The sequence below is a fragment of the Oryza sativa genome, chromosome 12 (genome assembly GCF_034140825.1).
Source record: "Oryza sativa Japonica Group chromosome 12, ASM3414082v1".
In the NCBI taxonomy this organism is placed as follows: Eukaryota; Viridiplantae; Streptophyta; class Magnoliopsida; order Poales; family Poaceae; genus Oryza; species Oryza sativa.
The window spans coordinates 7951872-8012819 of NC_089046.1; the positions used below are offsets into that span (position 1 = coordinate 7951872).

Sequence of the window (60948 nt, forward strand, 5' to 3'; positions counted from 1 at the left end):
AGCGTCGCGATGCCGAAGTGGGAGCAGATGGAGGCTAGCTTGATTGAGAGGGGTATCGAACTGGCAACAGCCAATTGGCCGGAACGATCGAAGTTCTGGTACTATGCTCACGGTGGAACACTCAACCCAGCTGATGGCTCACTGGTCTTCGGCTATCAGATACAAGAGGCTGCGCGACGACTAACAGATGCAGTGGAAGCCTCCTCTCAGGGCACGTTCCGACCAGACAGAGATAGGGACGAGCTGACACTCGCCCTGCAGACTCCAGAGCATCCAGGACGAACTCGAGGGAAAGGGGTGATTCCTTGGAAGATTGGTTTCAAGGAGGACATCCACACGTACAGGAGTCGGATGAGGAGCAAGAGAGATACCGAGGCGAAGATTGCAGACCTAGAGTTCCGGGTATCGAGCTACGAACTCAACATGCAAGAGGAGGTGGCAAGGAAGGTTGATGAACGCATGGCCGCACATCGGTCCCATGATCCCCAGCCGACCATTCCTCCTGCAATGGTGAGCCCGTCAGGAAACCGTAGCAGCTGCGCCTCAACGGGGCAGGTAGAATCACAGAGCATGGACGCCATGCAAACACAGGACGAATCGACCTGTCCCGTTGATGACATCACTCAGCGGACACCATGTGAGCTGCATATTCCTTTCAAGAACTTATCAATAAAGGTAAGATTTAGCCATTCCGCTAGTTGCTGCTTATATATGTTGATTACTAATAAATAATCTCTCACAACATGAAGGTGGCGTCGGGCATGGCCATCCCAACGGACCTTTCAGGTACTTACCACTGCAGGCCGATTCCAGCAGAATACTCCAAGGTCAAAGTTGAGTTGGTCGAAGGCGCGTACGAGGACCTCGAGCTGGATTACCCTGGAGGAGACGGTGAGACGCATCTACGAGACACATGCCATGCCATTATTCTATGGCGCAGGCGGTACATCATCCTCCCTGGGCGACAAGCGGCGTCTCGTGCACCATCTCCTCCGGCTCCGCCATCTCCTCCTCAGGATCCTGCACCGTCTCCTCCTCATGCTCCGCCAGCACCGTCTCCACCTCAGGCTCCAGCATCGACTCCTCAGGATCCTGCACCGACTCCTCCTCGTGCTCCTACACCTACTCCCCCGCAAGCTCCTCTTTCGGCACCTTCAAAGTCAAGGGCCCCCCCAGCTCCACCGCTTGCCCACACAAGGGCAACAAAGAAGGCGAAAGTTGACGCCGCTAAGAACAAGGACCCGGGGTACGATTGCACGCAAGAGGAGCTTGACGCTTACGTTGCATCAGAAGTCAAGAGACAATTCAAGCCTCGAAGTCTAGAAAAGAAGATTCCTATAGACCCCAGTGTCAGGAACTTCTTCAGGGGTATGTCTGCATCTGTCAAGGAGGCCATCAAGCTATCGGACTATGAGCGAACGCTGAAGAAAGCATCTTCTGGAAAGTCCAAACCAGTCCCTCAGCTTGGAGAGCAACCAAACCAGGAGATCGAGCCGTTGGTGACCGGTAAAGAAATGACGATAGAACAATTTATTACTGACACCGGTCTAACTACGGATCAATTGCTAGGAGTCGCACCAATCGAAAAGGCGGAAGTGAAATACATGTACGAACTCGGTAAACCGCTTGTCAAGCCTGAGCTGCTGCAGTCCCTACCCACACAAATGTACAAGTTCCATCAGCTGTACATGGAGATGAGCGCCACCGGTAGAGAGATGATCGGAGCGAGGATCAGGGACACGGACTTCTTGCAAGGAGATGACATTCTCTGGATCAATTTCAGGGGAATCTACGAACTATACCAGCTGGACGCCCTCGACGTCTCTATTATGAGTTGCTAGATTTTGTAAGTATATCGTTCAGTTAGATTTCTTACTATACGTCTCCTTTAATTAATTAGGTCCTTGTATATAAGTAGACCATACAAAATAATATACTCCCTTTTATCGTTGTAGAATGGAGATTCAAAGGGCCCGACGGCGGAGGGTTTTCGATACTGGATTCATCGACCCTCGGAAAGTAAACGTCGCAATGCTCGACCAATATCCACAAGAAACAGAGGACAATCTCGTCCATCTCCTGAAGGCGCAGCATTACAAGACGTTCATACTGTTGCCATACAACACAGAGTTAGTTTAATTTTACTGTCTTCCTACATACCAAATTTCATTCCCGTACGAACTTGCTAAGTGTTTCATATGTAATGCATCCCACGCACATTGCAGATTCCACTGGGTGCTTTTACTCATCGACCTGGAGGCCTGCACCATCAACGTATATGACTCAATGGATAAAAAAGAGTCTACGTTTGACAAGGTTTTCGAACTTATAGACAGGTACCGTCATAAGTTCCTTTGTTAATTAAGAAAATCTTGTTATGTTAATTGCTACTACGAATCATAGCTTTAAACTCCATGTAGGGCTTGGTATCGGTTCCGTCATTTGGTCCGCGGCAAATGGAGAGAAAGACTTAGGCGGAAGTTCAAATTTCCTGTGAGTACACATGCTCTACATTTATATTTCTCCGATTCAAATACATACAAGTGTATATTAATTAGATCTCTCGTTGTTTGTCATTTATTTGTAGTGCGCAAAGCAAAAGCAGGGAACTAACTTGTGCGGCTATTACGTGTGCGAGTATTGCCACTGCCTTGCAGACCAAATCATCACCACAAGAGAGCTCGATGTACGTACAAATAAATTCAAAATTTCATTACGTAGCGATTTCTTGTTTAATTACTAATCAATTTCATACATTCATATAGTTTATTCACATGAGGGATAACCTGACCACACACAAGGAATTTATCGCGGCGGTTCAAGAACAACTCATGGGATTCATCAACGAAGAAATCCTTGATCCCAAGGGTGAATTCTACTATGACGGAAACACAATTCACCGGTCCTTAGCTTCTGAGCTAGCAGCGAGTACTACTACGTCGAAATCGTAGCTAGCTAGGACATATAATGGATTGTAATTAATACATGACTACATATGTTTCTATATGCATGTGTACACATTTTCTATAATGTAAATATATTTTGTTCAGATATATATCTATATACATATGCATTTGCATAACATATATATGTATAAATACATATATATATATGTATGCATATATATATGTATTGAAATATATATATGCATGGTTTATATATATATATATATATATATATATATATATATATATATATATATATATATATATATATATATATATATATATATATATATATATATATATATATATATATATATATATATATATATATATATATATAAACCATGCAGCAACAGGGGCATGCAAAAAAAAAGGTCAGCTCGATCTTTAGTCCCGGTTGGTGTTACCAACCGGGACTAAAGATCGATCTTTACTCCCGGTTATTTCACCCGGGACTAAAGATAGCGATCTTTAGTCCCGGATTGGTACTCCCGGTTTGGAAACCGGGACTAAAGGGGGGTTACGAACCGGGACTACAAAGGGTTTCTCCACCAGTGGATGATAGGGTGATCGATCCACATAACTGCATGTTTAACCATTCAGTTACACACTCTTACTATCATGCAAAGCAAACCTCCATTAAAAATGGGGCAGCATTCTTTACGTTGCTTGTACTAACACATGCATACTCTAGATATTAAGATCCCATACGGTAAGAAAACTATTAACAACTTTTACTCTATATATTAACCTCATCCGCCGGCCATGGCCTCCGCCGCATACTACGCCGGGCTCGTCGCCGGCACGCCACCTCCGCCGTGTCGCCCTGGCCGGCTCCGGCGGTGTCAGCCGCCGGCCAATAACCTCGTCTCATCAGGCAATTGATCAAAGCTTTTAGTATAATCTTGAAATCTTATATTTCTAATGTATATAGAAGTATTTGAGATCTGGTATATGAATATGACATTGCTTGATTTATCATGAAAAAATACATTAACATAGTTATATTTTCATTAATTTTATCAATATATGATCAGAAGAAAAAAAGCAATGATCACAAACCTATGCACTGGAGACTGTGTTTAATGTCTTAAATGACAGTTGAAACAAGAGATTAGCAATACCTGTGGGGCATATTATTCTTGATTTGATAAACAAATAAAGAACTTTGATGTAGGTAGAAGAAGCCATCAAGCAATTAGGGTCACCAATGGAGTGAACATGGATGGCCGGGCAAAGCTTGCAGCCCCAGTTGCAGTGGTCACTGGAGCATCTAGAGGGATTGGAAGAGCCATCGCTGTGGCTCTTGGCAAAGCAGGGTGCAAGGTAATTATTTCTAGTCTGATATGTTCAACAGCCGAGAAACCAACAACCTTGATTACTGTTGTTATTCCTTGAAAAGGAACAATAACAAATTTTCTTCTTGTCAGTCTTCTAGTTTTTTTCTCAGTTACTCATCTATACTTGCACAAATATATGAAATTGCAAGTTCAGTATAAGGCCTTGCAAGCTCAGGTTATTGCATTTGCTGCAAGGCCTTATACTGAACTTGCACTCCCTAAATTTACTACAATCTTTTATTTTATTTTATTTTCATGATTCCACCTTAGATATGTTTTTATAATTTTGGTGAAAATCCACGAAATCAAGTAGAAGTTTTTGACTAGATGTTCCAATAACTATTTTGTTATTTATGATTCACCTGAAATTTTCTTAAATATATATGAGGAATTGGTAGCAAAGAACATAGGTCAATTGAAGAATTAAAAATATAGAAGGTACAATGAAACAAATTAACTTATGTAAGGCTTTTGTTTGTCTAAGGTGATTGTGAACTATGCCAAGTCAGGTATGGAAGCTGAAGAAGTGTGCAGAGAGGTAAACTAAATCACTCATCCTAGTTGATCTTGATGCACTGCCATGCCATGTTCTGCCTCCTCCTATTCTGCATAACAACTTGCACAATGTATTGTTCTTCCATTATTCAGATTGAGGAGTCCGGGGGCACCGCGATCACCTTCTCTGCTGACGTCTCCATCGAAGCCGAGGTCGAATCCATGATGAGAGCCGTGAGTATGCATTTTCGGTATCTTTTCTATGGAAGGGCTTCCTTTCGAACGGAGGAATTTTACGAGAATCGAACTAATCCATGTGAAAATGCTACAAATTCCTACTTTTCAAAGTACCCCTGACATTTAGTTATCCAATTGACTACATGGGTTGATTATTGGGTGCTGTTCTTTCTTTGAGTATGTTTGCTACAGGCAATTGACACTTGGGGAACACTAGACGTGCTGGTGAACAATGCAGGTTGTGTGAGCAATGCTAGTTCTGGATTGCATTTCTACAACATTTTTTGGTGGATTTTAGATGGAATTATGACAAGCTAGGTGTGTACTGGTTTTGAGCAGGGATCACAAGAGACGCACTGCTGATGCGGATGAAGCGGACACAGTGGCAGGAGGTCGTCGACGTCAACCTCACCGGCGTCTACCTCTGCGCTCAGGTAAGTTCACTTGATGATCTTCCTTTGCCACCTACCTCGTACTACCTCTATCCCAGAATAAGTTCATTTTTTATACGGTGTATAGCCTATGTCCAAATTCGCGTATTTATTCTGGGACGGAGTACCAAATTTGATCTTGCCCATGAGCTTCAGATTCTGCCTGCTGTTCTTTCAGGCTGCGGCGGGGGTGATGATGATGAAGAAGAAGGTTGGTACTCTGCAAATCCCTGGATGGGGATGAAAAATCTGACATTTCTGTCCTGAGAGGAGCACTTGCTATGAAATGAAGTTGCACAGCTCCTTTGTTATGAATGGATAGTAGATTATCTCATTTTGTGAAATTGTTCAAGGCCACAAACGAGTGAATTAACTATTGCAAGGTTGATAGTTTGTTTTTAAATAAGTATTCTAAGGAACTTACTTATGGAAAGTTTTTGTGAAAACTGCAGTGTTTAGGAGCCTGGAAAGCTTGCTCGTGATAGGCCATAATCTGATAGAGTTTCATTGAAGATTTTGGTTGTCTGATTTGCTACAGGGAAGGATCATCAACATCACCTCGGTTTCCGGGATCATCGGCAACATTGGGCAGGCCAACTACTGCGCTGCCAAGGCCGGGGTGATCGGTCTGACCAAAGCCATGGCCAGGGAGTACGGCAGCAGAAACATCAATGCAAGTACTCAGCTAGCAGTAGCAGTGATCATGTCACTACAACTGCAGTCTGAAGAACAGAAGAAACAAATTCTGAAGCACTTGCTGATTGAGCTTGTGCCAAACTTGGTTTTGCAGGTGAACGCCGTTGCTCCTGGCTGGGTGACCTCCAACATGACCGCAAAACTAGGCGACAATGTCGAACAGAAGGCTCTCGAGACGATACCGTTAGGTTAGTTGCAGTGTTCTCTACACTGGTTCTGAAGAAGAAATTCTGAATTTTGATTTGTTTTTGCTGTTTCTGATGCAAATTTCAGGACGGTTTGGCAAACCAGAAGAGATAGCCGGTCTGGTGGAGTTCCTGGCCGTCCATCCTGCTGCAAGCTACATCACTGGGCAGGCAAGCACAACTGCAGAAAATGGTCTTCAGATATGTGATCAAATGAACATGTTTTGAGAGATTAAGTTGCTTAATTTGTGATGGTGCAGGTGCTGCCGGTTGATGGTGGCCTGTCAATTTGAGAAACATCAGCAACAAAGTTCTGACTTGTAAACCAAGTGAATGTAATAGACTCTAAAGATATCACGATGCTTTTCTTGAAAATCAGCCAAGTGCACTGAAACTTATGGTGCTTATAAGCTAAAACTTGAAACTTAAAACTTAGTTTTGAAGTTGATTTTATGGTTTTTTTTATCGTAGTTTATTTTACAACATTTGTTTTTGAATCACTCAGGACACACATATAAAAGTACTATAAGCATAGAAACGATGGTGCTGTTAATTTTCTACTGATCCGGACCTATCAGAAAGAACGAGCACCTCATTTCCGTATCATTCAGTTGGTGAATCAGACAACTTATGAAGATCCCAAGAACTCGAGCAACACAATTCCAAAAGATCAAGCATCACAATCTCCAACTCGGCAACTCCTACCAAACAAACATTACCAAATTTGGCTTTCTTAGCATCGGGACAATTTAACATAGCACTAGCTTCTGAGTTGTAACCCACCCAAACCTTGAAAATTCAAGAGGTTTCTCCATGACTTGACAGCCCTCATTTGTCACAAGTGAAAACTGCTGCTCCTCCAAATTTCAACCATAACCTTATTAAGCCTAATCACTAAACGTCCAAAACACACCAAACTACCAGCCCTTACATCCACTTTGGACGTGACAATTCGATCAAAGCTCTGCCTTTTATCCTTTCTGAACTTTGGATGCTCTGAGCATTTACAGTTGCCTCAAAATTCAGCAAGAACGTCTGTCAAACAAATCATAGCCAATCTAAAATTATATAACCATTATTTTTTTTTGTGAATTTCACACAACTTCAGTAGGTCAAAAACTATCGCTGTCAGAATTTGCAGGAGTTTGCAGAATTGCAGAAAGGATATGCCTTGAGAATAAAACTCTAACCATTTCAGAAAGCGAGTGCTCATCATCTCACAGCCAATCCAACCAAACCAATCCTCTCGATCTCAATCCCACACGCAACACCAATCTTTCTTCTTCCTCGCCGCCACGGCCGGCGTGGCGTGGCATTGTGCAGTTGTGATCGGTCGAACAGGTGGTGGGCGGCAATGGCGGCGGGCGCGGAGGCGGCGGCGGAGTCCATGTTCTTGCCGTTCTTGGCGATGTTCGCGGCTATATACCTCGTCGGGTACCTCGTCGTGTTCCGGCGGTGGGGCGGCGCGCAGAGGGCGGAGGCGTCGAGCTGCTTCGCGTCGCTGTTCCACGGCACGCCGGCGGCGGCGCTCGCGCTCCGCGCCGTGCTGTCCAACCCGCGCGGCTGCTGCGTCGGCGTCGCCGGCGACCTCGCGGCGCCCAACACGCGCGCCGACGAGCTCGCCCTCGACTTCAGCACGGCCTACTTCGCCGTCGACCTGGCGCACTACCTCGTCCTCCTCCCGGGCGAGCGCCTCTTCGTGGCGCACCACCTCGCCACGCTCTACGTGCTCGCCACCTGCCGCGCCGCGGCGCGCCGCGGCGCCTGCGCGCTGCTCGTCATGGAGGTGCTCGCCGAGGCCACCAGCCTCGCGCAGAACCTGTGGACGCTCGCCGGCATGCGGCGCGCCGGCTCGCCCGCGGCGGCCGCGGCGCACGCGCGGCTGTCGCTCCCGTTCTACGCCGCGTACACCGCCATGAGGGCGGTGCTCGGGCCGGCGTGGTTCGTGAGGATGGTGCGGTTCTACTACGCGTCGGACGGCGGCGGCGGCGCCGGCGGCGAGGCGTTGCCGGCGTGGGCGCGGGCGTCGTGGACGGTGGTGATCGGCGCCGGGATCGTGGTGAGCGTGCTCTGGGTGAGCAACCTGTGGCTGGAATTCTTCAGAGAAAACAAAAGAAAAGAGAGCAGCAAGGAGCAGTGACTGCATTTCTGCACTTCTGTTGAAATTTTTTTTGCATGATTTGGATGGATGCAATTTTACAGGATTTTCATAAGAATCAAACTAATTCATGTGAAATTCTTGTAAGATCCCTTCGTTCCAAAGTATACTCATTTAGAACATTAGGGCTTTTCTTTTCACGATTTTTGCATAAATTAAACTGATTCTTACAATGCTCGTGTAAAGTTTCTGTATTTAAAAATGACCTTATTTTATTTTTGTGCTCTGTGACATCCTTCTGAAACATCATAGATAACCGTATTTGGACAACAGTTTTCAATTGAACAGGGTACCCGTATCATAGTCTAAGGATTTGACAATGAGCTAACTCGAATGCAAATGCAATTTTGACCAATTAGATAATGCCTAGAATTGTCGTGGTTCACAGTGTAACACTTATCTGTAGCTAGGGATGAAAACGGTCAGAGTTGATAGTATCTCTTTGGAAACAATGTTTGGTTGGTTGAGAATTAAACATATTTATCAATATACCGCTAAAACAAACTAGAAAAACAATTTTTATATATAGCTAAAAACATAAACAGTACCACTTATACGGAAATTACGCTCAATTGGTCAAGAATTTCCATGACCATTTTCAGCACAACCACTATTTCCGAAGTCATCCAATTCTCCACCTCTAACAAAAGCATTGGTATTGCACAATCATCCTTGAACAGAAAATAGCTGCATATGACTGAAACTCCAATTCAGGATTTCTTTTCCCTCGAAACAGAGCTAACAAATACAAGGTGACAAGGCAGGATGTACCAAAAAAATGTTAAGGGAAAAAAAAAAAAGACGCCGACACTAAAAACTTTTTTTGGATAGGACAAAATCCCGGCCCACACACCTCTGGAAAGACCAGAATTTAGGTCCATTTAAACAATGCATAATAATCGTGTTGCACACCCAGAAGGATCCAATAAAAGAAAGAAAAAAAAAGAGCTAATGGCAGATACCAAAAGAACCTTTTTTTTGTCATCCATGAACTACCAGAAGTAGGCTTGCCAACACTAAAAAAAGAGCCATTTCTGACCAGTCCGTTGCATACTGAATTAGCTAATCTGGTCAGAGTGAGCAATTGGTTATACCATATAGTAGACACGTGTAACACAAATAATGAATTAAAAATGTTTATCTGCCCATACACTTGTTAGTTCCATAAACAAAAAGGTAAAAAACACAAAGACGTATTTGATAACTTAATTGATCAAGTAGCTTCCTGATTCTTATTCACAATGGGATGTGGTCATGTGGAACAAGATCAGAACAGTTGTTAGTTCACAGTAAAATCACCTTGTTAGCAGAAAATGCTAGTACCGTACACTACTCCAAGAATAATCACAGCAAGGATAACGCAAATGAACTGATTTTCGTTGACCAATTAGGAAAGCTTACCACATAAAGAACCATGAAGAATTTCGATCCTTTACTGTTGAGCAGTAAGGGGTGTGTTACATAAGAAAGGAAGCTTTCCTAATTCTCATCAGCCTATAAATTACGGCATTCGGAAAACTAGATGCGAATAAGGGAGGCGCTTGTCTTGTCTGTGTCCTCGTTGTAGTTGAGTTCTACAAATGTGCCTCCACCAATGCCCTTTGCTAATCTCCCAGGGTTCATGCAAATAAAACGCTTAGGTTCTTCGCTACTTTCATCGAGGGAAAGCACCTGTTGAAGTGTAAATCATTTCATTTGGAAAGGAAAAAGAAACAATAAGTGACATGTTTAAGCTCCCTGATGATCACAACTCAAATTTATGCATATCAATTTAAAATTCCAATAACATTTCTTGTCACAATTACCTTCACAAATGGAGCAAGGTCAGAAGGAAGCAGGAGAACGTCAGGAGCTGATGCGATCTCCAGTGCTCCGTTAGCGAGTGAAAAGTCCAAGGGTACACCAGCAGGAGGAGGATATAAAGGGTAATAGCTATAGGAAGAGTACTATATCAGAGTCCATTAATAAAAACTCTGCCCTGAGTAGCACCATTATCAAGATATATGTAATTACCTTTGTTGCTTCAATATGTGTGTGCAAATTCTACCAATTCTGTCACCATGCTTTTCACCAGGTGGCTTGCGAGAAATTTCTTCACCACTCAGATGTTTCAGGATATCCATTGTGCAGCAGCCAAAGTGTATCTGGAACACAAGTAATACAGCTTAGGAGAACTTCTTATATAGAATAAGTTCGTCCTTAATATGGATGATATGTATTCAGCACATAGACAAGTTCCAAAATTAGGTAAATAAATATCTTAGTAGGCAAACACAATAAAATTGTGGTTCCCTTATTTACTATTCATTGCCATGATCATTATGTGTCAGTGACATTTTTGAACTAAAATGTGAATAAAGGATTATGTGAATTTTTAATGGAAAACAAGGAATAACCTGATTTCTTAGCAGAATAGCACAAATGATTCAATAACCTAGGGATGCCATTTGTAGACATTTTCACGATTAGAATACATGTACTTTGCCTCTGTAATAATTAAAGTATATATCACCACACAATCATTTCTTTCATTTGGATACGGTACAGTACCTCGTTACAACTGAATAGGCTTGGATTAGCCAGACAAGTAATCTGCATAATTTGTGAAACCATTTCAGAACAAGGGAATTATTATCAAATATTTCGCAAGAAAACAGATATTATCACAAAGATCGTATTACTACCTGATGCGTGATGTCTTCTGGTAAATTCAAGTCAAATGCAGGCTGCAGACAGCAAAAATACAGTTATGTCAAGCATGTGAAAGCAGCATCAAAAGAAGGCTTAAATAATAATAATCATAATAAGCTATCAGAGAGATAAGCTGCAGAATGCCAAGATATAGGATATTTTTAGGCCAAAAATGTCGTAGATGAATAAAAGTCATGTGCCTAATAGATAATGAAAAATGGCAACCTCTTCATAATTGCAAATTAGACAAGACAAGCCTGGCTCTGAATGAGGAATTACACACCTGGGGAAAAACAAAGTCATGGTGGGCATCACGTACGGATGGAATAAGAATCACACGAACATTGTGCCCCAAATACTGGGTGAAGTCTTGAAGCTGGACAAAGACATCAAATATAAATGTTACTCAGTTGTGTATTTCATTACCTGCCAGCATGAAATCTTCTGTGGTGCCTACCTTTCTCAGAATTTCGAAAAGAAATATGTCCTGAAAGCTCTTATCAACAGCTCCCTTTTTTATTTCAGGATGATCAGAATCAATAAAGGGTCCCATCTGCATCCAAGACACATCAATTGGTACGGAGTGCCAAACATATTAAATTGCTTCAACAAGATTCAAATGCCTCACCAATATAAGAAGTTGAGGCTGCTTACGACTGGCATAAGATATCAATTCTTGCAAAGGTTCAAACAACAGATTATCACTCGTTGTATAGGGACCTGCTGCAATGACCTATAAGACATATGATACCTTCAAACATGAGAACAGTAGCTTTGATGTTCCATTATCATTTCACAGTGAATCAAGTATGGTTGTTACTTGTTGCATTTTTTTTGTTACTTCTTAAGATCCATGGTTTTATTATTCAACTCTACACTTTTAGTGGCTACCTGAAATTAGAATATGTAAATGAAGCATAACGAACTATATAGCAACAAATATAGGAAGCAAAAATTATTTACTAACTTTAACAATAAGATGTACAGTGACCTAGTATTATTAAAACCTCCTGTGTTATTGACAATTTAATTAAGCTAAAAGAAAAGTGAATAAATATCAATAAGCTAAGAAATTTATCAATACGCATTGATCATTGGATAAAAGGGCATGTATCCAATTGTTTTCTCAAATGGTAGTAGGAACTAACTGATGATAGCACTCTTGATACAACGTCAGAACTTTGGTTGCCTTCACTGTCCACAGCTTGTTTCTTAGCACGAGGCAGTTGAGCATCAACAAAGTTTGGTATGGAATCATTCAACTTTGACACAACAAAACAATGCCCGCTAGGATTGTGGCCTTGAATGCCAACGACCTGTCATTCAACTCGGTATTAATTTAATGTAATTGATAATAAATATGAGATATGAACAGAATACAGATACCTGCCCAGGAAACAAGGAAAACCGGTCTACGTCCTTCAAGTCTAAGCGTACATGCTGTCCCCTGGAGTGCTCAACACTAAAAAGAAAAATCTCATTTAGTTAGCATAAAGAAGAAAGGGTGATGAAATGTTGTTTTCCACATGAACTAGTTTGAGAATCAACATTTACCTGCCTTGTAGCAAGATAGATTTTTCATTTAGATGACCTTCCCCATCACAAATTACCATGCCAACTGAAAACATACTCTCCTAAAAATAAAAATATATAATTAGATATGCTTCCAGGACAGGGATGATGATGAGTTCAACCAGTAAAGTTCAGGTGGCATGTAGTAACCTCTGAAGCAAGGGTAGCATCTGCAGGTTCTCCACAAAGCCCAGATGCAGAAAACAAGCTTCCAGACCTCCTTATCCTATCTTCCAAATAATTAAACTGGAAAGCGAAAGATAATTAAACAAGCAGTTGTAGATGAAGATTGAACAAACAAGTAAGAATTGTCCTTACTCTATCTTCTATTCTGTCATACATGAACCTACAACCTGGTTCAGGCTGTGAGCGTTGAACTTGCAAGGTACACCTTTTACTAGGTTGAACTCTTCGAATTACTTCATCTTCTGTGGATTCAATCTCGTCTTTACTTGGCACACTAGCCACGTTATCAGAATTAAGAACATACTGTTGAGTAAATTTATTTACTCGTTGAGAGAACGGGGTAATGCGGTCGCCATTTGTTTTGGCCAATCTGCTGGATGATGGCCTATCAGTGGTCAGTGGGGTAAGCTCAGAGTTACACGACTCTCCATTGGGCTTTTCCTGTTTAGTGCTTGGTGTGTCAAGGAATCCCTCTTCATCTGTGTGTGTACTGCTCAAGAGCCTGCAAAAATTACTTGTATATTATGATTTCACTTAACATTGAACAATGAAATAACAAAATACTCTTAAAGAAATGCACATTGGTGAAGCTGGGACATGGAACTGACATGTCAACATCATTACTAGAATAAATGTGAAGGCTTGTTTCTTCTTTTATAATCCTGTCTTTTACTTCATTTTGCAGGTGTGACAGAAAACCATCCAGATATGAGCTTTCAAGCTTTAACCCATTCAATTGCCTGCAAAAGTCAGTTTCTTCAGTTTTGATGCATCACGTAACAGGAAACAGAAAAAAAAAGTTACTTTGCAGTGGTATAATTGCGAGACGTATGATTTTTCAGCTTAAAATAAGAATTCAGAAAAGCTAATGGTACATCATGAACTGGTAAATAATGAGAAACATTACCAGAAAGCTACTGCCACTCTGGCCAGTACTATTACTTCATACTGCCTTAAAAAGGGTTACCAAATATCTGGCAAGCAGATAAAGTTCATTGCTCCCTAAACCATTATCTAGTACTACTTTCTAACCATTTTCTTTCCTATAAGGACAAAATATGGACACCAGAGTTATATGTTGTTGTGCCTCAACCAAAAGTGGAAACAGGATCAGAACTGCATGCTCCAGAGAACCGGCTGCAATAATGCAATCACATCACGTAGGGACTCCTGCAATATGCCGTATATTTCTGAATCTCATTTCTCCCTTCTATGAAAAGTATGAACCAAACTTGTTGGATACTAAATGGCAAAGAATATCAAGCTGGGTACGATCGCCACTTCTTCAGAACCCACGCACCAAAACAGTCTAGGTACCAGATATTAACACTCTAATAGGATGCACCTCCCAAAAATTCTAGAGCTACAAGCTTGTTTCAAACAAAAATAAGAACATCTTAGTAAAGTTTGACACTCTCCTGGTGGAACAGGCTAAGAATGTGCATCCCAATTCAGTGGAGCTGACCTGTTGAGGTAGTAGACCTCCCAGTTGGAGACGAGATCCGCGGGGCTCATCTTGTAGTTGATGCAGTAGGTCAGCACTGCACAAACCACACAGCAACGCGCACCGCATCATCAGCGCCCATATCGAAATACCAATGAACCGAAGAATCAAAAAAAAAAAAGAAGAAAGAAAATCAGGGGAGCATGGGGGGCATGCGCGCGTACGCGTGGAGAGGATCTCGGCGGCGGCGCCCGGGTCGGCGCCGCCGATGGAGAAGCCGCTGCTCTCGAACTCCGCGCGGATCTCTTCCTCCATCGCCTCCGCCGCGTCGCGCGTCACCGTCGTTTGCCTGGGTCGGCGGGGATTGGATTCTGGTGGGGAGAGGAAAAGGGAGAGAGAGAGGAGGGCGGGGATTTGGGGGAGACGAGAGGATTTGGCGGGAACGGGGGTGAGGCCAAGAACCAAAATGGCGGGAAAATTTTTGCGGGTAAGAGCAAACCCTAGATAATTGTTGGGCGGCGGCGGAGGGGAAGAGGTTATTTTCGGATTGGGCCGAACTGGGCTTTAGAATGCCACGGCTAGTTTGTGGGAGGAAAAAGTTCACCTTAGATCCCTCGTCTTGACGTCGAGTTAAATAAAAAAATCATCCCTATATAACGTATCTCTAATCTTACGAATATTGGTCATATTGGTCCCAAGGCCAATGTGAGTAAATTTCCCTCTGAGTGATATATTTTATCCAAAGTTTCGGATAAACCAATATTTTCACTTAACACCGTATATCTTTATCACTTTTTGGGAAGTTTGTCAGGGTTGAGCATACGAAGGGAATATGTGAGAAAAGTTAATCCAGGTGCTCAGTGATCCATAGTATTATAGATAAATATATTTAGAGAGTCAGTTTCTAGCAAACCAAAAACGATTTTTCAGCTGATCAGGAAACAAAGATGTGGACATGTTTAAAGAACAGTACAAATTAATCTACACAAAGGGGAAAATGAATAAAAATGAAATACAACTAGAAATTAGTTGGTTTGATACCACTCACACTAAAGAATAAAAAATATATAATGCTTGTTCAGTACTGGGTTGGGAACTAATCCCATGCACGTAAAATAAGTTTATCATTAGCGTATGATTAATTAAATATTAGAAAAAAAACTTGAATTCTATAGGTTTTTTTTTAAAAAAAGTACCATGCACGAAAAACAAGGGAGTCGAATGCAACCAATGTTTTGTCTTTTTATATACATGATTCACTGTGTAAAGTGTATGAAGTTGTCTATCATATTTTCATGCTATGCTTATTTCTAGTACAAACCGCAAACTAATTGTATTGGTTGAGGCCTGGTTTGTTGTGAAATTTTGGTCAAAACATGTGGTCTAACGTGAAATTTAGTCTATTGAATATTGGTACCATTTCACCACGTATTTAATTACATATGGGTTGTAACTTAAAATGGCTCTTTTTGTTTTTTTTTCTCTATGTCCAACTCTTGTTTGTAGCCCTAACTACATAATTTACTTTATTTGTTTTTGGAGGGGGGGGGGGGGTTAGTATCTTTGAAGTCCAGTCCCAAGCAAAATTAATTAAGGTCTTGAATGGAGGATTTCTAGATGAATTTCTTAAAGGCGTTAAACTAATTCCTATGAAAATATTGTAAAATTTCAATGTTTTAAAGAAGCCCCTAACCTTTTGACAAAGGAGAATATTGTCATTTTTTTTCTTATTGTTCCAAATTTCCAAATGAGGCATATTCAAAGTGAGCAATAAGCATGGTTATAAGATCTAGTCTTCTCCGGCAACAACAAAATTTTATGTCTTGCCCACCTTCATCTTTGTAGGCCTTTGGTTTTGAATCTCGAAACCTGGTATGTTTCCATGTACCAATCCTTCGATTGGTAGTTGATACACATATATAGAGTTGAGATATCCCATATTACGCATTAAATACATTTATTAAGGCCACATTGGCCATAAGCTATCAGAGAAGGAAAATGCTACGCATACAATCTTTTTAGTACGATCTTGTTACGATAAGACGCAAAGGCACGGACGGCACCGGCAAAACGGCACGCACGGCGCAGTCTAAGCGTACTTATGGGCCCTAAAGCCCAATTCACCTCTAAACCTGACTTTACGTTCACTACTCCAAACCCTAAATCTGATTTTCATGTTCTGATCTAATCTGCAAGTGTGAAACTAATCCAATAGCATACGCATCGAAGACGAAGGTATGGCATCTTATTTACTTGATTTTCTTTAGCTTCACAATCATCTTTTTTTTTTACATTATTCTCTCTTTCTTTTTTTTCCTAGGCAATGTTCATGGCCATGAAATGCTTTCTTTATTATTATGGATTTAATCTAAAATTTTCCTTTGCAAAACATATGCCATTATTTTTAATTTAATCTGAAACTAGGGTTAATGTTATCACTGTCCAAGGTTCAAGGAACATATTTGTATGCGTAATTTGCTTAACCATGCCACATGATAAATTCAATGTTGAGTGCTAAGTACAATTACTATATACAGTAAGATATTAAGAAGAGGATTGCTTAAGATATGATTGAAAAGAAAATTGCTTTGGTTGGCTCATTGGCTGTCCAAGCAAGCCAACCAGATAGCAGGCCAGGACGTCAGGAGCTTGGGCTTGGATATGGGATCAACTGAGGCCTGAGGGATCCGTTTGATCGTACAACCATCGTACGAAATAATTCGTACGTATAGCAGCGCTGATCAGAGAAATAGCAGTTGAAACCGAAGTAGTAGTAGAGCCCACGCAACGTGCCCACAAGCAGCTAAATGAGATCATCATGACTTAGTCGTAATTGACACTCTGTTCATCCTGTATACACAAGAATACCTTTCTCTTACAACTTACTAATACTGAATGAGTTAAATAAAGCAATCATGATTACAAAACCACAAAAGTTATTAGCTCGCGGCAACATTGGATTATATGCATAGTTAGGGGTGGGCATTCGGTCAGACCAAAAAATTCGGTCTCGGTCTTCGGTTTTTCGGGTAGTTCGGTCTTTGGAAACTCAGGACCGAATTTCATCCAAAAAAACTCAGGACCGGTAAATTCGGTCTCGGTTTTTTCGGTCTCGGTCTCGGTCTAACCGAATTTTCAAGAGATTTTGGAATGAAAAAACTTTCGCTGGCTTGCTGCGGAGACGGATGCGGGATGCGGCCGGCGGGATGGAGGCGCCGAAGCGCAGGCGGGCTGGCTGGAGAGGGGAGATGGAGGCGGCGTGGGCGCTGGAGGCGGAGCCGCGGAGGGAGGAGGCTGCGCCGGCGCTGGAGACGGATTCGCAGAGGGAGGAGGCGGCGCCGGCGCTGGAGACGCCGAGAAGGAGCCGCAGAGGGAGGAGGCGGCGCCGGCGCGGGAGGCGGAGCCGCGGAGGGGGGAGGCGGCGCCGGTGCGGGAGGCGGAACCGCGGAGGGAGGAGGCGGCGTCGGTGCTGGAGATGCTGAGAAGGAGCCGCGGAGGGAGGAGGCGGCGCCGGCGTTGGAGGTGGAGCAGAGGCGGAGGCGGCGGTGCGATGGAGGCGAAGGCGTGATGCGCGACGCGCGAGGGTGGGGATTGGATCGGAGGGATTGAGGTTATGAGGGCGTTGACTAGGTTTTCTCTAGGGTTTGTTGTATTTACTGGGTTTATTGGGCCTTCTAGGTCTATTGGGTCACAATTCGGTTTTCTCGGTTAATTCGGTTAACCGAAGCCTATAACCGAATTACCCGAAAAAAATTCGGTCTTTCCACTGCTGAGACCGAACTACTAACCGAATTTCTCGGTCTCGGTCTTTTCAGTCTCGGTCTCGGTCTTTTCGGTTCGGTTCTTCGGTTCGGTCTTATTTTGCCCACCCCTATGCACAGTGTACAGGAATAAATCAAGGAAAACTAGAATTTATTTGTATAAAACCAGAGTTGCAATTGTATAATAATATATTTAAATTGCACTTTTACAAATTGATTTTCTACACATCTGTGTATCATGGGTTAGAATCTCAGACAAGAGAGGATAACCCCATCATGATCGTAACCCCCAGTAACATGTGGGATATCTCACCTCAGGGTTCCTTGCCAAATGCTGCAAGCAGGAAACTCACATGTATATATAAGGTCTATCGATGGGGAATCCTAACAAAACTGGAACCTGTGTTCGACGATGTGGGTTTAAGACTATGATCGCACGACTTTACCTTGAAAAAGTTCACTAACACCTTCAAATTACCCAAGTTTGGGTCTCTCAAAGGATAATGGTTCTACTTGTATTTTCTTGATTAACATACGGACAACCATATAATGGAGATGTGTTAGAACTGGTTAAGTCTGGAGTCCTAAAACTTTTGTATGTTCTTGTGTATGTGAGAATCCCACCGTGATTGTTAGTAATCGGGCCAATATTTTCACAAGCCATCTTTGGAAGCAAGTCTTTGAGGATGATGGAGTCAAATTATATTTCAGTAGTGCCTATCACTCACAGTCGAATAGCCAAACTGAATGTGTAAATCAGTACTTGGTAACTTACTTAAACTGGCTGACTTCCACTAAATCTAGGATATGGCTATCCTTGTTATCACAAGTTGAGTGGTGGTACGATACAAACTTTTATACCTCTTTGAACATAACACCTTACCAGGTTCTCTATAGTCAAAAACCACCCTTACTTGGTGAAGTCCATCATATCTGTATTATTTCAGTAGTGCCTATTACCCACAATTGAATGGCCAAACTGAACGTGTAAATCAGTGCTTGGAAACTTACTTAAGCTGCCTGACTTCCACTAAACCTAGGATATGGCTATCCTTGTTATGACAAGTTGAGTGTGGTGGTATAACACAAACTTTCATATCTCTTTGAACATGACACCTTACTTGGTAAAGCCCTTCTATCTGGTTTATTGGAAGAATAGTGCAATAGAGAACAAGAAAAATTAATGTAGCCCTATCGTCATAATGCACTTGATCTGAATAATTCTCGGAAGCTACATTCCTATTACTATGGGTCTTTCAGGGTGATCAATAAGGTGGAGGTTATTACCTATAAGCTTCTCTTGCATATATGAAACTTCTCATATCCACCCCATGTTTCATGTCTGCTAGTTGAAGAAACACCTTGGATCAAAAGCAATTCCTGAACCTGGCTGGCCTCTAATCGACAAAGATGGAAACATACCTACAGCTCCTTTTGCTGTTCTGGGTATTAAGAGGGTTAATTCCCCGTCACAATTAACTGGTGCAATGGAAGGTTCAGTGGAAGAATCTCTCAGTGCAAGCAGCTACCTGGGAAGATGCATATCATCTGTCCTTGTCTTGTGGCACCCATTTATTTTCCCCCATTCTGCTATTATTCCCTGAATTTTCTTTCCGTAGGATCCTAAATAGGTAGTACCTTCATCTCATAATAATTATAATTCTAAGTTGTTTAGCATATATTAAGGTTTGAGAAGAAAAACCATGGTGTCCCTTATTAAATGGTGTATAAGTGAGTGGGAGCGTGGTCGAAGTTAGAATATAGAGATTTGAATGAGAAGTGATTGATGAGATAATTAATACTCTCTAGCAACAATTATTTTGAGACAAATTTTAAATCCTAGAAATACAATTGTGTAGCTACTAGTAGCCAAATCTCTGAAGAAATTCAAGCGCCGGTTGAAGTTTGGCCCCTGGGGTTCCTGACAACTAGAGCAATCTAGTGTAGTTGCTACTGTGTGCAGTCACAAATCTCAAATTCAGGTTTGCACCATAATCTAGGCCTGAGAAAACCAGCCTTTGGTTGGTTGGCTTGTTGCCAGGGTTTTCTGTTCCGACAGGCCCTTCTGTTTCGGGCACTGGCGAAATTCGAAATTTCGCGAAATCCGGTAGAAAACCGGTAAATTCCGAACAAATTTCATAAACTAAAATCTGAATACAAATTCCCCAAGTTTGCCGCAAGTTCTTGAAATCCGGTCGGTTTTGGCGAAATTTCGATCGGAATCATCGAAATTTCGATCAGTAATTTGTTTTTCTTTTTTTAAATTCTTTATTTTTTTCTTTCCTGATGTAACTTTCAGTAAATACATACAATACATAATTTTTTTTTGAAAATTTATATCCCAATAGGTTCTATGAATATCATACTATTTATAAGATTTTTTTTGATTTTTTTCTTTTTTATCAATTCAAATTTAAATTTGTATGAAACTTCTCGAAATCTTCATACGGTTTCTACTTTCGAGCATCGTCGAAACGTCGAAATTTCGCGAAATCCAGTCGGATTTTGTCGGAATCGTAAACCATGCTTGTTGCCAAAGTGGTCTGCAAGTATTCGTGGGCTTTAGCTCAATTTGAAACATATTATTGAGTGATTCGTTCTGCGGATTATTTACTTATTAAAGGAATACATTAAATATTTTAATAAATAGTTTGAAACAAGTGATTTAAGCAATATTTTTTTCACGAAATATATATTTTGAAGCATGGAGAAATAATCATTTTTAATAATTTGGTGAATAATCTGAAAAGAACCTAGGCTTGTTTGTGATCTAGTACACCAGCTACAATATTGAGACCAATATAACCAACACAATTTTACCTGCGGCCACCAATAAAATTTTGAATGGTTAAATCATGACGTTTGAAGTTTAATTTGTATGTTTAGGATGCAAGATATATACTTCATTAAATGGAAAATTTAATTATATATAAATTAAATATTGGTGCCCAAAGTTAAAAGATGACCCGTATCAAGTGACAACACGAAGCTATACAAATACATTATTTATAAACAATAGAAACTAGACATACTGTACCGCACCCTAGGTGCGTTCATAGTTAATATGCATCTGATGTTAGTGCACTTTTATTAAAAGTATAATCATCACAAATCCCCCTATTAAGCCTATTAGTAAATTTTTTTACTATGAGGTATTTGAGAACGTATGATAAAATTTTACTACATAGAGACGTGTTTTAGTTACAATACACTTTGTGTGCGTTTAAACGCATCAGCGATAGAAACATAGTAACTATTATTATAGCATACCTAGTTATTCAACTATCCAAAATGATAAATGTGCTTCTCAAAAGATTTTCCTATGGTTTCGGTGAGTAGTGAAAAATTAAACTAAGGGGGTGTTTAGATCTAGGGGTGTAAAGTTTTGGCACGTCACATCAGGTATTATATAGGGTGTCGCATATGATGTTTGGACATTAATAAAAGAACTATTACAGTATCCGTAAGTAAACCGCGAGACAAATTTATTAAGCCTAATTAATCCGTTATTAGCACATGTTTATTATAGCACAACATTGTCAAATCATGGAGCAATTATACTTAAAAGATTCGTCTCGCAAGGTAGTCGCAATCTGTGCAATTACTCCCTCTGTCCCATTTTAAGTGTAACTATGATTTTCCGCGCTCAACTTTGATCGTCCGTCTTATTTGAATTTTTTTATAATTAGTATTTTTGTTGTTATGAGATGACAAAACATAAATAGTACTTTACACGTGACTTACGTTTTTAATTTTTTTCAAAAAATTTTCAAATAAGACGGACGATCAAAGTTAGACGCGGAAAGCCATGGCTGCACTTAAAATGAGACGGAGGGAGTAGTTATTTTTTAGGTCTATATTTAATATTTCATGCAAGTGTTCAAACGTTCGATGTGACAGAGTAACATTTTAGGGTGGGATCTAAACGGGACCTAACAAAAGGGATTCCAACTAGCCAGTGCATGCACAAATACAGTTAATCCAACCTTTGGCCGTTTCAAACGAGGGAACCGAGCTCCTACAGCAAACACATCTAAATTCTAAAGAAACTGAATTAGATCAAATTATTGACTAATTAGCATGCATGCCAAATGTATGGTAAGCGATCTTGCTCCAATAAACTTTACCAACAACAATTAAGAGAGTACACACGATCAGTTAAAACTATATGCACGTAAGACACATATGTATATATAGTTGCTTCGACCAAGACATGTTAGTCCTAGGTGCAGCAATTGAGTACACAATTAGTTTCATAATATTCAGAGATCAATTTGCAACTCGAATGATGTGGTTGTTAGAATTAAAGTGGGTAGACCCAAATTAATCATAGTAAATTTTATGGGCCCACAATTATTGTTAAGAGATCAATACCACATTGAAAACCAATGAGAAAAGACCTCAACTTAAATAGACTGCTAATAAGAGCACATGTTGAGCGGTTGAGGTGGTGGTGAGAATGCCACATGCACATGCTGAGACAAGTGCGGGCCGTGGCTGAGGCCAAGGCAAGCGGGCGAGGCAACGATTGCTCTCCTTTCCGACGTTTCATTTTTATGAGGGAAACTGTAACTAACGGAGACTCGAAACGTCTCTCTCTTGTAATCCCCCAACTTTGGGATAAACAGATCGGAGACTCGAAACGTCTCTCTCTTGTAATCCCCCAACTTTGGGATAGACAGATGTGGCTTCTCTTCTGTTCATCTCCTGGATACTCTAGTTCTTTTTTGGTACATATCTCCCACTTTCTGTTTTGAGCGTGAACCTCTATCTTTTTTTTTATCTCTTTGCCCTCTACCTTTCCAACTATCTGTTACTTGTCATCTACTCATCTCTCATCTCTACAGCGTTAGAGGACACGCTATTGTATCTACTCTAGGCAAATCATGCTTGCCATGGTTTCCCTTTGGTGAGCCATTTACCTATTGACCAGAGCTTCAGGATCGAGGTAGATGTTCCATCCATAAGACCGAAAGTTCTGGCATGAGACTAATCCGCTGCGAAGAATGCCTACACCCCCCCAAGGTGATAACAGTATCCTTTCAACAAGATCATTGGATCCAAACCATTTTGCTGATGTGTTGCTATTCTCTTTATGGGGGGCTGGTTGTGATAGCTTGTGCTCTATTTTCCTGCTAGTTTGTTGTATCTACTTTGTGGAAAGTGTGGTTATTGTGATTTTCCCTTCATGGGCTATTTTCGTGTGGGCCGAAAACATTGGTAATCTGACTATCCATAAGACCGGATGTTCTAGCTTAAGACTAATACATTATGAAGAATTATAGGAAACAAATGTTCACACCCACTCTAGGACTCTAGGTAACATCAACATTCTTTCCACAAGCACCAAATAAACTGTGGGAAGAAAGGAATAGTAATCTTCATCTCTACAAAAATAATAAATGCATGTGCACCATCTTGTTTCTGTCCAACACACATAAATACCCATGAAGGTTATGAAAAATCTTATTAATTTAGAGAATGGAAATGCTTTTCTTCCTGCAATACACAATATATAGAAGCACCATGGACAATTACTAATACTCTAGAAATGGATTCCCATGCATAAATGAAGCAGAGATATACTATATCTGACTTGCTGGTTCCCTGAACTTCGATTAATTAATTAATTTTGAAAGAGTATCTATCTATCACTAGACTTAAATGCACGGATACATTTTGAGCATCCATCTCCAACATTAAATGAAACTAGCTATATATCACAGGATGGATGCTCTACTCTCCTTATAAAAGCGTCAAAAATCTTGGAGTCCCAAACACAAAAAAAGTTTCAGAGTAATCTACATCCTAGTCCTCTTACAACAATGGTCTCCTGGAGAGTGGCAGCAGCCGGAGGACTCCTCCTCATCCTCCTTGTTGCGCAACAAGCTAGCGCACAAGCTGCAGAGAAGGTAATTAGTGTGAGTGCTGTGGTGCAGCCAAATACCAAGAAGAAACCCCCTCATCAACAACCAAAAATAAGGAAATGCACTGAGGCCCAGAAGCAGGACATCCTGCACGAGTGCAGGGGGTATGTGACTGCGGGCTCCCACATCATCCTCCCAGATCTACATTCTGCATGTTGCGATGCTGCGCGGAGCGTGCAGAACCTCGACATGGATTGCATCGTCGATCTCCTCACCAGCGAAGAGAGGAGCAGGTACAACGCCAACAGGATCAAACATCTTAACGAGATGTGTCGTCCCTGAAGTCCCCGCTGTTAGCGATATGCTCTAGAGCTAATTATAGAGTTGATTGTATCACATACTATGTTTATTGATTTATGAATAAAATGTTTTGTGAGAATCGATCAATGAGTTTGTAACTTATTTATTTATGAGACTTTTTATGTTCCATTTATGATCCTTGATTCTTATTGTATATCATATATGTGGAAGAAATATTTTAAGGTTAACACAAGGAAGTGACGAAGCTCTCATTACCATGAGCTATGGCACGTGGCATACCTCGATTTGGCCGCGAGTCAGAACCCGCTGCTCCGCACCCAGCCAGCCAATGCCAATATGGCCCCATCGTATGTCTAAGGCCCTGTTTGATTCAGCTTAAGATTATTATAATCTGGATTATTAGGAGTAAGCTGAAACAAACATATAGCTTATTATGATAGATTATTATAATCTATAAGCCAAATTACTATAATCTGGTAAGCTACTCTAAATGTGCTTATTTTAGATTATTGGGTGACTAACAACTAACAAACATATAATAATTCAGAGAAACAAACAGCTAGCAGCTTATTCTATGTCGACTTATTATAATCCAGCTTATAGTAATCTGTTCTATAATCTAGATTATAATAATCTTAAGCTGAAACAAATAGGGCCTAAGACAAGGGCCTTTCAATGGCGTGAACAGATTCGCATGATATACATGTGGCATAATTTGACACTCGTAGACATGCTATGACACCAACAAAAACAAATTCCTGGATCTGCCACATGATGTGGGCCAAGAGCAGTCCAAACGTAACTCTAAACCCACAAGCAGCCAAGTGAAGATGTGGTGCATGAGGTATGGAGGCGGCACACACGTCACACCATGCATGATGTGACCAGCGAGGAGCAGCCGTGTAGGGTGCGATGCCAGTGTGGGATATGAGTTGGTGCAGCTCTTCGGCTAAACCTCGTTAACAATTGCTCCTTAGTGTCATCATTGTGTTTGAAACTTTGAATCTCCTATAATGTTTTCTTCTGTGTTTGGTTTCCGATGTTAATTTATGGGCTGGTTTTGTACCAAGTGGAATCAGAGTCTATGGGAGGTCCATGGATAGAGGCGATGGGGTGCCCCACACATGCCGCTTGCGGTTTATGTCCAGGGAGGGACATGTGCGTAAGGTGGAGCACGGCAGCGATCAATAAAATTTAATCGGTGGGTCAAACACTTCAGGCGGCGGTCTGAACTATTTGATGGCTACTTTCAACATGAAGATGACCAGATGTGGTTCTTGGGTTGACAGCGGTAGAAGTGATTGACGATCGAATCGGTGGGTTGAACACTTCAGACGGGTGATTCGGGCTTTCTGGTGAGCTGCTCTCAATAGGGAGATGTGAGGCCCACACTCGGGTTGATTGAAGCTAGAGGCAATCATCATTCTTGGTCAGTGGAATCGAACACTCTAGGTAGGTGTTGACGGTCATTACAGATAAATTTTGACCGTCAATATAACTAAAATAATAGAGAATTAGCTATGCTTGCAATGCATATTTATTTCAGAATAATATAGTTCCAGTTATACTTGGAGAATAATGTGTTGCAGGAATTTAGCAAATAAAATAAAGAGAAAGTGAAGAAACCTCACTCCTAAGCAAGTTTAAGGATAAGAGGGCCCACAAGTCAAGTGTAACAGTCCTGGAAACTGCTTTAACTGCCACAACCGCCTAAAGGACCCACCTGTCAGTGAGCAGACCGAAGCTGGAGGCCTGTTGGGCCCTGATTCGGTCGAACCCTGGCAGCACCCAACCAGCTTGGCCCTCCATGTGTACGCTCCAGATGCTCTCTTAATGACGGTTGCAGGGGTAAAATGGACATCTCGCATGGCTACAACCCCCATAACTGTCCTATAAAAGGAGGAGCTCATTCACTCTCTCAACGCACTCAAGCAATCTCAAGATTCCTCTTCATACTTTATTTAGTAGTTTAGTGCTAAGTGGAAGTAGTATAGAATAGTTCTTGGAGTCCTCAGAGCTTTCGGAGGAATTTCGGTATGGCTCTGGTAGTTTATCTATTCTCTTTTGTAATACTCTCCGAATTAATGAAATACTCTTCTTTATATATTCTCGGTACTTTACTTAGTATGAGTACTACTCGTTCTTTACATTTGTATTGGTATAATTGTGTGGGTAGCCTACCAGATAGGTGCAACGGTGTGGGTTTAGTGTCTGATTTATCGGTTGCTCTATATCATCTGCAGAGGTGTAGAGTAGTATTTATTAATGTAAGCACGGTGCTTAGATTCGTAAGTATCATTATCTGGTTATATATGTTGCGGGACAATAGAGGTGGGCCGCTGATGGTGACAGCTCAGTACGGGTATTCCTCCACGTTAGTATATATTCCTAAGACAATTTTCTGGGGAGGGTACTCCTCTGTATTTAGCCCCAGTTGGACGGCCATGACAGGTTATCGTAAAAAACTTGGCAACCCTGGGTGGTCTCTCGAAACACCAAGAGGGCACTGTTAGGAGGTAATGGCCACATGATTGTATACTAGCAAGTGTAGAGTAAAGTTGAGTGTATATTCGAACAAGTAAAGTGCATTGGCGGTCCTTAAACTTGTAGGGTTGTGTCATATAGGTCTCTAAACTCTCAAACTACATATCATGTCCTAGAACTTGCCAAAGTGTATCATCTAGGTCCCAAATCGACACATCCCCTCTGGTATCCTTCGTGGCGCTGATGTGGCATGCCACGTGGACGTGACGTGTCCTTTCTTTTTTTTTCTTTTCATTTTTTTTCTTTTTCGTTTTCTTCTCATTCTTCTTTTTTCCCTTTCTTCTGCTCGGGTCATAGAGAAAGGAGAAGAAAGGGAAAAAAAGAGAAAAAAAGAAAAAGAAAAAATTTAAATGGGTCCCATTAATTTGTTAGTCAAAATGATGCCACGTCATGTCCGTGTGGCATGCCACATCAACACCACGTAGGATCCTGAAGGAGTTGTGGTGATTTGGGATCTAGATGACAAACTATGACAAGTTCTATGACTTAGATATGCATTTTGGGAGTTTAGGGATCTAGGTGACACACCACTACAAGTTTAAGGACCGCCCGTACACTTTACTCTATTAGAAGTATAGGAAATGAGTTCTTTCTATATGTTCTTCTACTTAGTTAGAATTATTTATCTGAGGAAATCTATAAGCTTCACTTCGTGTCACTCTACCCTCATATTAAATTAACCCCTGCCTAGGCTTTGATAAAGGCAAGTAATATATATGTGTATATGTTAGCGTGGTTCTCTCTTTCACAATCTTCCCTTGGGATTAAATAAATACGATACCTTGGAATACTTTCGGGTGAAATGCTGAAATGCTACAATGGTATATCCGTGCGCTTGCGGATTACTTCTGTAACCATAAATATACCAGGACTATTTCTGCGCCATTGCTTGGAATGAATATTTCTAGTAATGTCATTAAAAAATACCAACAGTAGGGTAGCCCAGGCCTTTTGGTGAGCTGCGTTCGACATGGAGACGGCTAGACGTTGTGCTCGGGTCGTTCGGTGGCTGGGAAGATGGCATGCGATTTGTCGGCTTCGGTTCGCGACTAAATTGATGGCTTTCAATCAGAAGCCGGGGCGGGTGGATCCTAAAGGCTAGTTTGGATGTGTTTATGATAGGATGCTGCATGGAGGATTGCTACTTAACGGTGTATTGCTACTTAGCGGTGTACATGCAACGGAAGGCAGGACAGAAGAACGGAGGCAGTGACAGTACCAGCCGGTGGCAAAGACTAAAGCAGTGCTGATAGTAGCAAACCTGGTTTGGAATGGTGGAGGACTCAACTTGGAAGAGGTCGTGGTAGAGAAGGAGTCAAGCACGGGTTCGGTTTCAATACACACGACAGAAGAGATAGAAAGGGAGACCGCGTTACACACGAGAGGGGATCGGACGAGGAGTACGATTCGTTCTGGAATTGGAGTCACTTTTTCCCAAATAAGCTCATCAAAGGTTTCATGGGATTGCAATCAAACACAACAGAGTGAAGAGCGGATCAATCCTGATTTCGTGGGCAAAGGTGGTGTGCTAGTGATGAGCTACAGCAATGGTGCATAGCTTCGGGTGAGCGGGATGTTTAGGTGGCGGTGCTCAGCGTGGCAGGCTCCAGGAGGTCGAGGCGACAGGTATTGGCGGCAGAGGCGGCGCTGCTCCTGCGTCGGGGGACTGCCCTGTGGGCGTCGGGATCCTCATTCAGCAAGAGGCCCACAGTGATGGTCGCACCCTCATCGGTGAGGCCTAGCAGGCAATGAAGCGGGACGATAGCTTCCGTGCATGGCGGCCCTCTAGGATGGGTAGCAGCGTCGGGAATGGAGGTGGCATTTTCAGTGGGGGCGTGACGACTTTGGTGCTCGGTGGTCGTCAAAGGGGGCTTTGGTAGCAAAGCTGCGTTAGGCGCTAGATGGCGCCGTGTGCTCGGGCCGAGGAGAAGTCGGGTAGAAAGAGTGAAGCGAACGATTCGGTCTAATCCCTCGTTGATTGGTTTTTGACCAAGAAAAACCATGCTGGTTTTTGGAACAAGAAAAAACCAGGCGGTCCGACTGGTTTTAGTAGGTGGTTTCAATTAGGGTTGTCAATGAGTGGAGCTTGAGCTCGCTCGCCTGCCTAGGTGTAACACCCTGAAAATTCGACCGACAAAAATCTAAACTCCAAAAATATGGGCCTTCAAAAACTTTTTAAATAAATTGCATCATGCCGATTTTGTTCGACTATTTTATTGGATTTTGATTTCGGAGTTCATAGATCGCGAATAAAGAATCATTAATTAGGATTAAACCCGAAAAGTTAGATTGGCAAAAGAAATAATCAAGATATAATTTAAAATAAAGATGAGGTGAGGATAGAAATGAATAAAATATTACCGCGATTATATTTGTATCGATTAAATTTAAATACGACGGAATGAGAATTAACTCTAATTAAAATCAAGTAAATTATATAAAAATAAAATATGGGTACAATTAATCTAGAGTGGATCCATTGGTTGGGATAACACAAATATCGAGTATACTTCATTTATGCAAAATTTAGGATTTATAGAATCAAATTTATATAATAAATAGGCTAAAATGGGGTTAAATAGGAAAAGTCACTGTTCATTGCCCCATAGGTGCTCGATTGCGGTCTCTTGCCCTAACTCGCCGCCGCTGCCGCGCGCCGTCGCCGTCGCCGTCGCGTCGCCGTTGCCGTCGCTGTCACGTCGCCTCGCGCCCCGCGCGTCGCCACTGCCGCCCGTCGCGTCGCCCCGAGCCCCGTGCCGCCGACTCGCATCCCGTGTCGCCGCTGCCGCGCCGTCGCCATCGCCGTCCCGTCGCGCCGTCGCGTCGCCGCACGCCGTCGCCATCGCCGCTGCCGCGCAGCGCCGCCATCGCGTTGCCTCGCGCCGCTCGCTATCACGTCGCCTCGCGCCCCGCGTATCGCCGCTGCCACCCGTCGCGTCGCCCCGAGCCCCATGCCGCCGCCTCGCGCCTCGCGCCGCCGCTGCCGCGCCGTTGTCGTCGCCGTCACCGTCCCATCGCGCCGTCGCGTCGCCGCGCGCCGTCGCCATCGCCGCTGCCGCGCCGCGCCGCCATCGCGTCGCCTCGCGCCCCGCGCCTGTCGCGCGTCGCTCGCCGCCGTCCCGTCGCGCCGTCGCGTCGCCGCGCGCCGTCGCCGTCGCCGCTGCCGTGCCGCGCCGCCGTCGCGTTGCCTCGCGCCCCGCGCCGCCGCGCCGCCGTCGCGTCACCCGCCCCTCCCCTCTCTCCCCTCTCCCCCTTATCTTTCCCCCTCTCCCCTATAAAAGCCCCACTTCTCCCCTCCCCTCACTCCATTCCCTCCTCCTCCCCTCTACCCACTCCACCGCGCCGCCGCCTTTGCGCCGCCGCGCCGCTGCATTTGAGCCGCCGCGCCGCCGCCCTCGGTGACGCCGCACCGCGCCGGGTACCGCGTCACCTGCATCGCCGTCGCCAGCGTCGCCGTCGCCGTCGTCGCCGCCGCCGCCCCCCCTCCCCCCCGCCTCTCGCTTCACCGCCGTTGCCGCCGGGGAGCGCAGCCGAGAGAGAGAGGGAGGAAGAGAGGAGCCGGAGAGAGAGAGGAAAAGAAAGAGAGGGAGAAAAAGAAAGAAAAAGAAAGAGAGGAGAGAAAAAGGAAGAAAAAAAAGGGGAAAATAGAAGAGGGAGGTTAATAAAAATAAAAAATTTAAAATAATTAATGATTTAATTATAGAGTAATTATAGTCGTAAAACTGCGAAATTTAAATTATATTTCGGTAGCCTCTATGAGTAATCAATTCACGGTAGGAATTTAGATTTATTTAAGAACTAAAATGAAGGTGTTGAATTCTTAGGAAAACCACTTAGGAAACACAAAATATCTTAGGTTGAATAGTTCTATTCCGCGAATAATATTGTGGATATAACAATCGCCTCTCGTGCTCGCTTTTCGATTTGGTCTTTATTGGATTTTATTTGAATTCTAATGGAATTCAAATCAATTCTTCGCACGTACTTGTAGAGCCCGAGGGAGTTGCGGATCTGAGTGAAGGCCAAGACTCACAAGACTTTGAGCAAGGCAAGTCATCACTATTCTTTGAACATGTTGATCCCAATTACGAAATTGTTTTGTTTACAAAGAAAATTGCATGCAATGATGAACATCCTACTTGTGATTATGCCATGCCTTTATTATTGTTTACCCTTAAATCTTTGTAACCATGATTATGTATGAGTCCCTAGTCAACTATGACCATTGCTTAGAAATGCTATTACAGAATCATGCATACTCATATTTATCAAATGCTATATGCTTGGGCAATTACCTTTGGGAAGGTAATTGAGATGCGGCATGTGGAGACATGAGCGCCACATTGCCATGATATTGATGACATGATTTGTGAAAGGAAAATAAAGTGAAACAACTGTTTTCGACTGGGGCGGCCGGAGGATTTGGGTGGTGTCCGGAAAAGGCTAGTGCCGTCCCTGGTCAATTAAGGACCGAGCCATGAAGTTAAGCATGAAACGACCCCCGTACAACCGCACTTCTCGTATGGGTATAGACCTAGCGGAGTAGATAGCTGAGCGGAGGCAGTACCATGCGTAGTGGTCTTCTTTTAGGTGTGTGATGCGGCAAGCAGTCTGCTGGCAGATGCCCGGTTCGGATGGCCAGGTGGATGGCCAGGTGGATGGCGGATGCCCGTTCCGGATGGTCAGAGGCTGGCTTGGCAATACTACATGAGGATACCCATAAGAGAACAATCATGATGGACTGGGTTCAACGACAAGAAGCAACGTAGGAATGTGTGTGTTTTTCCCTTCCCGGGAGCGCCAGAACTCCTCTCACTGCTAGAAACGTATGACGCCTAGAGTGCATGAGGGCTAAAGTTCATGGAGCGGGTACTGCCAATGCGAGGTTATCGAAAGGCTTTGCCGTGACGCGTCTCATGTGTTGGGACGAGGCTCATGTGTTGGGCAGTCGCGGAGCGCGGGTAAAGTGTACATCCACTGCAGTGTGAGTAAAACAAATCTATTCGAATAGCCGTGCTCGCGGTTATTGAGCACCGGAACATGTATTACACTTGGGTAGACTCTAAATTCTTAACTTGTGTGGGATGGGTTATTGCATGATGATTTTTATGCTGTTGGAGCCACTTTCTGAGAGATGGGAAGGTGGACATCCTCAGAAAACCATGACGACTCAGTAGCGGGAAGCTATCCTTGGGATCACAATGGATGGTGGACAGAACCGTCGTTGTTTAAATATGAACACTGGTACTAAAATTTGCTCAGTCAATGCTATGTCTTAGGCTTGCGAAAAGAATTACAAAACTTGCTTTGCACAAAAGAACCATAGCCATCCTTTGAAATTTCCCTATCATATGCATTGTTGATGTGGTGGCTTGCTGAGTACGGTTGGTACTCACCCTTGCAAATATAAACTTAATCAGAGGCTGGAGATGAAGCTTCGGAGGATCCCTATGCCTATTACCACGAGAGTGATGAAGACGATGGCGCTCAGTAGGTCTTAGTTACGGTCGTTGCCTGTGGCAATGGCGTGCCGCTGCTTTAACTCCGCTACCTTATCTACCTCTGCTTTTGGAATGTATTCCGGACCGCTCGGTTCAATGATTTAAGACCATGCCTGCGGGCTTATGATGTAATAATTAGCACTAGACTCTCATGTATGTGCATTTGGTATTTCAGCTATGAACTCGTGTGTACCAGACTACTTGATCCAGAGAAATGATACTGTTTACACGATTGATTCCTGTTATAAAAACGGGGGTCTACACTAGGTTCGAGCTCGATACAAGCTTTAGCCGAGCTCAAGTCGAGTCTATAAAACTTTCGAGCTTTCAGACATGCCTGGTCTGAAGTCGATCAAGCTCGAGCTTGATTTGTAAGTGAAACAATGTATATTTCATGGATAATCTTTTTTAAAAAACATTGATTTATAGTTCATCATATTGATAGAATAGGAAAAAAGAATAAAATAAATATATGATGCTAATACAAGATACTTTATTGTATGGGATGCTAACAAATAACATATTTGATCTCCTAATTTATTAAATAACAACAAAAATTATATATTGCTAGGCTCAATGGAAGCTCAAGCTCGGCTTGTCTAGAGCTCGCAAGCCTCGAGGTTTTTGTTTTTTTTTTTTTTTTTTTTTTTTTTTTTTTTATACCCTAAAGGGCTATGACCGTGTGGTTGTTTGGCCGAGTCAAAGTGGTTGTGGAGTGTGGACTATGGGGTGTGCTTATCAGCGCATCAGTGTGCGATCTATATAAGTCATGCACACGCTGGTCCTTCTAGAAGGCACTAAGTAAAGCATCGTGACCTACACACATGGCCCTTCTAGATGGTAAACAAAGCACTTAATGCTAAACGCAGCGTTTAGGGCTAAGCTGTAGTTTTTAATAATAAAATAATAAATAATTTGAATTACAAGTAGTAAGCTAAGAGCTACAGTAAATTCTAAAAAGTAATAAAAATTGATTTTGAAAATTTAAGTTGGAAGTTTTCAAAAATCTGAATTGAAAAGTTTTCAGATTTGAATTGAAAGTTTTTAGTTGGATGGAGATTAGTAAACAGGTGGCTGCTCCAGTATTGAAGGACATGCTTGCTTTTTCGTTTGTTTGTGTCTCGTGGGCCACAAGACATGCAAAAGGAGGTATGATGCAGCAAGGCAAAGGTGACTGGTTAAGTCAAGGCATGACTCAGCGGAAGCAACATGGGAATTATCGAGAAGCCCCAAACAACAGTGGGGGAAAATCGTTGATTGCTTCAATGGGTCTGTTCGGTAGTACATGATATATTCATATTCAGGATCTACAGGTTTGCATAATAGGGATATATGGAACCTGCATCACTAAAGAGGAAGAGCAAACATTATAGTGGTAATTTCTTCGGGTAATTCAAAGCAATGGTGAATTTTATCAAATTATCATAGATTCAATCTATGGATGCGAGAAGTGTGGATATTGGATTTGTTAACTCGGTTCATAAGACGGAAGAAAGAAATGGTTCTCTTCATGTCTAGAAGTCAGGTATGTACCGGTTAAGGAGGAATTCAATTTCGCTTGGCAAGACATATGTGATGATAGGAAAGAAGGTGGATCACTGTTGTATATGGAGTTAAGAGGAAGAAATTACATGGATAGTGGAGTCTCTTGTTTATGGTGAGCCTAGTGGAGGCTTGTCGGGGCGATGTGAGCAACGAAAGGATCAACACAAGTCTGGGTTCACAGAGTTCATGCATGGGACAAATTCATATTGGTGTGGCGTATTTTTCAAGGTGGAGTTTGTATTGAATATGCGTAGGTAGTAGGTTACAGTTTGTGACTTGGAGTTGTACAAGTGTTAGGAATATAGTAAAAGTCGGACTCTATCCTATGCTCACTCTTAAGTAGAGGGGTAGACCTATTATAACCGTACGACGACTTAGTATAGTGAGAGGGAGCGGCTGCCAGCAGTGTCCGGCCGAGGTTGTTGTAACTCAGATACACTGTAATATGTTGGATCGGTGATGAGCATCCGTAGTCGATGTCTTGGCGGTATAGGCTTCGGCTAAATCACATTAACAAACATCGTGCCTAAGTATCGTCATTGTGTTTGAATCTTTCTATAGTGTTTTCTTCCATGTTTGGTTTTCGATGTTAATTTTGGGGTTGGTTTTGTAACAAAAACCCTTCTCTTCCGTCGAAGGCCTTCTTGTTGTGGTAAAAGTGATTCCTCCATAAGAACATATGTTACCTCACTTCTCGGCTCATGGTATGAAAAAACGAGTATCACTGCCAGTTCATGAGGGTTTGCACATGAAACCGTGGTGAACAAGTAGTTCTACTCCATCACCATCGGTTAAAGAAGATGATAGTGATGGGAAAATCCTATTTCACCTAAGCAAAAGACGGACCTGAGAATGATGGTTTTTCTATTTAGTGAAATGATATGTAGCCAATTTGAAAATTAACATGAATGTATAATATTAATTAACTTGCATGTCCTTATACTCTCTTCTTCCACAAATTATACTTGGTGTCTATCATTAAATGAGGGGTGGATGTGGGTGGTTTTCTATTACTTCAACTAGGGATGCAAGCGGGTCGACCCACGAGTTCATTTATAGGTCAAATAAATGATAATTCATGGCTTTTCGCATCGTGCCCCTACTTGCCGCATCTAGGTATGCAAGTGGGTCGATCCATAAACCCATTAATAGGTAACCCGCGATTCAAACCCACGGGTTACGCACTAGTTTTGCCTATAAGCGGGTTCATGGGAAAGCACTTGCACCCCTAACTTCAACGATAACAAATGCGTCTGCACTTTTTTTTTGATCCAACAGCCATAAATCCCCATGAAAAGATATCGTTGTACATGGAACACATTGGACAACTAGAGATCCATATTCTCCATACATGCATATCTGTTTACGGTCGTTAGCGATCAATTTCGCCCGTCAATACTACCAAAATAAAGGAGAACTAGTTATGCTTGCAATGCATATTTGTGTTCAAATAATAAATATTCCACTAGCACTAGAATTACTAACCTCTTACAGAGAATAAACATAAAATGAAGGAAAATCGGCATCAAAATAGACGATCAATCAATCGGACGATGTCGAGAATCAGACTTGTGGAAGGATAGGCCAAGAACTCAGAAATGACACGATCAATTGGGCCAAAATTCACAAGTCTGAAGTGAGCAACAAGAGAGGAGGCCGCCTTCCAGGAACTGAGCCGGTTGGGCCAGCCCAGGGGTTCGGCCGAACCAGCCGCAACACCGATGGATGCAGGGTTTGGCTAGACAGCTGGGATTGATTCCCAATGATGGTTGGTGGGTATTATCGACCTTTCCAACCATCATAACCATCATTACCAGCCTATATAAACCCCTCACTCTCTCCATTTCAAGACACCTCAAGTAAGAAGCTTCATACATCTCTCAAGTTTAGTATAGTCTCTATAGCATAGTGGAATAGAAATAGAATAGAATCTTCAGTCCTCGGAGTCTTCGGAAGAATTCGGGTATGGCTCTAGTAGTTTTTCCTTCTTTTGTAAGACTTGTACTTTTATTAGAATATTCTTCTTTATAGTACTTTGGTATTGTATTACTTTCCGAGTATATGAATACCAAATTTATTATATATCCAAGTTACATTTATTATAATGCTAGCTTATCTGGGAGATGCAATGGTGTGGGTATAATGATCGTATTTATGATGACTCTAAGTCATGACGATGATATTAAAGTAGTATTTGGTAAATTAAGCGTGATGTTTAGATTACTGGATATCATTATTTGGAGTTATATGCTGCGGAAGCAAGGTGGGCCACTGTGTTAACGACTAAATTTGGTAATATCAGTATCGGAGAGGAAGGTTGGATCGAAGCAGAATCAAAGATGAGGATCATTGCAGAAACAGAGTAAGAATCAACTGGAGTTCGGATTGGCTACGATTGAGATCGGCTAAGTCTGAGTCAGACTGGGTCAGGTGATACGACCGATTCCGACAGTATGACTTGGTGTACGACATCAGGTCGAGTTGATATGCTTCAAGATGATTGCCACGCATGGATAGAGTCCTGAGAAGGCAATTGTATCTATTAGTTAGGATATTTTACGTAATTTCCTTAGAGATATGTTTAGGCAAAAGTCTGCCGCAAAGACTTATGGTATCTTAGAGTTTGTTAGAGATAAGAGTCGTGTCCGTTATGGACATGTTGTGTAATTCTCGGGTATAAATAGACCTCAAGCCCCATGTAATCAATTTAACACACGTTCAATACAATCTCGGCGCATCGCCACCCTTTTTGCTTTAGTTTTATTTCGACTAGTTCTTGCTTTCGGGTTGAGCTGCATCGGTTTCGATCTTCAACAAGAGGTAAAACTTGTTATGACGGCTTGCGTTCTTGGGATTAGTGCTTCCATTTTTATGATACTCTAATCTTGTTTATGTAATTCGTTGAGTTATCATATATCTTACATAATCTCTGGCAATATCGCTATCTAATCTACAATCGGCTAACATCTGTCGGTAGAGGGCAGCGATTAGATTAGATATCGACGTTGACTTAGATTATATAAGGTATCCACCACTCTATGAAACTTCCAACGGCTTGATTGTCTAGATATTGTCCTTCTTTTCATACTTATAGTTGCATCAGTTGAGTTTGATCTTATGAGTCGTGATTAGAATCTCAATCTCTAGCCTGATTCTTGGTCGCCGATTAGGGTAGAATCGTGGTTTCAGCCGATCTTACCTGATTTAACTACATTTGTTTTATATGCTTTATTGACATGTTAAATCGCATTTAAGTATATTAGACTTTTGTTTGATATATTCTACTTGCTTTAATATCTTAATATAGAGTGGTATCGGAGTATTAGCCGATACATGCTAGATCTATCTGATCGGCTATGCTATGAACATATATAGTCTCATTATTAATATATATTTCGATCTAAGTGATTTATACTGTCTCGGCATGGCGACCGATCTATCCCAATCACTTGATTTAAGTATATATCGATATAAGGAGTATATATTGTTAATATCTATAGCCGATCGAGTAGATTTAGTTCCTTCTTTTTTATTTATAACTGTCGATCGATACATATATGACATCGGCGCAAAGATAAATGATATGTCATCGGCACCTAGCCGATCGGCTATCGTTTATGGATTTAACCATGGTTTCTTTGTCTTTATTTCTTGTTGATTGCAGGATCAAATCAACTGGCACACTAACATACCCGAAGGCGAGTTTTGGACCTGCACTACAGTTAAGCAGATCTCCTAGGCATCATGTTTTTCATCAACACGCTTTTGGCATGCCTGGTGGGACCCATTAGAAGTCAGAATCACAACAGCAGTTCCCCATGGCCGAGAAACTGCCAGCATCGCCGTCCTCGGCTGGTCCTGGCTCTGTTAAAGAAAAGATCCCGGAGCTAGGTTTATCTGAGATTGATGAAGCCAACATTGTGCCCATCACTCTGGATAAATTGACACCTGAGCAGCAAAAAGACCTTGATACAATGATGCAGCAAGCATGGAATAAGTTCTTGAGCTCATTCACGGAGACCTGCAAGGGGACATTGGTTCAGAAATACAAAGTGAAGGTAGTTGCTGATGTTCCTGGGACCGGTTCTTCTAAGGATGGAGAAGTGAAACAAGCTCTAGATGGTGCGTGTCACGTCCTGATAAATTCATTCCGAAATAAAAATCATTCCCTAAAAGGAATAATAGAATTAATTAAAATTCGAAAAGAAATTGACAAACACTAAAATACGTGCCAGAAAAATTCGAATGTGGTCCGGAGAATTTTTGTTAAATTCTCCTTGGTCTAAAAGGAGCCCTCAAATTTTACTTGAATTTTCAGAGCACCGAAAATATTTATTAAACAACAACAACAATTAACAAAGTTTATTAAAAAGAAAAAGCTAAAAATAATCCCCCTCCTCCCTTTGGGCCAAGTCTGGACCAAAGTCTCCCTCTCTCCCCCTCGGCCCGCAGTCCAAGTCCCTCTCCCCTCCCTTTGTTTTTCTCTCTTTCCTCCCGGGCAGCCCACTCCCTCCTCCTTCCTCCCGGCCTGCCTAGGCCCAGCAGCCCGGCCCAAGCCAGGCCGAGCCGAGCCAGCCGCGTGCACGCGCGCCGCGCGTGCGCTGACTGCGCGCGCTGACCGCGTGGGGCCCACGCGCCGGTCGTTTTCCTCCTCCCGCACGGCCTCCTCTCTCTCCCGTGAAAACCCTAGTTCGTTCCTCCCTCGAATCCGCGCGATTTAAGCGTTGGATTCCAAAATTAATTGGGGGGAATTAATCCCCTTTCCTTCCTCTCCCTTTTCCCCCTAATCTCCCCTTTAATCGTCCACTATTTTGACCGGAACGGCTGCGCCATTCATGGCCGCCTTCCATGGCCGCCGGGCGCCTTTTCCGCCGCCGTTCCCTGCTCCTCCCGTGCTCGGCTCGCTTCCCTCCGCTATAAAACGGAACCCCCTCGCTCCGTTCTCTCGTTTTAGCCCCCTCCCGTGTCCTCCCCGTGGCTGCACCACCTCTCCCTGCCTCCTCCTTCTCTTTCCTCCATGCCGGCCACCCTCCAGCCGCCCCTACCGCCTTGCCCGAGCGCCGGTCGGCCGTGCCGGCACCTCCTCCAGCGTCGCAGCCGCCTCCTCTGCGCCGGCCTGCCCTCTGTTGCCCGTGGAGACCTCTGGAAGTGCATCCCCGCCGGCAACAGTGGCGTTACCGCCACTGTTCCGTCTTCGGCCGGCTGCTGTTCATCGCCGGTACGCCGACCGACGTCGCCATCTCCTCCGTTGACGTCGCAGCCGCCTCCTCTCCCCCGGTCAGCCCTCCGTTTCGTGGGGAAACCACCGGAGACGCGTCCTCGCCGGCAAAACAGTGGCGTTGCCGCCACTGTACCGCCTCCAGCCGCCTGTGCCGCCTTGCCGGTGCAGCGGCTGTTGTCATCGCCATCCTCCCTCGACGTCGCCGCGTCGCCCTCCACCCCGGCTTTCCCTCGGTTTCGCCGGAACGCCGTCGCCTGCGTCGGTCTCGCCCTCCGCCTCACCGGAGTTCCTTCGGCAACCCCTTCCGCCGTGCCCGTGCGCCAGCCGACGTCGCCATCTCCTCCTCCGGCATCGCAGCGTCAAGGTTGCCCTCGGCCACGCCTCCCCTCCATCCGAACCCCGCCTGTGTTCGTTATCGTCGTCTCCGCTCGTCGTCGTTGACGACTCCTCCGGTCGGTCGTTCGTCCTTGCCGGCTCGTCGTCTCGCTGCGCCGCCACCCTCGTCGTCATCGTAGCGGCGTGTTCCGCGCCGTCCTCGTCTCTGTGCAGCTGCTGCCGGCTGCCCTCATCGCCTCCTCGCCGGTTCCTGTCGTCATCCTCTCGTCGTTCCCGGTCGTCGTGCCGTTCGTCCCTCCGTCAAGCCGTTCTCGTCCGTCGTCCGCGTCCGTCAAGTGTGCCGCTGCAGCCCCGTCGTCGTCTTCGTCCTCGCCTCCGCGTCGCCAAGCGTTGCGCCAGCCGCGTCTCGCCTTCGTCCAAGGATCGCCGCCGAAGTCGTCCCCTCGCCTTTCGTCTCCGTCATTCCCGGCCGTCTCTGCCGCGCCCGTTCGTCGTTGTCGTTCCCTCGCCTCGTCGCGTGGTGGTAAGGATCTCTCCTTCGCTGCCCCGTCCTCGTCATTTCGGTGTCGCCCGTGCCCGTTGTGCGGTTGTCGACCCCGGTACCCGTGTACCGGTGTCGGTAGTCGTTCGCTTGTGCGTGTGGTGACCGTGTTAGTGTGCCCGCTCGGTAGCCGCGTGGTTTCCACGTGTGCAGCCCGTGTGGTGTCTAGTGGAGTCCGTTTGTCGACCACTCGCCTCGGTTGACACACGGGATCTGCTTCCGTCGACCCGTGGACCGTATCTGTGTACTCGGTCTACCGCGGTCCTTTAGGTTGACATGTGGGGTCCGCATGTCAACGGCGCAGCCTTCCTGTCTTTTCCAGGCTAGCGCTTACACATGTTTTATAGTTGCAAAACCTAATTATAATAATCCGCAAATCTCCATGTAACAGCATTAAACTTCGGATGATCATATCTTGGTCATATGAGCTCCGAATCGATCCGTTCAAGTCTCCTAATGTTTGTTATAACCTAAAGAACCCTGTGCTTTCTTTTTATGTATTGTTATTGCTTCTTTATAGGCTTGTAGCTTTACTTGTGTGCTTCGCGTAGTCTTCGTCGTTCCGGAGGTTCCTGAAGCGTGGTTTGCGGTCGTCGCCGAAGGTTCGGAAGGCCGTTATCTCTGAGCAAGGCAAGTCACATCATCCTTGAGCATATTGAATCCCAGTTTATAAAATTATTTTGATTTAAATTAATGCATTATCGCTTTATTTAAATTCCTGCGTTATCACTGTTTTATTTAGCCATGCCTATTTACCTTTGTTATGACCTTATTATTATTGCTATTGTTATTATTACCTTGTTCACCCTAGGATAAACAAAACCCCAACTAGTGGGTACTCTATTCATGGTTCCACTAGTATGAATTTAGGTAGATGCTTCGCTAATTAATTAGGCAATATTAGGTGGTTTTATAACTTTAGACTTTGGGAATTCTCATATCATTTGGACACTATGGAATGGTTGGCTTATGTTGGAATTGGACACACACCTCCCCCTCTATTCAAAACCCCCAAAATGGTTTTAGGCTGGGCTCGAGGTGCGTGGTTGGGTTTTGTTAGTCGTACCTCGGGTACTATAAGGATTAAGCTCGGGCCTCTGTTGCAAAGCACTACCGTACTTCCACATGTCTAGTGGGTAAGGCTTAGTTTGTGGCTCAGTCTGGTTATAAACAAAAGTACACGGATGGAGATGGACAAAGTCGGGGGTCGATGGACATCTCTAGGACAAATGAAGGCTACACGAGCTGCGGCCCGGTAGTCGAGATGTCATAGCATAGGGCTGGTGTCCTGCTGCTAGGGGCTCAATCCTGCCTGCCTGTCCCGGAGGTTCCGGCCGTAGGTGGGGTTGGGTCGGTACTCTTGTTTATGGCTAGGATGGGTTGGGAACTATGTCACGTCTTCCGTCCGTATACCGTGGTGGTATGTGGCACGTGGTTACGCGTGAGGAAGATGTGTCTTGTGGGTAAAGATGTACACCTCTGATCAGAGTATAACCTATTCGAATAGCCGCGCCCTCGGTTATGAGCAAGCCTAGCAATGTACCCAAGTTAGTGTTTTAATTCTTAAAATTTGCTTAACAACTAAAATGTGGAATGGTTGGCCTGGGTTGGCTTGGGACGAGCTGGGACCCAGGGTCGGGTGGCCAGTTCGGTCTGAATCATCGTAGGCCTTGGGTTAAGGCAGGTTCGTGAGGGTTCACGGCCTTGATTAATAACACTGTGTAACTCTAGGATCGTCTTTATAAAATGGCTTTGGGCAACTAAGTGACTTTTAAATGTTGTTTTCTGCAAAACTTAACCCCTATATTATTACCCCTTGTACCCCCTTGCATTAATCATGCATCTGCCGGTGTGGCTTGCTGAGTACTGTGGTTGTACTCATTCTTGCTCAATCTTTCCCCCCCCTTCACTAAGAGAAGCTTTGGAGAAGAAGTCTTAGGTGGAGTCCTGGCTTATACCCCAGTTGAGCGCCTGTGAAGATGGAGCCGTAGGCCCGCTAGTCCGCTGCTGTTTATTTTTGATTGTCAGGCCTTAAGTGCCTTTGTAATAATGTAAATATTATCGATATAATAAAGATGTGTCTTTTATATCATGTTTGTGTGGTGTACCCTGGCTTTTCCTGGGACGGGGATTAATACACTAGCGTTCGGGAAAATGTATTTTTCTCGGTCGCGACAGTGCGGCTCAACCGAGTGATAAAGGTGCTGCAGATGGCTTTCAAGGAAATCAAGGTGATGGCTCTCAAGGAGTGTAGGGTGTCGACTCTCAAGGAATTCAAGGTGATGGTGTTCAGGGAGTTCAAGGTGGAGGCCCTAATCAAGATGACAATGCGGCACAGTTACAGTTTAACAACTTCCAAGATCATGTTGATTATGCTGTGCACCATGCTTTGATCAATCAGTCTGGAATATTAGTCAACACTTTGTCAAACATAGTGAAAACAATGGTTGATGGTTCAATGGCTGAGTATCAGGCTAAAGGACCGGTTTATCTACCAGGAGAGGTGTTCCCAAATTATCGGCCATTAATCACTGATAATCAGCCAGCTGTCCATTCAATTCCTCTTAATGCACCATCGGCTCAGCCGACGGCGCCAGTATCGGCTCCTGCACCTGCTGCACCACCATCGGCACCGGGCCAGTTAGTTAATCCCCGGTTGTTGGTGAGAGAACAACCACAGCATAGTGGATAGAATGTGAATCGGCTAACACAAGATCAGGTTGCGGCTATGTTCTTACCTCCTCAACCTACTGTTGATCCGACCCAGCAGCAGCCGATTCAGCAAACACCACCAAGGCAGCAGATTGTGCAACCGATTCAACAAACACCCCCAATACAACAGGTTGTACAGCCAGTTCAGCAGACGCCACCAAGACGGCAGGTTTTGCAACCAATTCAGCAGACGCCATTAAGGCAACAGGTCATTCAGCAGATTCAACATCAAGGCTTGATGAATGCATCGGCTGGGTTTACAACACCTGGTAGTCAGCTTGGGCAGCATGCTGCAAATCAAGTTGTCCCAGAGCACTTGGTTCATCAGGTACAACCAGATCAAACGGTGATACCTCAAGTTGTTCCCGAGCATTTGGTGCGCAATATTCAGCCAGATTTTCAAAATTACCAGGGGGGCAATTTGAATTATCAGTATCAGCCTCCATCACCGCAAGTTCAATATCAGCAGGAAGCATCGTCTCAACCCCAGTTTGTTCCTCAATACAATCAATTCGAGCCCATGTCACAACAACCTCAAGGAGCACCTCAACAACAACCATGGGCCGATATGATTGCGGATGTGATGAAGGAGAAGTTTGGGCTTAGGCCGAAAGACGCTGGAAATTTGTACCGGTAGCCTTACCCTGAATGGTTTGAGAGAGTCCCTCTACCTAATCAGTTCAAAGTTCCAGATTTTTCAAAATTCTCAGGGCAGGATAGTACGTCAACTTATGAACATGTTAGCCGATTTTTAGCTCAGTGTGGTGAAGCATCGGCTGTGGATGCCTTGAGGGTTCGGTTGTTCCGGTTGTCTTTGTCTGGATCGGCTTTCACTTGGTTTTTTTTCTTTGCCATATGGATCGATTAACAGTTGGGCTGATTAGGAGAAGCATTTTCACAGCTATTTCTACAGTGGGGTACATGAGATGAAATTGTCTGATTTAACAGCAATCAAGCAAAGACATGATGAGCCTGTGCATGAGTATATTCAGAGATTGAGAGATGAGGAATAAGTGCTACAGCTTGAGTTTGACTGATGCCCAGTTAGCCGATTTGGCTTTTCAAGGTATGATTACTCCAATCAGGGAGAAATTCTCGTCTGAAGACTTTGATAGCTTGTCGCATCTTACACAGAAGGTAACCTTGCATGAACAGAGGTTTACAGAGGCCAGGAAGAACTCTAGAAAGGTTAACCATATCTGTCCTTACATATATGGATCGGATAATGATGATGATGATGATTCTGAAATAGCAGCAGCTGAATGGGTGAGAAGCAAAATGGTTATACCATGCCAATGGGTAAAGAATTCTGGAAAAGAGGAGAGGTATGACTTTGATATTACCAAGGCCGACAAGATTTTTGACTTGCTACTCCGAGAGAAGCAGATTCAACCTTCTACTGGTCATACAATTCCATCGGCTGAAGAATTGGGCAAGAAAAAGTATTGCAAGTGGCATAATTCCGGGTCTCATACTACCAATGATTGCAAGGTCTTCAGGCAGCAGATCCAAGCGGCTATTGAGGGAGGAAAAATCAAGTTTGATGATTCTAAGAGGCCGATGAAAGTTGATGGCAATCATTTTCCTATCAATATGGTGCATACAGCTGGCCGAGCAGCCGATGGGAGATGAGCAAGGGGTGTCAGGATTGTCAAAAATTTGGAGCAATTCAGAGGGCACCTGTCACAGCCTGAATTTTCGTTTCAAGATTTATAAATTATTTAATAAATTAATAATAGAAATTATATTAAATGTTCATTAATTTACAAGTGAAGATAAATATGGGAAATAAAATTTCCTAAATATAACGCATGGCTGGATTTAATTTTTATTAAATTCTCCATGATTAATTATGCTCTCTTAAATTTTCTCAGATTTTTCAGAGCTCAATTCCTAATGTTAATACTACAAAGAATATTTCAGCAATTAGTTAATCAATAAATTAATCAATTAATGATCTAATTATAATTATGTTAAATTTTTTGCTTGTTTCAAAATCCTTAAATTATAAATTGTTGTTTAAAAGGAATTATTATAAATGATCTTAAAAGCCTAAAAGAGAAGATCTAATTTTAATTCTCTAAATATCAATATAAAAGTGGGCTAGATAAAATTTTATTAAATACTTCTCTTGTTTTTATAGTTCCTAGATTTTTCTGGGATTTATTGAGCAAAGGAAATATTTTTAATAAACGGAATATCATTTCATGAATAATTTAAAAAGAAAAATGTTTTTAATCCTTCTTTTGGCTTTAGGCCGAAAGTCAGCCCAAGTCTCTCTCTCTCTCCCCGGCCTGCGCGTGCTCGGCCCATCTGGCCCAGTCCGCCGCCCCTCCCTCCTCTCTCTCTCTGTGCCGTTGACACGTGGACCCACCTGTCAGTCGTCTTCAACCTCTGGCCGCGCCTAGCCGCGCCGCAAGCCGCCTCCTCCTTCCAAAATCCGGCCGCCCCTTTCCTTCTCCGATCAAATTGATAGAGGGGAAATGATCCTCGGGATCTCCTCTTCCTTTTCTCTATTGGAAACTCCGGCTAATTTTGTTTGGAAATCGACGGATTTGAGTTCGATTCGGATCAATCTCTCTCCTCTAACCCTAGACCTTCCATCTTCTTGCCGCTGGCCATGGGCCTCCATCGACGCCCCTAGACCCCTATAAAAGGACCCCCGGGACCTCCTCTTCTCGCCGCCACCTTCGCCCTAGCCTGTCACCTTCTCTAGCACCGCCTCCGCGTGGTTCTTTGCGTCGCTGCCGCCGGCGGGTGTCCAGTCGGGCACCGCCGTCGCTTCGGTCGTTGCCGTCGGTCGCCGTCTCTGTCACGTCCTGATAAATTCATCCCGAAATAAAAATCATTTTCTAAAAGGAATAATAGAATTAATTAAAATTCGAAAAGAAATTGGCAAACACTAAAATGCGTACAAGAAAAATTCAAATGTGGCCCGGAGAATTTTTGCTAAATTCTCCTTGTTCTAAAAGGAGCCCTCAAATTTTACTCGAATTTTCAGAGCACCGGAAATAATTATTAAGCAACAAAAACAATTATCAGAGTTTATTAAAAAGAAAAACCTAAAATTAACCCTCTCCTTCCCTTTGGGCCAAGTCTGGCCCAAGGTTTCTCCCCTCTCCCTCTCGGCCCGTGGCCGAAGTCCCTCTCTCCTCCCTCTCTTTCTCTCCCTCTCCTTCTCTTGGGCCTCCTCTTCCCCTCCCGGCCCACTCCCTCCTCTCCTCCTCCTTCTGGGCCGCCCCTCCCCTCCCTCCTTCCCGCCCGGCCCAAGCCGCGCCACCCAGCCACCTGGCCCACGCCGAGCCGCTCCCCGCACGCGCGCAGCACGTGCGGTCGTCTTCCTCCTCCCGCACGGCCTGCTCCCTCTCTCCCCGGAAACCTAGCGCCAAACCTCCCCAAAATCCACGCGATTCAAACAGCGAATTCCAAAATTGATTAGGGGGAATTAATCCCCTTTCCCTCCTCTCTCTTTCCCCCTAAATTCCCCCTTGAATGGCGCCCCCAAACACCGGGAACGGACGCGCCAACTCCGGCCACCTTCCATGGCCGCCGGCCGGCTTTTCCGCCGCCGTTCCCCGCTCCTCCCGTGGCCGGCTCCCTCCCCACGCCTATAAAATGGAATCCCCATCCTTCGTTCTATCGTTTTAGCCCCCTCTCGCGCTCTCCCGTGACCTCACCACCTCTCCCCGCCGTCCTCCTCTCTCTCCCGTGCCGCCGGCCGCCTCCAGCCGCCTCTGTCTCCTTGCCTGTGCGTCGGCTGGTCGCGCCACCACCTCTCTCGGCCCCGCAGCCGCCTCCTCTCCCACGGCCTGCCCTCCGTTTTGCGCGGTGACCGCCGGAGGCGCGTTCCCGCCGTTGCCCTTCTCTTTCCCCCGCGCCGGCCGCCTCCAGCCGCCTCTCCCTCCTCGCCCGAGCGCCGCCCGGCCGTGCCGTCGCCTTCCCCGGCGTCGCAGCCGCCTCCTCTTCGCCGGCGCTGCCTCCGATTCGTGGGGAAATCGCCGGAGACGTGCCCCGCCGGCGTCCAGTGGCGTCGCCACCACTACACCGTCTCCGGCCGGCTGCTGTTCGTCGCCGGTACGCCGACCGACGTCGCCGTCTCCTCCGTCGACGTCGCGGCGTCGTCCTCTCCTCCGGCTGCTCCTCGGTTTCGCCGGAACGCCGTCGCCCGCGCCACCTCTCCCTCGGTCCCGCCGGCACCCTCTCCGGCAGCCCCTTCCGCCGTGCCAGTGTGCCGGCCGACGTCGCCATCTCCACCCCCGGCATTGCAGCGGCAAGGTCGCCCTCGGCCTCGCCTCCCCTTTGTCCAAACCCCTCCGCGATCCATCGTCGTCGTCTCCGTTCGTTCTCGTCGTCGACGTCCCGTTGATCGCCCGGCTCGTCGTCTGGCTGCGCTGCCACCGTCGTGGGCATCGCTGCGGCGTGTCCCACGCCGTCCTCACCTCCGTGCAGCTGCTGCCGGCTGCCCTCATCGCCTCCCTGTCGGTCGTCGTCTTCCTCCTTCCTCCTCGTTGTGGCGTTCGTCCCTCCGTCAAGCCGATCGCGTTCGCCGCCCGCGTTTCGTCAAGTGTGCAGCAGCCCCGTCGTCGTCCTCGTCCTCGGCTCCACGTCGTCAAGCCTTGTGCCAGCCGCGTCTCGCCTTCGTCCAAGGATCGCCGCTGAAGTCGTCCCCTCGCCGTTCGTCTCCGTCGTTCCCGGCCGCCTCCGCCGCGCCCGTTCGTCGTTGTCGTTCCCACGCCTCGTCGCGTGGTGGTAAGGATCTCTCTCCTCTCGCTGCCCCGTCCTCGTCCTTTCGGTGTCGCCCGTGCCCGTTGTGCGGTTGTCGACCCCGGTACCCGTGTACCGGTGTCGGTAGTCGTTCGCTTGTGCGTATGGTGACCGTGTTAGTGTGCCCGCTCGGTAGCCGCGTGGTTTCCACGTGTGCAGCCCGTGTGGTGTCTAGTGGAGTCCGTTTGTCGGCCACTCGCCTCGGTTGACACACGGGATCTGCTTCCGTCGACCCGTGGACCGTATCTGTGTACTCGGTCTACCGCAGTCCTTTAGGTTGACATGTGGGGTCCGCATGTCAACGGCGCAGCCTTCCTGTCTTTTCCAGGCTAGCGCTTACACATGTTTTGTAATTGCAAAGCTTAAATTATAATAATCCGCAAATCTCCATATAACAGCATTAAACTTCAGATGATCATATCTTGGTCATACGAGCTCCGAATCGACCCGTTCAAGTCTCTTAATGTTTGTTATAACCTAAAGAACCCTGTGCTTTCTTTTTATGTATTGTTATTGCTTCTTTATAGGCTTGTAGCTTTGCTTGTGTGCTTCGCGTAGCTTTCGTCGTTCCGGAGGTTCCCGAAGCGTGGTTCGTGGTCGTCGCCGAAGGTTCGGAAGGCCGTTCTCTCTGAGCAAGGCAAGTCACATCATCCTTGAGCATATTGAATCCCAGTTTATAAAATTATTTTAATTTAAATTAATGCATTACCGCTTTATTTAAATTCCCGCGTTATCACTGTTTTATTTAGCCATGCCTATTTACCTTTGTTAAGACATTATTATTGCTATTGTTATTATTACCTTGTTCACCCTAGGATAAACCAAACCCCAACTAGTGGGTACTCTATTCATGGTTCCACTAGTATGAATTTAGGTAGATGCTTCGCTGATTAATTAGGCAACATTAGGTGGTTTTATAACTTTAGACTTTGGGAATTCTCATATCATTTGGACACTATGGAATGGTTGGCTTATGTTGGAATTGGACACACACCTCCCCCTCTATTCAAAACCCCCAAAATGGCTTTAGGCTGGGCTCGAGGTGCGTGGTTTGGTTTTGTTAGTCGTACCTCGGGTACTATAAGGATTAAGCTCGGGCCTCTGTTGCGAAGCACTACCGTACTTCCACATGTCTAGTGGGTAAGGCTTAGTTTGTGGCTCAGTCTGGTTATAAACAAAAGTACACGGATGGAGATGGACGAAATCGGGGGTCGATGGACATCTCTAGGACAAATGAAGGCTACACGAGCTGCGGCCCGGTAGTCGAGATGTCATGGCACAGGGCCGGTGTCCTGCTGCTGGAGGCTCAGTCCTGCCTACCTGTCCCGGGGGTTCCGGCAGTAGGTGGGATTGGGTCGGTACTCTTGTTTATGGCTAGGATGGGTTGGGAACTATGTCACGTCTTCCGTCCGTATACCGTGGTGGTATGTGGCACGTGGTTACACATGAGGAAGATGTGTCTTGTGGGTAAAGATGTGCACGTGGTTACATCGTAGGCCTTGGGTTAAGGCAGGTTCGTGTGGGTGCACGGCCTTGATTAATAATACTGTGTAGCTCTAGGATCGTCTTTTTAAAATTGGCTTTGGGCAACTAAGTGACTTTTAAATGCTGTTTACTGCAAAACCTAACCCTTATATTATTACCCCTTGTACCCCCTTGCATTAATCATGCATCTGCCGGTGTGGCTTGCTGAGTACTGTGGTTGTACTCATTCTTGCTCAATCTTTCCCCCCCCCTTCAGTAAGAGAAGCTTTGGAGATGAAGTCCTAGGTGGAGTCCTGGCTTATACCCCAGTTGAGCGCCTGTGAAGATGGAGCCGTAGGCCCGCTAGTCCGCTGCTGTTTATTTTTGATTGTCAGGCCTTAAGTACCTTTGTAATAATGTAAATATTATCGATATAATAAAGATGTGTCTTTTATATCATGTTTGTGTGGTGTACCCCGGCTTTTCCTGGGACGGGGATTAATACACTAGCGTTCGGGAAAATGTATTTTTCTCGGTCGTGACAAGATGGTATCAGAGCCATCTCGACTGTAGGATAAGCCAAGTGGATAAAACCTAAGGACATATTTTATAAATAAAACTATTTGCGAAAGTTCCTTTTTTCTCCTTCCCTTAATGCTGTTTGCAAAAGGTTTACTCCCTTCCTTCTTCGGATTTCAACTAGTACTAGATGGTCAGGTCAGTGAAGAAGAAGACATCGTCAGTTGTTTGCCGAAGCTCCGGAAGACTGCAGGATCCGCTAGCGAAGTGGAGGAAGCAGTGAAGCCAGCTGTGAAGGAGTGAAGATCTTGGGAACCAGTCGCAGAACCTAAGCCGTCCTCTAGGATAGTGTTGTTAGTCGTGTGTTTCCTTGCTTGTGTGTGTAGTGTGTGGTTTGCATCGGTGGGTTGTGATGTAACCATGCTAGGTTGTTTGCTTAATCAACTTGCAGAATAAGTAAAACAAACAGCACATCAACAAGAAGAGTTAGTTCCTTTAAGGTCCTGTCTCTAGTTCTGGTCTATTCTTTCCTGGCTTGTTTCCTCTCTCACTTCAATCCCTGTCACAGATATTTAACAGAGAAAAAGGAAAGAATGTCAGCGGGTATGTCTCCAGTAACTCAAGTTTTCAACTCAATCCACCACTAGCCTCAAGAGAGTTAACAAGGGCACACCCTTAGTCCATTCCAAGCATGCTGCTTAGTTCACAGCTACCATTGGTTGGAAGTCGAGACCAAAATCAGTATGTGTTTGATCGAGCATTTGCCACCCAGGTCAATGAGCTTCCAATGCCAGAAGAGCATGTCCCCTTTTGTCATGATTGTAGAGAACAAGGACACTATGCCCTGAATTGTCCATGGGTATATGCCAAAGAAGCTCCTTCCTTTGGTTTAGCAGTGCAGACATCTCTAAACCAGCCTCCTCGCACCAAGTCAAGCTTGCAGCCTAGTGTGCAAAGCAGAGAGCCCAATGAAGAGAATCCATTGAATCCCGGGAATTGCTTTCCTCCTAGCCTTTCGTACCACGTGGGGTCACGTACTAAGCAAGCCAAAGGCAAGAAGAGTAAGAATCAGAAGAGAAAAGCACCGATGCGAACTGAAGAAGAAGTACGTAAGATGACTATTACCAGCACCGAATGGCCTCCAGCAGGGATAACTATTCCTAGACGTCAAAGAGGAAATACCTTCCGAGGTGCACGACAGTTGACCCAGCACCTCCTAAGCCATGGTGGCAGAGTATCTGATAGTGAAGGGTCAGATCAAGTCTCCTCGGATGAAGAAGATGAGTCTCCCCAACATCTCGGCGAGGAAGAGATGGAATCAAAGGCATGCACCTATTGTGGAGAAATTGGACACGTTGCTAGCATGTGTCTCACACTCTGCCCTCATTGTGAAGAAGACCATCCACCAGGGGAGTGTCCCACCCGCAAGGTCACATGTTTTCTGTGCGAAGGTACAAACCATGTGCCCAAGGATTGCCAACTTAGTGTGTTGTTGACCAAGACCGCAGAAATCCAATGAACCACCCTACGATTGTCTCATCAGCTAGTCAGCTCCAACAGCAACATCGACGATATCATCCATAGCACCAATGCTCCTCCTGCTGCACCTGACTCTGCAATCAATCATAGCAATAATACCTTCAGCACCAACCATTCTCTGCGCCGACAGCCTCAGCAAAGAATTGTCGTCGATGGAAGAAGTTGTGTCTCTCCCCGACCTACTCCAGGCCGAGCGAAGGGCAATCAACCTCAGGAGGGCGATACAAAGCAGAAGACCGTTATCCGCTTCAACCAGCAATCAGAAGGAAGCTTCTCCTGTGAATGATAGCAATATGCAGTCCTATCACATCATCACAGAACCAATCAAGGATGATGCAGTCATTAGAACAATGCCAGCTATATCTCTCCAGAATCAAAATGAGCAGCCACGTTTGTGGTTTTCAGTTCGCTACTTATCATTGTGTAATAGAAAGTTTGCAGCAATCATGTAATAAATCAATATATTCATGACTATAAACAGTGAGCTTGCTATGTTTATGGATGATTCCTGTTGAGGATACAATGTACCGATGTTAAGCACCTTCCCTTTTTGTTTAAGGCAGTGCCTTGTATTCATGTAATATGGGAGAAATGTGTAATAAAAACAAGTTCTATGAGGACTCTTTCAGAAGATGCTGATATGGGATTATGTGTATAATTGTTTACTGTCAAAGGAGACCTAGGGTCTCATTTCAGAGGAACTATGTTCTAACCTCGAGTTAATAACCAACCTGATAATGGAAAAGAAAATCAAGCGATTAACCAAAGAGACATTTGTTTGGACTAAGAGTTTCAGATGTGTCTTTTTCGGATCAAAGGCAAAGACAGTCAGTACAGCTTTTGGCGAAACACTTCAAGGTTTCACTGAAAGTCAGCAGACCAAAGGACCACATCGTCACCAGAAGCATCCACAACTCTCGGAGTGAAGAGTACTTGGTTGACAAAGTTCAAAAGGTTATTGATAGAAGATACCAACAAAGGTGTTTATGATCAGGCAAAGAAGTAGGTCGAAAGGTGATTGATAAGAGAAATCTGGAAAGAACACATCAAGGTTAAAGGTGTAAAGGAATACGTTGAATGCTAACTGAGGACAACCTGAAGATAATAGTGGGAAGTAAACTGAATGTAAAGAAAGTGAATCCGAGCTGCTTGTTCGTGGGAGCTATTCCCAGTTATGAACCAAGTAATATGTTCAAAGATAGTCTATAGAGGTCAGATTAAAACCACATCTAACAACGAAGCTTCAGATTTGGCAGGATCACGATCAGACCATAACAAGTCTAGCAGTAAAGTCATTTTGGAAGACGTCGAAGCATGTCATGTAGGATAAGTTGGTTCTGTTGAGAAACATAACTCAAAGGCAAAGTTATCGACCCTCGCATGGAATAGCAGAAGTAGCTAGCACCCGGAGAGCAGGAAAGCTAATATGAGGCAGTTGGAGGCAAGTTAGAAGTAAATGACAAGCATGGTATTCTCATGATGACAAGCATGGTATCCTAGTAATGACAAGCTGATATCGACGCATAACGTGAAGTGGGTAACTTGTATGAGGTTGACGCCAAAGATATGAATTATGAGAAGTTCTGGAACTGAAGTCCCATTGTCAAGTGCCACAACCCAGTCGAAGACAGCTAGAGGTGCAACCAAGGACAAGTCAGGTGAAGAGAAGATTCCATCTGCAAGAGGAGATCGAGCCAAGCAGTCCAGAGTGGAGAAGTTTAGCTAGGCAAGTTTGTTATAGAAGACGGAGCGGAAGAAGTCAGACAAGAAGAGAAGACCGCCCAACCTATCTTCTTGCTAGCCTCCTCGAATCTCGGGGACGAGATTCCTGTAAGGGGGGTGGATTTGTCACGTCCTAATAATTCATCCCGAAATAAAAATCATTTTCTAAAAGGAATAATAGAATTAATTAAAATTCGAAAAGAAATTGGCAAACACTAAAATGCGTACAAGAAAAATTCAAATGTGGCCCGGAGAATTTTTGCTAAATTCTCCTTGTTCTAAAAGGAGCCCTCAAATTTTACTTGAATTTTCAGAGCACCGGAAATAATTATTAAGCAACAAAAACAATTATCAGAGTTTATTAAAAAGAAAAACCTAAAATTAACCCTCTCCTTCCCATTGGGCCAAGTCTGGCCCAAGGTTTCTCCCCTCTCCCTCTCGGCCCGTGGCCGAAGTCCCTCTCCTCCCTCTCTTTCTCTCCCTCTCCTTCTCTTGGGCCTCCTTTTCCCCTCCCGGCCCACTCCCTCCTCTCCTCCTCCTTCTGGGCCGCCCCTCCCCTCCCTCCTTCCCGCCCGGCCCAAGCCGCGCCACCCAGCCACCTGGCCCACGCCGAGCCGCTCCCCGCACGCGCGCAGCACGTGCGGTCGTCTTCCTCCTCCCGCACGGCCTGCTCCCTCTCTCCCCGGAAACCTAGCGCCAAACCTCCCCAAAATCCACGCGATTCAAACAGCGAATTCCAAACTTGATTAGGGGGAATTAATCCCCTTTCCCTCCTCTCTCTTTCCCCCTTAATTCCCCCTTGAATGGCGCCCCCAAACGCCGGGAACGGACGCGCCAACTCCGGCCACCTTCCATGGCCGCCGGCCGGCTTTTCCGCCGCCGTTCCCCGCTCCTCCCGTGGCCGGCTCCCTCCCCACGCCTATAAAATGGAATCCCCATCCTTCGTTCTATCGTTTTAGCCCCCTCTCGCGCTCTCCCGTGACCTCACCACCTCTCCCCACCGTCCTCCTCTCTCTCCCGTGCCGCCGGCCGCCTCTAGCCGCCTCTGTCTCCTTGCCTGTGCGTCGGCTGGTCGCGCCACCACCTCTCTCGGCCCCGCAGCCGCCTCCTCTCCCACGGCCTGCCCTCCGTTTTGCGCGGTGACCGCCGGAGGCGCGTTCCCGCCGTCGCCCTTCTCTTTCCCCCGCGCCGGCCGCCTCCAGCCGCCTCTCCCTCCTCGCCCGAGCGCCGCCCGGCCGTGCCGTCGCCTTCCCCGGCGTCGCAGCCGCCTCCTCTTCGCCGGCGCTGCCTCCGATTCGTGGGGAAATCGCCGGAGACGTGCCCCGCCGGCGTCCAGTGGCGTCGCCACCACTACACCGTCTCCGGCCGGCTGCTGTTCGTCGCCGGTACGCCGACCGACGTCGCCGTCTCCTCCGTCGACGTCGCGGCGTCGTCCTCTCCTCCGGCTGCTCCTCGGTTTCGCCGGAACGCCGTCGCCCGCGCCGCCTCTCCCTCGGTCCCGCCGGCACCCTCTCCGGCAGCCCCTTCCGCCATGCCAGTGCGCCGGCCGACGTCGCCATCTCCACCCCCGGCATTGCAGCGGCAAGGTCGCCCTCGGCCTCGCCTCCCCTTTGACCAAACCCCTCCGCGATCCATCGTCGTCGTCTCCGTTCGTTCTTGTCGTCGACGTCCCGTTGATCGCCCGGCTCGTCGTCTGGCTGCGCTGCCACCGTCGTGGGCATCGCTGCGGCGTGTCCCACGCCGTCCTCACCTCCGTGCAGCTGCTGCCGGCTGCCCTCGTCGCCTCCCTGTCGGTCGTCGTCTTCCTCCTTCCTCCTCGTTGTGGCGTTCGTCCCTCCGTCAAGCCGATCGCGTTCGCCGCCCGCGTTTCGTCAAGTGTGCAGCAGCCCCGTCGTCGTCCTCGTCCTCGGCTCCACGTCGTCAAGCCTTGTGCCAGCCGCGTCTCGCCTTCGTCCAAGGATCGCCGCTGAAGTCGTCCCCTCGCCGTTCGTCTCCGTCGTTCCCGGCCGCCTCCGCCGCGCCCGTTCGTCGTTGTCGTTCCCACGCCTCGTCGCGTGGTGGTAAGGATCTCTCTCCTCTCGCTGCCCCGTCCTCGTCCTTTCGGTGTCGCCCGTGCCCGTTGTGCGGTTGTCGACCCCGGTACCCGTGTACTGGTGTCGGTAGTCGTTCGCTTGTGCGTGTGGTGACCGTGTTAGTGTGCCCGCTCGGTAGCCGCATGGTTTCCACGTGTGCAGCCCGTGTGGTGTCTAGTGGAGTCCGTTTGTCGGCCACTCGCCTCGGTTGACACACGGGATCTGCTTCCGTCGACCCGTGGACCGTATCTGTGTACTCGGTCTACCGCAGTCCTTTAGGTTGACATGTGGGGTCCGCATGTCAACGGCGCAGCCTTCCTGTCTTTTCCAGGCTAGCGCTTACACATGTTTTATAATTGCAAAGCTTAAATTATAATAATCCGCAAATCTCCATATAACAGCATTAAACTTCAGATGATCATATCTTGGTCATACGAGCTCCGAATCGACCCATTCAAGTCTCTTAATGTTTGTTATAACCTAAAGAACCCTGTGCTTTCTTTTTATGTATTGTTATTGCTTCTTTATAGGCTTTTAGCTTTGCTTGTGTGCTTCGCGTAGCTTTCGTCGTTCCGGAGGTTTCCGAAGCGTGGTTCGTGGTCGTCGCCGAAGGTTCGGAAGGCCGTTATCTCTGAGCAAGGCAAGTCACATCATCCTTGAGCATATTGAATCCCAGTTTATAAAATTATTTTAATTTAAATTAATGCATTACCGCTTTATTTAAATTCCCGCGTTATCACTGTTTTATTTAGCCATGCCTATTTACCTTTGTTAAGACATTATTATTGTTATTGTTATTATTACCTTGTTCACCCTAGGATAAATCAAACCCCAACTAGTGGGTACTCTATTCATGGTTCCACTAGTATGAATTTAGGTAGATGCTTCGCTGATTAATTAGGCAACATTAGGTGGTTTTATAACTTTAGACTTTGGGAATTCTCATATCATTTGGACACTATGGAATGGTTGGCTTATGTTAGAATTGGACACACACCTCCCCCTCTATTCAAAACCCCCAAAATGGCTTTAGGCTGGGCTCGAGGTGCGTGGTTGGGTTTTGTTAGTCGTACCTCGGGTACTATAAGGATTAAGCTCGGGCCTCTGTTGCGAAGCACTACCGTACTTCCACATGTCTAGTGGGTAAGGCTTAGTTTGTGGCTCAGTCTGGTTATAAACAAAAGTACACGGATGGAGATGGACGAAGTCGGGGGTCGATGGACATCTCTAGGACAAATGAAGGCTACACGAGCTGCGGCCCGGTAGTCGAGATGTCATGGCACAGGGCCGGTGTCCTGCTGCTGGGGGCTCAGTCCTGCCTACCTGTCCCGGGGGTTCCGGCCGTAGGTGGGGTTGGGTCGGTACTCTTGTTTATGGCTAGGATGGGTTGGGAACTATGTCACGTCTTCCGTCCGTATACCGTGGTGGTATGTGGCACGTGGTTACACGTGAGGAAGATGTGTCTTGTGGGTAAAGATGTACACCTCTGATCAGAGTATAATCTATTCGAATAGACGCGCCCTCGGTTATGGGCAAGCCGAGCAATGTACCCAAGTTAGTGTTTTAATTCTTAAAATTTGCTCAACAACTAAAATGTGGAATGGTTGGCCTGGGTTGGCTTGGGACGAGCTGGGACCCAGGGTCGGGTTGCCAGTTCGGTCTGAATCATCGTAGGCCTTGGGTTAAGGCAGGTTCGTGTGGGTGCACGGCCTTGATTAATAATACTGTGTAGCTCTAGGATCGTCTTTTTAAAATTGGCTTTGGGCAACTAAGTGACTTTTAAATGCTGTTTACTGCAAAACCTAACCCTTATATTATTACCCCTTGTACCCCCTTGCATTAATCATGCATCTGCCGGTGTGGCTTGCTGAGTACTGTGGTTGTACTCATTCTTGCTCAATCTTTCCCCCCCCCCCCTTCAGTAAGAGAAGCTTTGGAGATGAAGTCCTAGGTGGAGTCCTGGCTTATACCCCAGTTGAGCGCCTGTGAAGATGGAGCCGTAGGCCCGCTAGTCCGCTGCTGTTTATTTTTGATTGTCAGGCCTTAAGTGCCTTTGTAATAATGTAAATATTATCGATATAATAAAGATGTGTCTTTTATATCATGTTTGTGTGGTGTACCCTGGCTTTTCCTGGGATGGGGATTAATACACTAGCGTTCGGGAAAATGTATTTTTCTCGGTCGTGACAGTCTCCTTCATCATCATCGCGAGGTCGTCGCCGTCCTCGTCCCGTTCTCCTTTTCCACCACAGATCACCGGAGCGCCGCCGACACCGTCGACCCGAAGCTCTCCACCGTCGCCGTCGGTCCAGCCGCGCAGCGCCGCCATTGCAGTTGCCGCCTTCGATCGCCGTTGCCACCATCGGGTTCGCGAGGAGGAGAAGAACCTCGGCCAGCCCTCCATTGCCGCCGTTTCCCACCGGAGCACCGCCGCCATTGACGACCCGAAGACCGCCGCCGCCTCGACCTCGCTGCCTTCATCATCCGTCGTCGTTTGCCGTTGTCCAAGCCACTGGTGAGTTCGCCGAGCCGAGCTCTACGCGTTGGTGCCCTCCGTTTGCGCCGCCGCACTATCGTTCGCCGGTGAGCGTGGTGTGCCGAGTCGCCGCCGGCGATGACATCGTCGCTGATGTCAGCGCCTTATAAGCCTTTGCCGTGGTAGACCGGATCGATCTCGGCCGTCCGATTCGGTCAATTTTAGGTCAATTAGATCTTGGCCGTTGGTTCCATGGACCGCTTCTGTGGACCCGGTTTACCGTGGACCGTCCTTGATGATGCAATAAATCTCTTTTTCTTTTCAAAATAATTCTTTATTGCGCCATAATTCAATTAAAACCCATATAAATGCTTTAATCCGGTTAATGTTTAAAAATTCATAACTAATTCATTGTAACTCGGTTTAATGTGGTTCAAGTTGCAAAAGTTGTATAAAATAAAGATCTATATATTAAAATTTAATCTTGTAAAATTGGTAATTAATTCATATGAAGTCAGAATGAAGCCGTTCAAGTCTTATAATACATCTAAAATTATGATCTACATGTTTGTTTACTTTATATGTATTGTTTATTTGGTTTTTATTAGTCTTTTTTCTCGTTTTGCGTGTTAGCTTGTCGTTTCCGTCGTTTCGAAGGATCGTGAGTGCGTTGGAAGTATCCAAGAAGATTAATGGAAGACCTTTTATTGCAAGGCAAGTCACACAGATCCCAAACACAATTCCTTTGAGCATGTTGATCCTATATTTAAATTCTTTATTTATTTCAACTGTGCATTTATTTTTGAATGTCACCGGGTGGTGTGAAACTATTCCTTTGTTATGGCCACTTTGCATTGATTACTCTATCCATTGATACCTTGGGCTTATAATTTGACTAGTTGAGCTTTATATATTGGTTCAGCTAGATGTATTAGTATAATTGCTTAGCTATGCTTAGAAACATTAGCACACGATTGGAATAACTAATGTTTCACTATTACTTAATGATGGACATGATAATGGTAGCTCACGATGGTTAATCGTGATTGGTTAATTAATTAATTTGCCAACTAAAACTTGATAATGGTTGGTTGTGAGCACATGGTTTTGATGGTCGTGCTCATGACAATTAAGGACCGGTTCACGAGTTTCGGTTGTGAAACATTGACCGTGCCAACCACAAGCCAGCCTAGGCAACGGCTGGACACTTTGTATAGCAAGGCTCATTGTGGTGTGCCAGACTGAGAAGTGGCGGAGATAAGCCCACGGGGGTCGCTGGGGAGTCCATGCCTCTGGTTTTTGAGGGGGTGACTACGATCCATGAAAGGTGCGCTGCTTTGAGTTGAGCTATGCGAGGGGTCTTGTCACAACTACACAAATGGTGACATGTTCAGCATGGGCACATGATGATATGGTGACATATTGTGGAGTTGTGTCTTGTGGGTACAGTGGTACACCTCTGGCCAGAGTAAAACTATTCGAATAGCCGTGACCGCAGTTATGGGCAGGTCTAACAATGTCTTTCGTGATTAGTCTCACACTACTCATTAATAATAATTTGGTAATTGATGGTAATTAATTTAGCTCCTGGTTTGGAATGGTACATTTCTGGTTTGGAGATAGATCTGTATAGCCAGGTATGGTTGTTCAGGATGGTTGGGCCTGTGCAGCATGGGTGTGCTGTTCAGTGTTGATTAATATTGATGATTAATTACTCTACTGTTTTACAATTCTCAAATGTTTGCTAAATGCTGCTTTTGCAAATGAGCCCTATATTATGCCATTCTTTGGTATCCTTGTGCACTTGCATATTTGCTGTGTGGCTTGCTGAGTATGTCATATGCTCACCTTGCAATAATCAATCAAACCTCAGTTGAAGACAAGTTGCGAAGGAGAAGACGTTTGGCTTATACCCCAGTTGAGCTGCCTGTGGGAGTGGAGCCGGAGCTTCGCTAGACCGTAATTCCACTACTATTTTCTCTTTTCTTTTGTAAGTATGTAACGTTATTATGATGATGAATCTGTATATTAAATTATCAGTTTGTGTACCTCGGTTGATTCCTGGACGAGGATTTTATGCACAAATTAGTTCGGAAATTACTAGTGAATTTCTGGGCGTGACAGCACCGGCGTCGGCTATGAATCCTATCATTAAGCCATGGCCATTTAGAGGTTGGGGAATTGATATGATCAGCATGATTAATCCACCATCGAGTAAAGGACATAAGTTTATATTGGTGGCAACCGATTATTTTACCAAGTGGGTGGAGGCGATTCCTTTGAAGAAAGTTGATTCTGGGGATGCTATACAGTTTGTTCAAGAGCATATAATCTATCGATTTGGTATTCCTCAAACCATTACAACTGATCAGTGTTCAATTTTCGTGTCCGATGAGTTTGTTCAGTTTGCCGATAGCATGGGTATCAAATTGTTGAATTCTTCACTGTATTATGCACAAGCTAATGGGCAGGCCGAGGCATCTAACAAGAGCTTGATCAAATTGATTAAGAGGAAGATTTCTGATTATCCTCGGCAATGGCATACTTGGTTGGCCGAAGCATTATGATCTTATCGGATGGCTTGTCATGGATTGATCCAAGTTCCTCCTTATAAGCTTGTTTATGGACATGAGGCTGTTTTGCCATGGGAAGTTAGAATCGGCTCAAGGAGAACGGAGTTGCAAAATAATTTAACAGCCGATGAGTATTATAACCTTATGGCCGATGAGAGAGAAGATCTGGTTCAATCACGGTTGCGAGCCCTTGCAAAGGTTACCAAGGATAAAGAGCGAGTTGCTCGGCATTACAATAAGAAAGTGGTGCCCAAAGATTTTTCGGAAGGTGAACTTGTATGGAAGTTGATTTTGCCGATTGGGACTCGGGATAGCAAATTTGGCAAGTGGTCGCCGAAATGGGAAGGACCGTTCCAAATCTATAAAGTTGTGTCTAAGGGAGCTTACATGTTGCAAGGACTCGATGGAGAAGTTTATGGAAGAGCACTAAATGGCAAGTACTTGAAGAAATATTACCCAAGTGTTTGGGTTAACGCATGATCGGCTGATGCTTGCCGATACATGATAGCCAATGTATTTGCATCGCCTTGAGATGGCCGATATTGTTATATCGCCCTTAGTTGTTTTTCATATTGTAATCGGTTGTGGTTTGCCGATGTACAGATGGTCGATATGGTTATATCGCCCTTAGTTGTTTTTATAATTTTAGCAATGCTTTTGACATTGTAAAATTAGGGGGGCACATATATACGAAAAATGAAAATTTTTGAGCAAATTTAGAAGTTATATTAATCGGCACAAAGGATTGTCAAGACAATAAAGTACCAGAGTATCTTAGCCGATTACAAAAATTTCTAAGGTCTATTACATAGAAAGTCACCGAGACAAATATTGTTGGATAGCTGAAATAGCCCTTTGCCTCATTTGTTCTACTTCTTCAATGGCTTGGGCATCTTGAGTGTCGGTTCTAGGAATGACTTTCAAAGACTTGGTGAGATCAGCAACATTCTTGATAGCCGATTTTAGTCTTGCCTTCTGTTCTTCGACAGATTTTGGAAGATCGGCCAGCTTTTTGTGTTCCATATCCAGCTCGGTGTTGCATTCTTCAAGTTGTGCCAAGAGCTCAATCTTGTGAGCCTCGAGCCGATCA

General features: G+C 45.0%; 6 protein-coding genes across 6 annotated transcripts; 5 read left to right on the plus strand and 1 right to left on the minus strand.

Annotated features, from left to right (window-relative positions):
* The first annotated feature begins 3622 nt into the window (after positions 1 to 3622).
* On the plus strand, positions 3623 to 6889 carry LOC4351870 (3-oxoacyl-[acyl-carrier-protein] reductase 4). Its single transcript, XM_015763463.3, has 11 exons — positions 3623 to 3822; positions 4123 to 4271; positions 4770 to 4823; positions 4934 to 5014; positions 5210 to 5255; positions 5357 to 5451; positions 5627 to 5659; positions 5987 to 6121; positions 6239 to 6332; positions 6418 to 6500; positions 6590 to 6889. Exons 1-11 carry the CDS (start codon positions 3711 to 3713, stop codon positions 6620 to 6622), a joined length of 915 nt encoding a protein of 304 aa, XP_015618949.1. The 5' UTR covers positions 3623 to 3710; the 3' UTR covers positions 6623 to 6889.
* An 83-nt stretch (positions 6890 to 6972) lies between these two features.
* On the plus strand, positions 6973 to 8713 carry LOC4351871 (TLC domain-containing protein At5g14285). Its single transcript, XM_015763464.3, has one exon. It carries the CDS (start codon positions 7684 to 7686, stop codon positions 8467 to 8469), a length of 786 nt encoding a protein of 261 aa, XP_015618950.1. The 5' UTR covers positions 6973 to 7683; the 3' UTR covers positions 8470 to 8713.
* A 953-nt stretch (positions 8714 to 9666) lies between these two features.
* Positions 9667 to 14756, minus strand: LOC4351872 (uncharacterized). Its single transcript, XM_015763490.3, has 16 exons — positions 14605 to 14756; positions 14402 to 14477; positions 13545 to 13676; positions 13069 to 13438; positions 12901 to 12996; positions 12733 to 12812; positions 12565 to 12640; positions 12327 to 12494; positions 11807 to 11911; positions 11636 to 11731; positions 11462 to 11554; positions 11172 to 11213; positions 11038 to 11079; positions 10501 to 10631; positions 10293 to 10419; positions 9667 to 10158 (listed from the first exon to the last, which is right to left on the minus strand). Exons 1-16 carry the CDS (start codon positions 14693 to 14695, stop codon positions 10006 to 10008), a joined length of 1878 nt encoding a protein of 625 aa, XP_015618976.1. The 5' UTR covers positions 14696 to 14756; the 3' UTR covers positions 9667 to 10005.
* A 22981-nt stretch (positions 14757 to 37737) lies between these two features.
* On the plus strand, positions 37738 to 40133 carry LOC136351239 (uncharacterized). Its single transcript, XM_066306020.1, has 2 exons — positions 37738 to 38041; positions 39170 to 40133. The coding sequence occupies exons 1-2, from the start codon at positions 37738 to 37740 to the stop codon at positions 40120 to 40122; spliced, it is 1257 nt and encodes a 418-aa protein (XP_066162117.1). The 3' UTR covers positions 40123 to 40133.
* A 2094-nt stretch (positions 40134 to 42227) lies between these two features.
* Positions 42228 to 48130, plus strand: LOC136354512 (uncharacterized). The gene is made up of 3 exons (XM_066306021.1): positions 42228 to 42354; positions 46402 to 47478; positions 48021 to 48130. Exons 1-3 carry the CDS (start codon positions 42228 to 42230, stop codon positions 48026 to 48028), a joined length of 1212 nt encoding a protein of 403 aa, XP_066162118.1. The 3' UTR covers positions 48029 to 48130.
* A 1481-nt stretch (positions 48131 to 49611) lies between these two features.
* LOC136354513 (uncharacterized) lies at positions 49612 to 59409 on the plus strand. Its single transcript, XM_066306022.1, has 5 exons — positions 49612 to 49674; positions 53697 to 54797; positions 55340 to 55449; positions 57919 to 57999; positions 59159 to 59409. Exons 1-2 carry the CDS (start codon positions 49612 to 49614, stop codon positions 54705 to 54707), a joined length of 1074 nt encoding a protein of 357 aa, XP_066162119.1. The 3' UTR covers positions 54708 to 54797; positions 55340 to 55449; positions 57919 to 57999; positions 59159 to 59409.
* Positions 59410 to 60948: the final 1539 nt, after the last annotated feature.

Coding starts and splice junctions, on each gene's coding strand:
- LOC4351870 (XM_015763463.3), top strand. CDS start 3,711: ATGGCCTCCGCCGCATACTACGCCGGGCTCGTCGCCGGCACGCCACCT. Junction 3,823..4,122: donor CAATAACCTCGTCTCATCAG/GCAATTGATCAA, acceptor ACTTTGATGTAG/GTAGAAGAAGCCATCAAGCA. Junction 6,122..6,238: donor ACGGCAGCAGAAACATCAAT/GCAAGTACTCAG, acceptor TTGGTTTTGCAG/GTGAACGCCGTTGCTCCTGG.
- LOC4351871 (XM_015763464.3), top strand. CDS start 7,684: ATGGCGGCGGGCGCGGAGGCGGCGGCGGAGTCCATGTTCTTGCCGTTC.
- LOC4351872 (XM_015763490.3), bottom strand. CDS start 14,695: ATGGAGGAAGAGATCCGCGCGGAGTTCGAGAGCAGCGGCTTCTCCATC. Junction 13,439..13,544: donor TCTAGTAATGATGTTGACAT/GTCAGTTCCATG, acceptor TAATTTTTGCAG/GCTCTTGAGCAGTACACACA. Junction 11,555..11,635: donor TTTTCGAAATTCTGAGAAAG/GTAGGCACCACA, acceptor GTCTTTGTCCAG/CTTCAAGACTTCACCCAGTA.
- LOC136351239 (XM_066306020.1), top strand. CDS start 37,738: ATGGCCGAGAAACTGCCAGCATCGCCGTCCTCGGCTGGTCCTGGCTCT. Junction 38,042..39,169: donor AGTGAAACAAGCTCTAGATG/GTGCGTGTCACG, acceptor ATCTCCTCCGTT/GACGTCGCAGCCGCCTCCTC.
- LOC136354512 (XM_066306021.1), top strand. CDS start 42,228: ATGGCTTTCAAGGAAATCAAGGTGATGGCTCTCAAGGAGTGTAGGGTG. Junction 42,355..46,401: donor CAAGATGACAATGCGGCACA/GTTACAGTTTAA, acceptor CTCTCCCGTGAC/CTCACCACCTCTCCCCGCCG.
- LOC136354513 (XM_066306022.1), top strand. CDS start 49,612: ATGCTGTTTGCAAAAGGTTTACTCCCTTCCTTCTTCGGATTTCAACTA. Junction 49,675..53,696: donor AACTAGTACTAGATGGTCAG/GTCAGTGAAGAA, acceptor CTATCGTTTTAG/CCCCCTCTCGCGCTCTCCCG.